The 72,089-nt window shown below is 37.1% G+C and overlaps 1 protein-coding gene and 1 non-coding gene across 5 annotated transcripts; both read right to left on the bottom strand.

The window, feature by feature from the left end:
• Nucleotides 1-15,342: 15,342 nt before the first annotated feature.
• LOC141611561 (benzyl alcohol O-benzoyltransferase-like) lies at nt 15,343-21,844 on the bottom strand. 4 transcript variants are annotated; one of them, XM_074430138.1, is made up of 6 exons: nt 21,602-21,698; nt 19,950-20,166; nt 19,239-19,833; nt 18,053-18,519; nt 16,912-17,185; nt 15,343-16,250 (listed from the first exon to the last, which is right to left on the bottom strand). In XM_074430138.1, exons 4-6 carry the CDS (start codon nt 18,320-18,322, stop codon nt 15,580-15,582), a joined length of 1,215 nt encoding a protein of 404 aa, XP_074286239.1. In that variant the 5' UTR covers nt 18,323-18,519; nt 19,239-19,833; nt 19,950-20,166; nt 21,602-21,698; the 3' UTR covers nt 15,343-15,579. The 4 variants fall into 4 exon arrangements, with proteins under 4 accessions (XP_074286239.1, XP_074286238.1, XP_074286240.1 ...); XM_074430137.1 differs by having other exon boundaries at nt 19,239-20,166; nt 21,602-21,844; XM_074430139.1 differs by lacking the exon at nt 19,950-20,166 and having other exon boundaries at nt 21,602-21,691.
• A 44,287-nt stretch (nt 21,845-66,131) lies between these two features.
• Nucleotides 66,132-66,238, bottom strand: LOC141616094 (small nucleolar RNA R71). Its single transcript, XR_012530467.1, has one exon. It is a non-coding gene; the product is annotated as a small nucleolar RNA R71 (small nucleolar RNA).
• Nucleotides 66,239-72,089: the final 5,851 nt, after the last annotated feature.

Genomic DNA, 72,089 nt, shown 5'->3' with positions numbered 1-72,089 from the left:
AAAGTAAAAGCAAATGAACAAACAAACGACATTTTAAAAATTGGTTCAGCCTCTACTCCGAGGCCTACGTCCAACCGTTATTTTATTACTTGTTTAGAAATTTACTCAAACTTACTAAACCCCTTACAATGAAAATAACTCGCCAACCTACTCCGGTTGCACTCAAACTTAAAGCTACTCTGCTTCAAGAGTTTATGGGTTTTATCACAAGGTGTTACAGAATCTTGAATCTCAAGAGTTCACTAAATGAACATGGAGATCACAATTAAGATCTAACACGAGAATCATGGAACAAACTCATTATGTCACAGTACAGCGAACTGATACTTAGAGGTTTTACAGATTTTTCGAAAACAAATGAAGAATTTAAAATCTGAAAAACGTTTTGCACACTTGAAGAACAAAGCTTTAAATGCACAAATGATTTTCAATGTTTTACAATAAATGCTTTGGAAAGTCTTGGGAAATAAATGAGACTAAGACACTCTATTTATAGTGGATTTAATCTCAAGTAAGTACAACTTAGGGAAATTAAATCCAATATAAAAATAGTAGCTTTGAGTGATGGTAAGTGTTAGACTATAGGCTTCGGGCTTAAGAAATCAGAAAACTTAAGCTACTACACTCAACATGTGACCTTTTACCAAAATGGCAAAAAACTTTTCTCACTTTAGAAGTTGGACAAGTCTAAATTACCATTATGTAAAAGGTGTTTGCACAAATCTAAAGGTTTATTCAAGTGGATTTGTGACTCAAAAATTTCAGATTGTTTTCAAGCTGTTGAAAATTCAAATGTTTAAGGTTTGAAATTTGCAAAGTTTTAACACTTAAAACATTTTGTCGAAAGACATCCTCCATACGGTAGTACCAGAAACCACAGTACAACGTACTGTTGCATGGTTTTGCCATAACTTGACTTAAATGAGAATGTTACACTTACTCTTACATTTTTCGACTAAGGCTTAGAAAATAGCATTGTCTTGACTTTCTTGATTATCTTGATCATCTTGAATCATTGTTGAAAGTCCATTTGATTGTTTCAATCACTAATCATTCAACTAAAAGCAAACAATCAAATAACAAGTGGACTTGGCATCATCAACACAATGTGTTCTAACAACTTTCCTAATCTACCCCTCACTCTAAACCTTCCATATTTTAACATCCTTTTTTCAAATACGACATTTCCGTTACCACCGCTTCAATTCCACCACCAAATTCAAGGAATCGACGATAAGTAATCTAAACTAGTTTAATTTTTTAAAAATTTGTAATTAGTTAGTAATTTTACTTGGTTTAGAATAGAATCGTTATTGTTAGAACGGATTAGTGATTATCGATTACCGCGGCAAAAATTAATCAAAGTCAGAAAATGAATTTTTTTTCAAAAAAAAAAAAAGAAAATTTTTATTCCGGACGAAAACATTTTCGTCCGGAGATTTTTTTTTTGAAAAAAAAATATGGACGAAAAATATTTTCGTCCGGAATTTTTTTTTTTTAAAAAAAAATGGACGAAAAACATTTTCGTCCGGAAAAAAAAAATTTAGACGAAAAAATTTTTAAAATCGTTACTAACTTGATCGTTGTTACCGTATGTTTAAAACCGTTTTAATCAAAAAGTTCGTAAATTAAATTACGATTTTTTTTCCGAAAAACCGTCTTTTTTTTTCAGAAAATTGGAATGACCCAAATGTTTGGTGTAAGACAGATGGGCCACATCTCCATTTGGCTTATTTTCTTTTTGTCGATCCCTCTCAACCCGCTTCTCTTACTCGAACTAGGTACCTACAACATAAAAAGACAAAAGCAGTACCAAAATTTCCGATAAATAATATAAAATAGCACTTAATTATGTAAACTAATTAATATCCTACTAATTCCTAAAATAAGTGAATAATGCTAAATCGCGATATTAATTTGAATAAATACGAGATAAAATGTGGGTAAAAAAACGTAAAATATTGAGTTATCAAGAAGGTCAATGGTTAATTTCTCGGTATTCTCCCTTGGGCTGGAGGGGGAGATTTGTTGGGTCGTAACCCAATAATAATATGTCCAGCCCAAGTAATAAAAGTTAATTTTTGAACTTTGTCTTATAGAAATGAAGGCTACTTGTTTTTTGTTTAGTGGGCTTGGTCCCACGTGTGTCTTAAAAGCCAAATATTTTGGCTGGTGATTTGATACAAAAGGTGAGTCCTTTTTTGCACAAAGAAAACAAGCATACATTGCACACAACACAGAAACAGAAAAATACACATACTTGCAGGAGATTTTGATGTACGCTCAGTTGAAGCCGCCTCGTACATACGGATGAACAAAGGGCTTTTATTAGCGGGTGTTCAAGACGTTTATTGTCTTGGGTTTGTGTGTAGTTGGGTGGCAAGAGCAAAGTGTTTTCTGTGGTCAAGATTCTTATTTAGGTCCAGTTAATCGAGGTTAGTATAGTTCTTTGTATACGGTGTATACGGGTTTACACATTATTTAGGTGGTTTAATCTAAACCGTCTTATTAGTCAGTTGGTGGTATTTTCAATTGTTCTAGGGTTTAGATTGGTTTTTCCTAAATTACTGTGGGTTCCAAATTGTTGTATTATTCGGAACGGCGTACTGTAGCGAACTATTATTATAGTGGATTGCTCGATTGGCTGTGGGTTTTACCTCCGGATGAAGGGTTTTGCCCTGGGTATTTACCCTATATTTATGTCTCGTCTTATTGTTGTTTACTGTTATCTACTTTTGGTTTTTCATATTGTCGATTGTGCTTCCGTTGCGTGTGGGTAATTGGTGTTAACTTTCCAACATACAATACTAAGTGGCTTTTATCTCTTGTTAGTTTGTACCTTTATTGTCCATGCTCGTTACTTAGGGAATACACGAGCTAGCATCTTCTAGCAATCATTGTTGCAGGCGAGTAGCCAAGAGATCCCATTGAAAATTCCAATTTTGGCAAGCACTTACCAAGACATGCATGATCAATACTAATTCCGCCTTGACATCTCCTGACGAGGATCAAGGGTATTTTGTTGCACATTATGTCTATGTGTGGATTGGAAATGTTAATATTTTTCAATCTAAGCATAAACATAATATATAGATCCTTCTCAGGTAATGTTGAGGTGAAAATAGTATTTAAGACTCAGTAAATGCTTCCCAAAACTGGAATCGCTAATTAGAACTTTTGGCTACTCACCAGCAATGAGAAGACTTGAACACGCAAGATTTTATATTCCGAGTAACGGACAGGGAGAATGAACGCACAAAGCCATAAAGAGATAGATGCCATAAGGTATATTTGTCATCTTTAAGTATCAGGAACCTCTAAGGCGTCAAAGATATGTAACAGACTCGCTTGTCTGTTAGGGCCTGACCAGCAGTCAAATAAGAAGTTGTTAGTGTTGGTTGTTACTTTAGCCAGCTGTCAGTTAGTTGAGCATGAGTTGTCAAGTTTGTATAAATAGTTAACAGCTCATCACAACTTAGTTAGCTTACTTTTTTTACACAAATATCTCTCACAAATTCTCTGTAATATTTTAGCTAGAACATTGATCATTTACACTTATAATCTTGTTCTTAAACTAATACAATTCAATCTTTTAATCAAATTCCTTTCTTCAATTTAGGGTTCCTTTGATCGATTTTGCCTGTGTAATTCATATTTTTGAATTAATTCCCTGAAGTGTATTACATTTGGTATCAGAGACTTCGGTCCTGAATATCACGCATCAAATTCCGCCATTAAAATTAGGGTTTCAAGCTCAAAATTTTGGGTTCATCATTTTCTGGGTTGAAATAGGGCATCAAGATTCTGGGTAAAACAAATTGAAAGCTGGCTTGTCTTACAATTTCTCAACTATCTGCAACAATGGAGGAACGAATGAAGTCAATTGAAGATGAAATGGCGACAATCTTGCAATTGCTTCAAGAAAAATCGGCAGAAAATCCCCAAATTAATGAGACTGTAGTACCCAATACAAGTATAAAGCCTAATCGTAATCTGGGTTTTAATCCTAAAGTTTAATTTCCTATGTTTAATGACATGAAACCTAGGATGTGGTTAAAGAAATGTTCTAGCTATTTTGAGCCGTGTAAAATTCCCGAACATCATAAAATTGATTTATCATCACTCTATATGACTAGAAAAGCAGAATTGTGGGTGCATAGTTACCTTTTTGTAAGAAGGTATGTGGATTGAGAAGATTTTAAAACTAATTTGTGTGCTAGAATTAGGGAAGAATTTGATAGCAATGTTGTAGTGGAGTTCAATAAACTTCACCAAACTGGTTCAATTGATGAATACATTGATAATTTTGAGCATGTGATCAAGAGGATTAATGCTTCAAAGAAACCCTTTGTTTTTTTTTTGGTGGAAATGTAAGTAATATTAATCATTTCCCAAAGGGAAAAAACACCAAATACAACACACCATTTTGAAGTTACATAGGCAGGAAAGACAAGCAAAACTAAGATATTACATTAAGCCTTTCACTCGACACCATTCTCTATCACTCAACGACATCTGACAGTAATTATATTTAATTATAGCCATTCTCCCGTCCTCCCTAACTGCTTGTATGATAGCTTTGGGATGTAAAACTTTCTGCTCCACACGACATAAATTCCGAGCATGCCAAACATGGTAGTGTAAAGCAACCACCAGGGAGCATAACAATTTCCTCATAAAACCAGAACAGCTCCTAATCTTCAACATCCTCTCGCCCAAGACAACTCCAAAGACTAGGTAAGCCAAGCCGTTTTGGAATCTTGCATAACAAAGGATGGTGAAATTGCAGTCTTTGAATAAGTGATCATGAGTCTCATCCTGATATCCACATAAAAAACAAGTTCTTTGAGAAGTGATCCCCATCTTATATAGCCTATCCAAGGTAAGTAATCTCCCATGTCTAATGAGCCAAGCATTAAACATATGCTTTGGAGTATTGAGCCTACTCCAAACAATATTATACCAGGCCACATTGGGAGTATGATCTGCTCGAGCCAATTGTAACCATCCGCAATATTGTAATGACCATCATTAACCTGCCATTTGCCATTACTATAACCAGCTGCCATTTTCTCCTTTACCATACAAACTTGCCTCCAGGCCCAGGAACTATTAGGATTAGGTTGATATTCAAACCAGTCCCGGCCTTTCAAATAGACTTTGTCAATCCACTTAATCCAAAGGAGGTCCTTCTTAGAAGCTATCCACCACACTAGCTTACCCACAAACTGCCACGTTCAGATTCTACTATCAATGATGCCCACCCACCAAAGAAGAGTGGAAGAACAGACAATCTTCCAAGAGACTAGAGGAGCCTTAGAATAAGCGTCGAGCCTTCCCACAAGAAGTTCCTACACAAGGCTTGAATCCTATCCATCACTCCTGCAGGAAGCACAAAGATTTGTGCCCAATAGTTATGTAAGGTAGCTAAAACAGATTTGACCAAGATCAATCTGCCAGTGTAAGAGATTTTCCTCTTATTCCACCCCTTAATCCTCTTAACCATCTTATCCACCAGCAAAGAGCAATCCAATTTTGACAGTTTCTTATGAGATATGTTAACTCCCAAATACTTAAAGGGCAACTTACCTTTACTGAAACCAGTCCTACTCAAGATAGCCTGCTCCACATCAGACTGAACCCCATTGAGAACTATGTCAGTCTTGTCAATATTAATATGCAACCCACTAGCCCTAGTGAACCAATCAAAGGTCTCAGCCAAAGTACATACTGAAGCCAAATTCCCTTTGCAAAATAAAAGTAGGTCATCAGCAAACATCAAATGGGAGAGCTTGAGCTTATGGCATAAAGGGTGATAATTGAAACTTGGACCATTACACACTACCTCTAACAATCTGCTCAAATATTCCATGCATAAGGTGAAAAGTAAAGGAGACAAGGGGTCACCTTGCCTTAACCCACGAGCCCCTTTGAAAAAACCATGAGTGTTCCCATTAAGAGCTATAGTGTAAGTAGGAGTGGTCACACATTGCATCACAAGCTGAATAAAGTGAGGAGGAAAATTAAGAGCCCTTAGCATTTGAAGGACAAAACTCCACTCAATAGAGTCATAAGCCTTCCTCAAGTCAACCTTAAGCATACATCGAGGAGATACACTAGCCCTTTTGTATAATCTGATAAGATCCTGACTGATGAGAATGTTTCCCATAATACTCCTCCCTTTTACAAACGCAGCCTGAGTTGGATTGATAATCATAGGAAGGACACACCCAAGCCTATCACAAAGAATCTTAGAGATAACCTTATACAAGGTGTTGCAACAGGCGATAGGTCTAAATTCCTTGACAGAAGAAGGGTTCTGTACCTTAGGAATAAGCACCAGAGTAGTACTATTCAGCTGTTTCAGCATCCGCCCTTCATGGAAAAAATTAATGATGGCCTCACTAATCTCATTTCCCATAATATCCCAGCCTGCTTTAAAAAAACAACTCGAATATCCATCAGGGCCTGGACTCTTTTCATCTGGAATACCAAAAATGATACTCTTTATCTCCTCCTTAGTTGGTATTCTGTTAATAGCCTGCCAATCTGCATCAGAGACACACTCCCCCCTACTAACAATATTTTGGAAAAAGTCAGTAGTAGGTCCCTGAGTCCCTAAAAGATCCTTATAATAGTTTTCAAATGCCTGCATAATATCCTCAGGAGACTGACAGTTCTGACCATAGACATCATGTATCTGTACCACCTTATTTTGAATATGTCTCTGCCTGATTGCTTTGTGAAAAATAGCAGTATTGTCATCACCATGCTGAGCCCAAGTGCACTTAGCTTTCTGTCTCAGAAACCCAATTTTGGCTTGATTCAACATCTGGTAGCTAGCTCGAAGATTATATTCATTATCCATCAGCACCATATTAGTAGGGTCTGCCTGAAGTTCCTTTTGAGAAGCCAGGAGTAATTCATAAGCAATGTCAGCATTCTTTTCAATATCAGAGAAAAGATCCTTATTCAACTCCTTCAAAGAAACTTTCAGAAGCTTCAGCTTCCTGACAACCCTGTACATCAGAGATCCATAAATGTATTGATTCCAACCCTCCTTAACTATCACCTTAAAATCAGGAACACCAGTCCACATATTGAATAGCTTTGTTGTGGGATTAAATCCTTTGTTGCCTGACCAGTACTTTCTTAATAGCTTTGTTGTGGGATTAAATCCTGTTACTAAGCCATTTGTGAAGGCTTTTAGTCCAGCAACCATAGCACAAGCGGTAGAATATGCTAGATTGCAGGAGGAGATTATAAATGCTACAAAAAAACCTGCTTAACCCATTTTAGAAAAGCCAAATCATAAGCTATTTTCTTCTTCATCTCAATCTTACACTAGAAACCCATAAAATACCACCTACAATAACTACTATACAAGAAATTCCTAGCCCTTTTACAAACCCAATACACAAAATTTTCCTCCAAAAACAAATTTTAACCAAAGAAATAGACCACCCTTAGCTTTTGATGTGGAGGAAAGAAGAAGGAAAAATCTATGTTTCATTGTGATGAACAATATACACCTGGGCATTAGTACAAGGGAAAGTTGTACAAGATTCAGGTGGTTCCTTTTGAGGACAGTGATAAGTCTTTTGAGGAAAATGAAGTAGAGGAAGGACATGATTTACATGACATTGTAGATGAATTAAGAGGAAGTATGATGGAGGATCAACCCTTAATCTCCCATGAATGCTATATCAGGAAGTAATGCTTTTCAAACCATGAGAGTTACTGGTAGAGTGAGGGGAAATTCTGAGCATATTTTTATTGATTCGGGAAGCACGCACAATTTTTTGGATGAGTTTACTGCAAGGAAGTTAGGGTGCAAGGTCACTGAAACTTACCCTGTAGAGGTATCAGTAGCAAATGGAGATTCAATTGTTACCACAAAGACTTGTAAGAAATTCACTTGGCAATTTTTGGGTGTACAAATTTGTACAGAAGTCATGATTGTGCCTTTGGGGGGGGGTGTGAAATGGTCCTGGAAATAAAATGGTTGGCATCACTAGGTCCTGCCCAATGGGACTCTGATCAATTAAGGATGAAATTTAGTTATAAAGGAAAGAAGGTGGTGCTAAGGGGCATCACAAAAGGAAACCTATAATGGATGAAAGGGATCAACTTGGAAATGCAATGTGCAAATGGGGTAACACTAGAAAGGGAAACAACAGTGGGCATTTTTTTTTTTTTTGCTATACAGGTGCAACAAAAATTGCTTAATAATGATATTGGGCATGTACATAGCATACTTGCTCCTATTCAGTCTGTTTTGCATGAATTCATGATCTATTTGAAGAATCAAAGTCTTTACACCCCCCCCCCCCTATCTCTCTCTCTCATAGTGATCATGATCACAAAATCCACACTTGGAAGCTGGTACCAAACCAATAAATGTGAGACCTTATAGATACCCTTATAATACATAAAAATGCCATTGAAATGATTACCAAAGAAATGTTGGAGAGTGGAGTTGTGATCAGACATAGCCAAAGCCCTTACTCACCTCTTATTGTTTTGGTGAAAAAGAAGGAAAACACTTGCAAACTATATGTGGATTATAGAGAACTCAATAAGAGTACAATTAAGAATAAATTCCCTATTCCAGTCATTGGTGACCTTCTTGATGAGTTGCATGGCTCAAGTTTTTTTTTTTTTCTAAAATTGATCTTAGAGCTGGCTATTGGCAAATTAGGATGTGTGATGAAGATGTTCAAAAGACTGCTTTTACAACCCATGAAGGACATTATGAGTTCATAGTAATCCCCTTTGGCTTAACCAATGCACCCTCAACATTTCAGAGTCTAATGAATCTATTTTCAAGCCATTTTGAGAAATTCATTCTGGTATTCTTTGACGACATACTCATCTACAGTCCTACTGTTGAGACACATGTCATTCATCTCACAACTTTACAAATACTAAGAAGACACCAGCTATATGCCAAGATGAGTAAATGCTTTTTTGGAGTTACTGGGGTGGATTATTTAGGGCATATAATCTCTAAGGAAGGAGTTACAATACCTCAAATATTTGAGCTGTTTGGTACTCCATCGAGTAGGTCTTAGTCTATCGAGTAAGTCGTTTACAGATTCTAGAGTACATTCTGCTTTGAATGTACTCGATCGAGTGGAGGCAACTCGATCGAGTACGTTAGTTACTCGATCGAGTAGCTCGGGTTTTACGGATTTTTCGGCCGGATTTGATAGTAGAACGTGGAGAGGTATTTAAAGTTTTGATCGATAGTCTTTGTCACTTTTACCTTTATTTTCTAAACTTGTCACAAGAAAACTCTACGACGTTCAATTCTCACCTCTTTTTGCTATCAAATTAAGACTAGGGTTGTCAGAGTTCTGAGATCGTTATACCCTTGTAATCATCATCGTTTGGATAAGATTTCTATGTTGTTTTTATGTCAGTTCGTTAATTTTGGTTAAACCCTAATTGGGTGATTTCGGGGTTTTGGGGAGTAATTGTTGTAGTTGATTAGAATTGTATGATTATTGTTATAGGAGATGATTTCGTAGAAAAGGCTTTTTGATCTGCTGCTATTGTTGGTGGTGATTCCATTTCAGGTAGGGTTTCTCTACTCGGTCACTGTATCATTGAATTAAGTTAATGTGATGGATGAATTGCATGGTTATCATTGTGGTCATAATTATATGTCTTGGTAATAAGCATGATTGTTAGTATTGTGGTTTTGGCTGCTAGTTATATGTGGTTCGCGATCTGCGCCCTCGACTGAGTGGAGTTATTGGCGGGAATGGCTTCACACCCTTGATTCACCCCTTGTGGTTCCCGTCACAAAGGGGATATGCACATTAATGGTCATAGGGTTATTCGCTCTACAGTTTTGAGCAGGGCTTAGGTGGCAAGACCGCGAACCCCACTGGCGGTGTGGAATATCTGTTGTAATGGGTATTCTGGCAGGGCTACACACTTTAGTGTGTAGTCAGGTGATTGGTAATGAACTGGAGTTGGAGGAATGTGCTTAAGTATTTGGATGTTGCTGTTTAAATGTTTTGAAAACTGTGGTGATCCATTCGGGGATGGTGAGCAGGTGATAAGCAGATGATTCTACGAAGTATGCGCGGGATCTAGCTGGGGATAGAGTCATCACTAGTTCGAGTCTTTTAGTCTTCCGCTAATAGTTTATAACAGTTTTATTTCAGTTTTGGATTTCAGTTTGAGATAGTTGTATTTTTATACTCGGTTTGGTTTATAAGTTGTACGCACTTTAAATATTTAAACTTAAAGTATGTTTCTTTATGGTCTCCTTTGATTACTATACCTTGGGTAACTGAGATGGTAGCATCTCCATGTGCTAGGGTGGTCTTGGTAAGACACCTGGTATATGGAGGTGTTATAGGAGTTGTCACTGATCCCAAAAAAGTGAAGGCAATGTTGGATTTGCCAGTTTCTAAAAATGTCAAAGAATTGAGGGGATTCCTGAGGTTGACAGACTACTACAGGAAATTTGCACAAGGGTATGGTCTTATTAGCATGCCTCTGACCAATCTACTCAAGAAGAATGGGTTTAGTGGAGTGAACAGGCCACAGACAATCTTGTCACAAAAGGACAACCCAATTGCTTTTATAAGCAAAGCGTTGGCTGATAAGCACAAGGCACTCTTTACTTATGAAAAGGAGCTATTAGTTGTGATTCTAGCAATTGAAAAATGGAGGCCTTACCTAATTGGGCAACATTTCATCATTAAGACTGGTCATTTCAGTGTAAAATACATGTTGGAACAAAAGATTACAACACCTTTCCAAAGCAAATGTCTCCCTAAGCTTTTGGGATTGGAATATGAGGTGGTATATAGGAAGGAATAAGAGAATATTGTTGCAGATGCTCTTTTAAGAATTTATGGTGCAGAATTAAGGGCAATGGTGGTCACCCAAGTAAGGTCAGATCTGCTCCAAAGGATAATAGATAGCTGGCAAACACCTGAGTGTGCGGGGCTCATAGAACAACTGCAAAACGGTACACTTCACGGCAACAAGTTTCAATGGTGCAATGACAAGTTACTCAGAAAAGGAAGGTTAGTGGTTGGTCCAGACTCTGAAGTAAGAAGAGATATTCTTAAAGCAATGCACAACTCTGCTATGGGAGGTCATTCTGGTGTGCAAGCCACTATGAAAAGAGTTTCAAGTTTATTCCCAAATCCATTGTATGTGACATGGACAAGATTTTTGTGAGCAAATTCTTGCATGAATTATTCAAAGTCCATAAGGTGGAGCTGCTAATGTCAATTGCATACCACCCTCAGACTGATGGCCAAACAGAAGTTGTCAATAAATGCTTTGAGGCATACTTGAGGTGTATGACTGGTGAAAAACCAAAGGATTGGGCCAATTGGATTCCGTCGGATGAATGATGGTACAATAGCAATTACCATAGTTCTATTGTAACAACTCCTTATGAGGTAGTATATGGACAAACACCACAAGTGCATTTCCCTTATATGATAGGAGACAGTCCTATTACAACAATGGACAGAAGTTTAACTGTAAGAGAGGAGTGCATTACCATGCTCAAGTTCCATTTGAAAAGAGCTCGGGACACAATGAAGAATCAATCGATAAGCACATATCTGATGTGGAGTTTGAGGTGGGAGATCTGGTTTATGTCAAGCTACGGCCCTATAGACACCATTCAATGGTTTATACAAGTTGCTAAAAATTAGGTCCTAGATTCTTTGGGCCTTTTGAGGTCTTGGGAAGAATAGGGAAGGTGGCTTACAAACTTAACCTTACTTCCTGACCAAGCCAAAGTGCATCAAGTTTTTCATCTCTCATAGCTAAGAAATCATCATGGGTCTGCGTCTGTTACAACTGTAATACCAATCATGTATGACATGCTGCAGCTTAGGGCGGAACTAGTGGCTGTTTTAGAAAGAAAAATGGTAAAGAAGGGCATTCATGTTGTTGCCTACTTGTTGATGCATTGGTCAAATGGTATTGTTGATGATGCAACCTGGGATGTATCATGACTTTGTGAGACGATTTCGTGCTTTCAAGTTAGATTAAACTTGAGGCCAAGGTTCATTTAAGGGGAATGGATTGTAACATACTCGCTTGTCTACTAGGGTCAGGTCATCAATTAAATAAGAAGTTGTTAGTGTTGGTTGTAAGCAGGACCGTCTCGGCTATTTAGGTGGCCCCGTGCGAAATTTAAAAATGGGGCCCTTTTAATGTTAAAAAAAGTTACTATTACAAAATGCATCATATATTTTTAGATATTCAATGCAAAAAAAATAAACAAAGCAGAAGTACAACCATTAATTGATGTTACACAATCATACGGCATTACGGCATAAGGGCGATAAAGCCACAAGCAGAAGTATCACACTATCACAGCAATTGAATGTGTAAACAACCTAACTACCCTCATGTTTTTTCAATTGATTAAACTTGTTTAACACATTACCAAATTGGGTTTGTAAAAACGAGCAAAATTAAAGCATAATAAAAATATCAAGAGTAAACTGAAAATCGGGATTAGTCGATTAGATCAAGTATAAACTAAACAAGAAAAATAATTAAAAAATGTCAACCATATGAACACTAAACAGAAAAAGAAGCAGTAGAAGGGGGAAATACAAAATTATACAAATAATTAAAAAAAGAGTAAATTATCAATTACACCCACGTCAAATGCACATTTTTACATTTACTCCCACGTCAAATTTTTTTATTAAATTACACCCAAGTTAATAGCTCAGTTTACAAATTGCACCCCAAGCCATTTTCAGGTGAAAAACTAAATGAAATGACTAAATTGCCCCCGCGTGTCTCTAACTGTGAATCAACCTCTAACTCTTCATTTTACATCCCCTATTTCAGTTTTGCCCTAATTTCATCCCAATTTTCCCCCAAAATCTCCCCCTTTCAAATTCCCCCAAATTTTCGCATAAATTTCTGGGTTTGTATTTCTTAGTTTATAATTCTGGGTTTGGGTTTGTATTTCTGGGTTTATAGGGTTTAGGGATTTTGCAATTCTGTGCTCTAGTATGTGATGTTTACGTTTTATTATCAACAGTGAAGGAACTCAGATAAGGAGCTTGATACTCAACGATCTGTATTATCATTTGCAAGGAGAGCTAGAGGGTCGTCGCATTGAGCATAGACCATTAAGAGTCGAACCTTCTGCAAGCTTATGAGAAGAGAGTGGATCAAGCCTTGAAGGGAGTCACCAAGATTTCCAGCCTGTTTGATATTTTGCGTCTTCAACATGACACCAGCCTTGATGTTTGGGACTACTCAGAATGGAAAGCTTCAAAAAGGGATAGCAAAAAATACATTGTTTTGATTCAATTTGGGTTTGGGTTTGGGTTTGTATTCCTGGGTTTGTATTTCTTAGTTTTAGGGTTTGTATTGATTTAATTGAACACAATTAATCAAAACAAAACAATGTGGAATGACTTACCTTGAGATGATGAACACAATGAAGGGAAATAAAATTAGGGAAGAGAGACAAGAAGGATGAAGAGGCAATGAAGAAGGAGGAAACAAGAATCAGCTTAATAAAAGAATGAAGGAGGGCAAAATCGTCCAAAAATTTATATTTTACCCAGAAAATTTGAAAATTGACGGAAATTTGGCCGGATTCCGATATTGGGTGCAATTTGTAAACTGAACTATTAACTTGGGTGTAATTTAATAAAAAAATTTGACGTGGGAGTAAATGTAAAAATGTGCATTTGACGTGGGTGTAATTGATAATTTACTCTTAAAAAAACTATAACAATTTACTAAAGATTGAAAATCGGCCGAATTCCTCCACAAAAATCAAACTATAACAAGAATTAAAAAAAATTGAATCTTTCAGAAGGTTGAAAAGGAAAAAAAATTACCTTAAATTCAAACAGTAGATGAGTGTAGTTGAGTTTGAAATTAAAATCATTGAGATTATATGTACAAGAATTGAACCGTTATAATGAAGATTGAAATATTTGGAATGAGATATTTTAGGAAAACTGTTTGTCATGACTGATTCTAGGGAAAGAGGAAAAAATTAAAAGAGGAAGTCGGAAGGGATTTGGGAATTCTTCCCTAAATCGTGTATACCGATTGATTTAGTCAAATTTTTTTTTTTTTATTAATGACTTACCCAACTTTTAGACATTCTAGGCTTAAAATTTTGGGGCCCTATGCAGTGGCACGGGCTGCACAGGCCCAAAGACGGCCCTGGTTGTAAGCCAGCTGTCAGTTAGTTGAGCATGAGTTGTCAAGTTTGTATAAATAGTTAACAGCTCGTCACAAGTTAGTTAGCATACATTTTTTGCACAAATATCTCTCACAGATTCTTTGTAATCTTTTAGCTAGAACATTGATCAGTTACACTTGTAATCTTGTTCTTAAGCTAATACAATTCAATCTTTCAATCGAATTCCTTTCTTCAATTTAGGGTTCCTTTGATCGATTTTGCCTGTGTAATTCATATTTTCGGATTAATTCCCTGGAATGTATTACAATATACCGCAAATGCTGTCGTCCCACTAGCGCAGCTATGTGTTTAGAGAAAAATACTTTTTGCATAGTAGGGAATTAGGCCTTCTTTTCCTGGCGTTAGATAATCGGGAAATACTTGAATGATCCTCTAAACAAGAGGAACACCATTGATACTTTGCCTTTTATTAATTAGTCAAAGAAGAGAAATGCGCCAAACAAATGCATGCAACTCAGAGGGTTGGTATGGCTTGTCGTTCTTCTCATTGTGTAGGTTCATTAGAACAATGCACTACTTCATCGTAAAAGAGACCATTTATGGTAATCCGGCGATATGGTGAATGTCTCAGAGTACCAAAATCGCAAAAGGATTAAGTTAGATGGTTGTTAGCTTGTACATGAAAAGTGAAAAGTGTGGTATGGACTACTTTAAAAACGTGGACGGTTTCGAGGGGTACTGCGACACTTGCATATAATGTCTTTTAACCGTTTCCAGACATGCAAAATGTAATCCAAATAGGAAGACAAAGTTGCGTTGCACCTCTACTTTGAAAAGGCGAGAGTGCAACAGTTAAAAATGATGGCATGGTATCGTTATTTTCCTGATTAAGAAAAGAGCACTAATTTGGTCGTTTTTGCATCCAAGAGTCATTCATCTTCTTTCAATGAACAATCCAAGATTTGTTTTTTTTTTTTTTTCATGTAGAGGGAGCCACGAGGAGATGTTTAATGTTGACTGGATTTGAACCAGATCATGAATACCATCGAAAACTTACCTTAAATACTTATAATTTTCCCGAATTCTGCAATAAAACGGGCAGTCAGGCATGGTTGATCCTTGATCTTGCCAATTTGGGTTGGTTATTGAGGATAATTAAACAATTTGAGAACTGAATTCTATCAGCTTAACATTATCAATCAATATTACTTCTAGAACTCTCTTGTTTTTTAATTATACGTGCTTCGTTATATTATCACTAACTCATAATAATATCACTAACTCATAATAATATCAAATGTTCAACTATTTGACATTTGCACGAGAATAAATTTAACCTGTGGAGAAGTACATAGATATCGAGCGGTTTTACTTAATGTGGTCTTGTCACTAACTTTGGCTTACAAAGAAGAAGAAATCAAAACAGATGATCCAGATTCAGCAATCGGATGTTCCGGAATTTCGGCCAACAACCCGTTCAACTCCTTAACAAACCTCTCCACAGCATAACTGGGCAAACAAACAGGCACCACAATGCCATTCTCCCCCTTGCTGTTCCTAAATGGGATGTAAAAGCTTGCAACTCCAGGTATCGCCCCGACCCCGCCTTTCGCTGGACCTCCATAAACAGGTAGCCCCCACCCGAAATCAATGTCGGCAAACCCGGCCCGAGTGACATCTGAGATTAGGAAGGACCTGACCACAGTGAAGTGGGGCCTTCCTTTAAGGACCATGAGATCAGCAAGGGAATGCATGTACTCTTTGGTGACGTCAGCCTTGGCCTTCTTCACAAGTTCCAAGGCATACCCCACTGGATTACCAGATATTTGGCCAGCGGTGGATACAGCCACTGGAAAAGCAAAAGCATTTCCGTAGAACCCGGTTGGCAGGGGCGGGTTCTTGAATATGGATCGGGAATTAACTATGCAGATTATCCGAACCATCTCTGCCGGGTCCGGCTGGAGGGCAATTGTGCGGCAGCGCCAAAGGCAGGCGGTGAGGACTTCAAATGTTGAGGAGCGTTTTAAATGTGGTGGGACAAAACGTCTTAGAGCCGCAATTTCACTTTCCCCTGTTATAGTATAGGATGCAAGTTATTTTTTTTTTTCAAGGAAGCCACAAGGACGGTATACGTTTTTACACCGACTAATTTTAAACGCAGATCATGACTCATGAGTATTACCGTACCACTCACAACAAATAAATAAATTTCATGATGCTCACCCAATCCTTCCACCTGTCTTATTAATTGGATCTCATGTCCACACCGTTTTACTTCTTAAAATCACCATGAATTTTATGCCAATAAAAACTACTTTTTGGGAAAAATAAAAATTGAAAATCCTACCATAGGTTGGAAAAGGCTGTCTATTTTTTCCTTACGGCAATAGCAATGGCAACAAATAAGAAGTTTCATATCATATAAGGAGCTCCTTAACCATTGAGGTACAAACTAAAGAGTTCCTCAATTATATGAAACCGGTTTCATGTTGAGAAAAGAAGAGGAGAAGGGGTACCACATAGAAAGTATGGAACTTTTACCATTAAGGAGAAATAAGAAGTTTCAAAATTAGTGATTTGTGGTTAATGTGTCAATGATAAAGTTTAGCATGAAACTCTAACCATTGCTATTGCCCTTATACTTTAGTACACAGTAGATAATTACTTCGATTCTAAGCCTTTTAATGTCATTTGCTAACAACTACACATCCAATTCCTATGAGGGAACGTACCAAAGAAAAAGGACATGTGAACCATGTCATCAAGAGGGATAATGGTCTTATTGGTGTCTTCAATCTCATCATACTCACGGTGCACACATGTAATATGCGGTGGATCTCGAGCTGTAAAAAGGTGGCGTTCCCACACTGGTGGGACCGACGGGAAGTCAGCACCCCGGGCAAGCTCAGCCACGGCATTCATGAATTGAACTAATCCTGGTGCATCAGCCATGGTGTGATTTAGGCGGGTTGCTAATATAAATCCACCACATTTTAGGCGGGTCACCTGTTAGAATAGATTGAAATACATTCCATGTGTTAATGACAGAAACTAGAGCAAAACATAATCAAAGGATTGAGTAAATTTTCCTGAAATTGTTGAGGCGAAGAACAGAATCCATGTGATGACTTTTCTTATTTCGTCAAGCAAGTAAATTTTTAGGTGCTCCGTATGAAGTAATAAAATTACAAGCGATTGGGTGTAGCATGTCTAGGTGTATTATGCTGTTGTTATGAACGAGAATACTTCTAACTACTCATATTCTATTGTCGCTCTAAGACACTTCAACGAATTCAAGTTCATTAACTTGCAACGCTATCTGTTTCATATTCTTATTTCACAAGTAGGGGTTGACGGTTGTAGTCTTTGTTCTATTATCAAATCACAAGGGGTCAATTTTTCAGAGGCCTATAATAGAAGTTAGCTACCTTAGCTGGGAAAATCATTGAGTAAATCATATTCATGACCTTGGTTCGAAACTCGTATCTGAACTGCCTTTGTGATTTCGTTTACACAAGAATGGCAACATGTACAGCACTACATCAGTAACAGACTAACAGATAACTTCAGAGAGTAATATATAAGAAGCATCAACATTTCATGTAATGAACAAAACTACTAATGCTTTCACAAAATAAACCATCTCAAATTACAACAACAACAACATCAGAGCCTTAATCCCAAAATGATTTGGGGTCGGCTGACATGAATCATCCTTTAGAACCGTCAATTGGTGAACGCACACCTCAAAAATGCGAAAAAATAGAAAAGAAAGGGTGAAAAAAAAAGGGAGTGAAACATAATACAAAAACTAGGTAAACTTATAAGCTTTAAAATAAACCATCTCAAATTAAACACACAAAATTGACTGACCTGAATGAGCAGCAGAGGGGTATCCAAGACAGCAGCGGAACCTGGGACGTCAAAGAGAATCTCTTCTAACAGAGGAAAAGGAGGTTGAAGAACCGTCCCAAACTGGTCAAGAGTGACATCAGCATCCGCCTCAATGAACATAATTCCTTTTCCGTTACACTCCACAACCAACTTCCTCCCTTCCTTCTCCCTCAGTCGCCCGGCAAACGGGTAATACCACACTAATGCTTTCCCTAGAGCTTCCTTTATCACCCTGACTGGGTCTCGCATCCTTGTTGAGGCACCGCCAGGACTATCATTGTTCTTGAAGAAGTGGATCACCGGTATTTGGAACCGTAGACCATCTTGGTCGTCAATGTCAGATAGTTCCTTGAACTCATGTGGGGTGGGCCCTGCCGGAGGAACCAACTCTGGGGCCTTTCTCCGCACCACGAAGGTTAGGGATGGTTTTGTGATAATGTTGGTTGCTGCCATTGTTCGTGTGAGGAAATATATGAACGGAGATTAAAGGATTAAAAGTACTTGGTTAGATAATTGTTTGATTATTAGGTTTGTGAGATGGGATATGACATACCAAACATACATATGGTAAAGAAAAAACAAAAACAAGATGGAATCAAATTTTAGTGGGAAAAGAGTCAGAAAATTGCGAGTGAGAGAGAAATTTAAATTGCCATGCTCATGCAACTTCTTAGAAAGGAAATATTTATACAAGAATTCCATGTTGATAAGGAAGTATAATACTCCGTACTTCTCTACTAAATTAAATGCTTAGAATTAAAGATGATGACCTACTATTTTTAGCAACCAACTAACCAACCATACAATAGACTGCAGCCATAAATAGACTCAAATAATTTCTTCTATGAGTATGTCTTAGCCAGAAGCACAATTTCACATGATTTGTAATAATTATTTGAAAAAATGGGTAGTATTTCAAATTTCGAAGTACGCGATAATATGTATCGACCTACTGCATACAACACTAAATACAATAAAATTAATGTATAAAAATTAATGTAAACCTGCATCAACAGTTAAACCAAACCTAAAATGAGAATGATTTTAGTTTTAAACCCCATACTCCTAAATCGATCACAATCATTACTTGATGACAAACAAACATCCCTTGAAATTCAATAGACACAAAAAGCAGCACATTGGGGTGATAGGATGAAAAACATACCAGTTGAATCATAGTTGCCGCGAATGTGAGTGGTGCACTACTTCATTTTTAAACAACGAACTAGCAATTTGTAGCATGTTTATAGCAATGTTCCTTCACATCCACAGAAAGAGAAAGCTATAAGCCCTTTTTGTGTCCGTCTACTAAGCGACTTTGAGGAGGCGCTTCTAGTCATTATCCGGCGACCATATGATACGACCATACAGTTAATTTGGAAGGGGTAGAATGTGAAAACAATGGTGTTTGAGTGAAAACAAGAGGACTTCCAGCCCTCTATCTGCCACTTGGGACACAGCCTGGATACACCGGTACACGAGGAATCAAGAACAAACTGGGTCCCATGATCCCACTTGGACCTGGTTATTACTCTGTATATGTTTAGAGGAGACAAAGGAATGAGTTGTATATGGCCATATGGGGTCATGAATTCTGACCGGAGTAAGAGTCGTCTCTTGAATGTTACTAAATTTATGTCTACCACCTACTTGCTGCCCCCCCAAAATGCATAACATTTCAGATACTGTTAAAGGTTATCCAGAAGCAAACTATATTATTTCTTCTTATGTCGAGCAAGCTCAAAGGCCTTTCGGTTTACCTAAGACAAACAAGAAAATAAAGTTAGTTCTAATCTAAAGCGCCTGTTGCCTTATGGCTAAACCGTTTTTAGACATTAAACATGTTTCAATATTCTCTAAAATCCATATGCTAAACCTCTCGCATGAGAGACTGAAAATTAACGTTACGAAGGAGATTAGAGAATCCCCCATCAAGCATTTTGCATTCTTCCTCAAGTCTACAGGAAACTCATCTAGCTTCTGTCGTAGGCCTTGTTATGCAAGAAATAAAGACATGCTTCATCAACTCAGTATGTCCACTGTAAACATAACACAGCCTTTCCGGAAGAAATCTCAAATCTCCGACACAATACCTGAAACTTGTACTAGCAACGCATTAATTATCTGTAATTAAACCTATCTCAAGTCGCCGAAGTAGGCAGAAAACAAGCTCATGCATTTGTCGACTCATAATACCCCAAACATGTAGTGGCGGAGCCACGGGTCCTTTTCCGGGGTCCCGGGACACAGGAAACGAAAATCTTTTTAGTGTATTTTGGTCTAATTCTTCAGTAAAAATAGAGCAAATTAATATTTTCTTGTAGAAATAGGTATTATATTTTCCTTGGGACCCCGGAAGAAAATTTGGTGGATCCGCTACTGAATTGTAGCCACTGCCACTAGCCACAATCCCAAACTAATTTAACCAGCAGCCATTGGAATATGTATCTTTTAGGCTACAGGGTCCGATGACACCGGGAAAGTAGGACTTGTTTGCGTAGGCTTTGGCAAAGTTATGAAGTACAGAGTAATACCGAGTATGTTTTAAATTTAAAAAAAGCATGAAATGCACCTCCCATCAAAGACGAAGCTGTTTTAACTTTTAAGTCAATGTTTTAACAAATAAAACAATGTCAAAAGGGGATTGGTAACAGCAGAAACTAGAATTTAGTTAGATTTATGGTGTTTCTCAGCAGTGCTACAGACAATCGTCATTACTTACTCCGTATTAACTATCAACAGAACAACATAAGGGCACATAGTATAGATGCAAAACCAGCTGTGAATTCCTAAATGTAAAACATAAGGGCACACAGTTTTTTTTTTGGTACAGAAATAAGGGCACATAGTAGGATTGTACTGAGTATCCAACCTCACAATCTACTGTTCAATAAATAAAAGCAAAGTCAGCTCCTTTCAGCAGAAACCAATGTAGAAAGTAGAAACCCAGTGACATTTTTTTTTTTTTGGTACAAAAAGCTCCTTCACAATCTATTGTTCAATCAACAACATTACCCGAGTGCCTCAATGGCTCCCGCAAATTGCGGGATAAGGGGGTCGGATGTACGCAGTCTTACCCTTGTGTTAGCAACACAAAGAGACTGTTTCCGAATGACCCAGGATGAAAAGTGCGTGGAAACTACAGTTGAATGACTGTTATAGAGTATTTTAATCAAAGGTAAACAAATTCAATAGGCATACCCACTTCGCATTTATGCTCTTACTTCACTAATTAGCCTAACAAGAACAACAATCAATCCCAAAATTTCAGTTTAAAGATACTGAATTCATAAGCAAAGCACATTAGGGTTTTAAAGGGATTGAAATTTTCATAGAATTAGAGCACCATGCAAAATATGAAACTAGGAAAACGAAAAATTAACATTAACATTATCATTCTCATTCTCATTCGATAAGATAGAAGTGATACAGATTACAGAGCATGTGCAGATGTGCTTCGCATGTTATCAGAGTGAAATTGTTAAAAATAAGGAGGAAATTGTAAAAGTGTAAAATGAAGAAACTCACCAGAGAATTGATTTTAGGATGATGGACCATTGGGCTAACTTATGAACCACAACAGTTTCCGCTCTTTTAAGCCACTAAGGCAAGTGCAATGGAAGCTCCTGCGCTATAGTGTTGCTCCGTATTATAGAGCTAAGGGTAGTTTAGTCAATTTTTCCCTAATTTTTGTTTCCCTATTTTTTTTCCCCTAATTTCAATACTTAGTGACTGAATACTCAACGCAATTAAGAAAACACGCCCCCGCCCCCGCCCCCGCCTCCCTCCCCATCCCCCACCCTTTCTCCTAATTTATCTGACTGACTAGTTTAAAATCCGTGTAAAGTTGCACTATAAAAACATATTTTTAGAATCAAATAAGTTCATAATGTGAAGGTTTATGCATATGTCGTGTTTAGCCATTTACATTATCAATACAAATATACAATTTCATTTGCTATTTTCATAACATATACTCCCTCCGTCCCAATCATTTATTTACTTTTAATTAAAATAGCTCTTACCAAATTTAAAAATTAAACAAATGAATGAAACACGCGGAATAGTAGTTCCTCTTTAAAAAAAACAAAACAAAAGAACAACTAAAATGAAATAAATTACTCTCTCCGTCACGATCAATAGTTATTTATTCATTTTGTCATAAAGATTAAGGAAAGAAAGGATAGTGATTTTGGACTGTACAAAACCATAATATTCTACTTACCTGGAGATGAACCACAATAATTTACCCTAAATAAAAATAGATAACTATTGATTAACACGCTAAAAAGGAAATAGATAACTATTGACCGAGGCAGATGGAATAAATATACACGAATACTTGTGAAGACAGGTAGCTTAACATGAAATAAGGAAATTGACTATTCAAAGTCATTAATACTCCTTCATCCCTATCAATTGTTGTCCTTTGGCTGCTACAAAGACCAAAGAAAGTGGAGGGGACCAACTATAAGATGATAAGTGGATCAAATTGAGTGTGAAAGATTAAATTGCTCATCAAATGCAATCCTAATAAAAAGACAATAATTAACTAAAACAGTCCAAAATGAAATATGACAACGAATGACCGAGACACAGGGAGTATCTCCGCACATGTTTCAAACATGATATACATTTTCAGGATGGCGAGACCTGCTTAAAGCATTTTGTTGCTTATAAGTTATATCTTTACTCAGCTTGCCAATATAAATTACAGTATATGACAACTTCAGCATTGCTTTAAAATCAATTCCTCGTCGTTTCACTTACTGCTTGAGTAGCCAGGAATAATTGATATAAAAAAGTACCAAAAAATTACAATAAAAGATTAATGTTTTTTTTTTATATAAAACAATACACTATAGCAGAATGTGATTTCATAAATTATCAAATTCTAGAAAAATAGAATTAATTCTACGGGTATATAAATAAAGGAATTTTCAAAAGTAAACGTAATTGGAGGGTTTGTATATACTATATAGTATCATATTTTAGCCATTTACATTATAAATAAAATATATTATGCTATCGGATGCAATTAACCTTCAAGGAATGGGTATAGGGATTAAAAATCATAGAGTTGACATCTTCCCCTTAACCTTATGTGTGGATATAGTCATTTATCTCTCTCTCTCTCTCTCTAATAATTATAGAGAGAGGAAGTTTCTCTAAAAGTAAGAAAAACTCAAAAAATGAAATATGGGGGTTGAATCCCTTTATTGGCTTTCTTCTCCATTAGCTCTCCATCTTTTTCTTAAGAAATTTCTTTACTTCATTTTCTTGATTTCTATCTCTTGTAAGATTTGACTCTATTAGCTCTCCATTTTAGCCTAGGAGAACTTTTTGAGTCATATATCTTAAGCATGATGGTCTAAATCAAGAATTTTAATAGAAATTTTTTTAGATCTAGTATCTCGAGTTGATATTATATGAAGTCGAGATTTTTAGAGTTACAAGTATCTGTTTGTAGTCACCGTAATGTTTCACCTTTTTATGAGGTTGAACAAGCATATTGTGCCTCGGATGTAGGTTTTCAAGTACATCAAGGTAGTTATATTCCCTGTTTTATCAAAAAGAAGAAGGAAAAATTGATGGATGTTTCATTTTATCTCTATTTTTCTCAAAGCCTTCTTATATTACTTTGTATTATTCTTGCCTTTTTGTAAGTCATGAAAATTTGGATCTTTACTTGTCTTCCGTCTTCTTGAATTTGGTTTTTTTTCCTTCTTTTTGGCTTTAGAAGATTTATTTTTTCTTTTGTGAGAGTGTTCTCCTTGCCCTTCTCTTTCTTGGTTTTTTTTGTTTTTCTTGGTATAATGAAAGTCTTTCACTTTCGTCTATCGCTCACATCCGCGAGGATGGTATAGGTTGATTTCGATTAACCTAATTTCTTTACCTTATCAAAAAAAATAGAGTTGGCATCTTGCGTAAAAACGTGTACAAAAACCATATATTGTTATGTTATTAGTAGTTAACTCAACGACTTACTCCAATTATACAAAAATCTTCCAGAAATTTATTATATAAATTGTTTAACTTTTTGAAAGTCGAGAATATAAACTACCGGAAATATAACAAAATAGTATTGTGAGAGAATAGTCTTTTTTTTTTTACATTACTAACTCGGTATACAGAAGAGTTATTTTTGTATCTTCCGGGAGTACCGTATAGTCGTACTTCTTACACTAATATTATAAAGATTTAGGTAATATTATAAAGACTTAGATGTAAGGAGTACAGTTTTCCCGTGGATACAAGAATTTTTCCAAACCACTATACAGTACTTCATCCTCGTCTACATGGATTATTTTTTAATTCATTAGTCACAACTTTATTTCAGGGTGTATAAACCACCAAATTCCATATTGCATTTATCGTCTCCCATTTAAAAATTTACTCCTTCGGTTCCAAATTATCACAAGATGAATTTTAATTTCATGGTCAATTATATCCTACCGTGTCTGCACAATGGTCGCAATGACACAAACCAATACTACTGAATAAGAAGGCAAAGAGAGAATAAACAAAAATAAAATTAGGATTTATACAATTTGATTATTATAGAAGCATTTTCAAGCTCTACACTGAGTAATAGGCACAACACAAATGATCTCCATATTAAACAATGAACACTACTCTAGTTTCCAGTACTCTATCATAAGAGTATATTGTCCAAAAAAAAAATTAATATCAGGGCCGTCCAAGAGAGGACTATCTTCTTGCAACATGTTCTGGTTACTGGTTACAAACCTTCTTATTAAGAACTCTAAATCATTGTAAGCCACCAAAAATGAGTAACCAATCAGCATTAGTAGTTGTGTTGCTCAGATGTGAACTCATGTCCGCCATAGTCGTTTCTGCCTTCACATGATGATCAAACCTGATAAAAAAGAACCACACATTAGTTAGTAGACAAAGGCTTTAACCAACTGGAATAACATACGATCCGAGATCTTCAATTTGGTTTCGTATTGAAGTTTAGTCATACAAAACTCTTATATGTTTGTAAGTTCACTTTTATTATGACACACTTATCATTTTGAGTAAAGGCTGGCTGAGAACATTTGTCCTTTCATTACCAAGTAATTTGTGGGAGCTCTTGAGGCACAAGAATACTTTAGCTACTTTATAACCCAAGAGATTACAATGCTCCCGTTTGACCAACTAAGCAAATAATTGTTTTCCCTAGATCTAAAAAAACTCAATAAAGAATTATTGCTACACGGCTACAGCAATGATAAAACATCAATATGCCTGTCTTAGGTACACAAAATATATTATACAAAGTCTAATATAAGGATTTATATTATTGTGTTCATATGTAATCTACCCATTTTCTAATATAAATAGATGATCTTTTAACATTATTTTCACCATTTATAGACGAAAGTAACCAATAATTGTCCACGACTTAAAAATGATATATATTTCGACAAAAATAATCATGGTAATCCCTACAATTTCACTCAAAAATAAAGCATGTTCAATATTCATGCAAATATATCTTCGAATATACATGGTTGTCACTTGTCATGATGGTAATTTGATTCGTTATCAAATGAATGTGAATGAATTGGCGATCTCCCAGGAGGAGTACTAAGATCTACAAAGTATTGCTAAAATAGCCAAAGATCCTAAATGATAACCAAATTTGGTAATGAACAATTCTAGGGTTCTAAAACATGGACAATATATATGAGAGTGCACTTATGAAATAGGTTTCCTCACAATATGAAATAGGTTGCTTCATTTGCAGATAGTAGTGAGGCTCAGAGTTCCCGATCATATAGCAGGTGTAGTATTAAATTAACTATGTATTCCCAACTTGGAGAAAAATATCATGAAGTAGAGCTTTCTATTATAATGTCCAATACGATAGTTAGCGTATTAATCATGAATTGTAGAAGAAAAGGTAAGGGATTTCTAAGTACCATGATCACATCCTTATGCCCACCGAACATATTTTTAAGCAACCACTAATCGACAAACTCCTACTCCATATGAAATGCACCCAATACGAAAGACATATTTGTTCTCTTGTGTAGGTCAAATTCACAATCGAAGTGAATGTAGGTTATTAGTAGGGGATACGATACATTAGAAAAATATATGCATTTCAAAGTGAGAAAAAAAAAACTCAGTTATCAAAATTGAAATCTTAAAATTCTCCAATCTTTCCTCTTGCAAAAGTGGTGTTCAAACAATGATCAGTAAAATTGCATCAACACCAGTATTGTGAATTTATATCAAATATTATCCCCAAATTTCTTGACACATAGAAACTATGTAGACCTGTTTTGTGATGGGTTTATTTAAATAAGCATAAATCACAACTCCCTCAAAACACAAATTCATGTCGCGGAAAACTCGGATTAATCAAAAAGGCGAAATAGGATAGCTACGGAAAATAGAAAATAACCTACAAATCAATCAAAGTACAATGTGAAAAAAAAAATCAAAACTAAGCAAGTAAATTACCCAAATTAATAATGTTCATTCCGAGACTCTTAAGACCAAAGATTAGGCGGAATCTAAGAGCATCAAATTAAAGCTTTGTGTACAATTGAACGTTACATCATTGAATTAATCTTGAACCTGCAAAAAAAATGTGTGGGATGAATAAGTAAATGACAAAAAGTGGTATACAATGGTAAAATACGATTGATTTTGAACAATAAGCCATCAATTGAAAGCGGAGAAGTCGGTAAAACACACTACTATAAAATGAAATAAAATAAAAAAAGTAGAAAAAGAAGAATAAAGATGATGAAAAAAATGAGTTTATTAAGGGAACTATTCATGATAAGTGAAAAGCTTGATATTGTCGGGGTAGGAAATTATATCAGAGAGGTAAGAGGGAGAAGATCAGAAGAGTTTAGAACGACGGCAAAAGAAAGATAAGGGAGGAAATTGTGTTAGGGTTTATTGCATAGGTGTTTCTTAGGCGGCCGCGGGAAAAGAGTGAAGGAGAGGGCGACACGTGGATAGGTAAGTGTATAGTGGTTCTTGTTTTATAGTTTTATATAGATAGATATATAGATATATATAGATAGAGATATAGATAGATAGATTAACAATTATGCAGTTACTCAATTTTCTATTCCTTCAATATTATTTTTTCATCTTTATTAAGTCACAATCTTTTCGTTGATTTTGATTGAAACTCTAATTGGGTAATTTGGATTTTTGGGGGATTTGTCACTTTTATCTTTTTCTAAACTTCACAAAAACCTAAAAAAAGTTACGTTGCTTTCTTCTTCGCATTGCTATCAAATCCCAAAGGCTAGAGTCGTTGGATCGTTGTGTTCTTTACGCCGTTGAGTTCGTCGTATTGTGGGTAAGATCCTTATACAATTTTTATGTCTTTTCGTTGATTTTGATTGAAACTCTAATTGGGTATTTTGGGTAGGGCTGAGCATCGGTCCAAGACCGGACCGGGCCGGACCAAACCGGACCGGACCGAAGACCGAAAATAAAATTTTTGTGGACCGAAGACCGGACCTAAAACTTTCGGTCTTGGACCGGACCAAACCCGAAATGTCCGGTCCGGTCTTAGACCGAAATGGACCTAGAACTAATTCTTTCACTATTTCGTGTATGATAATTACATTTAAGTTTCACTAAATTAAATGTCGATGAATAATTAGACGATTGTTTTTGAGAAAAAAATACTCAATATTAATTTATAATGTCTTGTGAAGATAAAAATGGTAATTTATAATGTCCCCACGGCGATACACTAGGTCTAATGTATCCCTTCTCTATCAGATCATCTAACTGCTTCCTGAGCTCCTCCATCTCTTTAGGACCCATCCGGTACTGTGCCTTAGAGATTGGCCCCGTCTCCGGTTTCAACTCAACGGTGAAATCTATCTCCCTCTTCGGTGGCAACCCCGGAATCTCGTCAGGAAAAACATCGGCAAACTCTCCCACCACTGGTATCTCGTCAACTGTCGGACTCTCTACCCGGTCGTCTCTCACATGGCACAAGATCAAAGGACATCCCTTCCTCAGATAAGACTTCAACGCGATAGCTGCAATCAACTTAACTTTGGGTTTGACTAAAAACCCACGATAAGACACACTAACACCCTTAGGCCCTCTCAAAGACACTTTCTTTTGATGACAGTCTATCTTAGCTTTATACTTTCCCAGCCAATCCATCCCGACTATCATCTCAAAACCGTTAAAAGGAAACTCTAGCAAGTCTACAGGTAGATCAACTTGCCCAACTATCATAGACACATCTCTAAACAACCTCCCACAAGATACAGACTCTCCCGAAGGTATGAAAACTTTCTCACTCACAGACTCATATACTCTCAAACCCAACCTTTTAACATGACTCGATGATACAAACGATCGGGAAGCCCCGAATCAAACAAAACAAAGGTATGAATACCGTTAACAAGAAAGGTACCGGTGATAACATGTGCATCATCCTCACCGCTTTCTTGTCCATCATGAACACTTTCCATCGGTCTTCGTCCACCTCCCTGGACAAGATCTTGGCCGATGTGGACGCTTAGCACCGGACCCCTGATTGTTGTTGTTGTTGTTGTTCGTAGCTGGTTTCTGATAAGAATTACCGCCGTTGCGGTTACCTCCACCCTGATAGCTCTGGCTCCCCCGGTTAGACCATGACTCACTTGGTCTGTTGCTCGCATAACTATGTGCCGGTCCCTGAGAATAACTTCCCCGACCCGTCCCCTGAAAAGCTCCAGGCACACTCGTGCACTCATGTCTCTTGTGGCCGACACCGCCACAGCCAAAGCAAGTCATACCCCAACTGTTACTGCTACCCACACGGCCACGCCCGAAGGAAGCCCCAGCACTAAACCCTGACCCAGCAGAAAACCCCTTAGCTTAATTGTGGTTGCCTTTCTTATGACTAGATTGGCTACCACTCTCACTCTCAGCCTTTCTTTTCTCAACACCAGACCTCTCCTGAGCCATCTCCACTAACCTCTCAGCCCTCCCAGCTCTCTTATAAGCGTCCTTAACATCAGTAAGGACTCCTACAGGGAGCTTATCCATGATCCTAGTGGTCAACCCCCTCTCAAACCTCAGCGCCAGATTCTCATCACTCAATCCCATGTCCTAAGCATACCTAGACTTCTCATTAAATCGCTTATAGTACTCAGCCACGTACATGTCGATGTCATCTTGAACCCATCGAACTCCTCCCTCGCCTTGCTTCTCACATGCTCGGCACAAACTCTTTTCTCATGGCCCTACGGAACTCATCCCAAGGTATAGCAGGTAAGCCTTGGTTAGCATACATCTCTCTCGCACTCACTTTCACCTTATCCCACCACTCACCACTGCCTCTCTCGGGTAGAACGCAGCTTGCTCTACTCTCATCTCATCGGACAATGAACCAGGTCCGAATATTCTCCATCTCACGATGCCGTTGTCAAGAAGGTTTGGTTCCCGGTCCCTTTGTACTCCTTTGGGTTGAACCTAGCTATGTAAAGGCTGATCATAGAGTGATCAACCTCCTTATCCTTATCCACTTTCTTTAAGGCCTCAGTAAGAGCATCCTGGTGCTCCAACATCTTAACAATATCATCCGTATTCATGGCCTCGGCTCTCGCATAATAAGCGTTTCTCTTAGGCGGCATCTTGAAGCTATATATAAGAAAGGGTAGACATAAACACATGTACTAAACCTCAAAACACGAAAAAACAGCTACCCAGGTGCTACTCGATCGAGTGTCCCAACCTACTCGATCGAGTAAGAGGCTACTCGATCGAGTGCCTCCCATACTCGATCGAGTACCTCGACTCTAGAACACAAACAGACCTTCTGACCTCTAACATACTCGACCGAGTAGCCGGGCTACTCGATCGAGTGACCCCCTACTCGATCGAGTACCCCTAGTTACTCGATCGAGTACCCTAAAACTCGATTCGGTCGTAAACGCGTCAAAAACCCACCCGATCAAGTCGGTCCCACTCGATCGAGTCATGCTAACTCGAATATGATACCCGCATGCTATGACATATTCTAACATGTAAAACAGCTTATAAACACGATATCATGTCCTAATTATGCATACCAAGCTACTGTTGCTCATGCGATTAACAAACAATTATATCATGTTATTAATGCCACATAGTAATCACTCAACATGCTTCTCATTCCAACACAGTTCTATATATATATATCTTTTCAATTTCATTCATATTCTCAACTTCTACTTCAAACATCCAACATTTACAACACACCTCATCACATCCACACACAAGCGAACAAACAACACATACGACTTAACATATATTCCCCCCATGTGACCGGTTCAAAATTGTAGGGCGAGTTCGCGACTTTAGGACGTCTCCCAAGCCTTTGCATTAGCTCCTACAACCTTTACCCCGGGTTCATTTTAATTGACTCCCTATATTCATTGGGTTCATTGGTTACGGAGTTTCAGACCGTCGCTCGATACCATTTTGTAACACCCCATACTCCAAGTGCCTTACCAGGACCACTCAGGTATAAGGACGTTACCATCTCGGTTACCCGAGGCAATGATAATCAAATAAACAATAATGAAACGATATTTAAATAGTAATACTTTAGCGAAAGGTTACAATCCAAAAACCAAACCAAATACTAATACATGTTCTCAAAACTACTGCATCTCATCGAACTAATCGAAATATATATGAAAACTACTAAGCTACATCGGAAGACTTCTATCATCTGATCGTGGCAATCCCAGCCGATCCCAAAGACTCATGTCATACCCGCTCAATATCCGCTCACCATCCCGAATGGATCACCGCAGGTTTTAAAACATTAACCGGGGTCAGTACTATTTACACAAGAGGTATAATCAACAATACAGTAACCAACACAACTCAAACAATCATACACGATCAAGCACTCCACTCCATCTCCGTCTCCGACTGTCCACTGGACCAGCCCTGCCAGTGGGGGACCGCAGCCGTTCCCACCTAAGCCCCGCTCATCATACCGAGCGATAACCCTGTCCCATTAATGTGCACATCCCCTTCCGTGGCGGGTTCCACGAAGGGCGAAACTAGGGCGTGAAGCCACTCCCGCAAGTGACTCCACTCAGCCGAGAACGCATCTCGAGAACCACAGACAAACAATCACAATCACAATCACAACATCGTCTGAATCAACCAATTATACTAATTACAGCACAACACCACACCACATGTAAGTAATACTGAGTAGGGAAACCATACCTGGAAAGCACAATAGTCAGAATATCTCACAGCTGAAGTAAAAAAGCTTCCTCTACGAATCCTCCTCCTAATTATACAAGCACATAATTACTACTATGCACATAACACAACAAAATCCCCAATTCCCAATATTAGGGTTTAACTAACTTTGACGAAATATAATAAAAACGGTATAAAGGTCTTACCCTCGACGCAAGGATTACAACGATGTAAAGACAAGTGAAATCCGACCTTTCAAGCTCCGGGATTTGTTAACAATGCGATTAAGGTGATGAACGTAGTTTGCTTTCTCTTCTCACAGTGATTTAGGTTTTAGAAAAGTGATTAGAATGAATGACGAAAAGATTATATACCTTAATCGCATAATTAACAAAACCCGAGAAAACAACCCCCGTAAACCGGCTACTCGATCGAGTAGCCATGGTACTCGATCGAGTACCCCCCTACTCGATCGAGTATTGTAGTTACTCGATCGAGTACCCAACAGGTCAGAAACTATTTTATTTCGCAAAATTCCCTTACTCGACAGAGTAAGGCCTACTCGATAGAGTATCCCAAGACTCATAAATACGGAGTATTACAGTAAGATCCTTGTACAATTTTTATGTCTTTTCGTTGATTTTGATTGAAACTCTAATTGGGTATTTTGGGTAGGGCTGAGCATCGGTCCAAGACCGGACCGGGCCGGACCAAACCGGACCGGACCGAAGACCGAAAATAAAATTTTTGTGGACCGAAGACCGGACCTAAAACTTTCGGTCTTGGACCAGACCAAACCCGAAATGTCCGGATCGGTCTTAGACCGAAATGGACCTAGAACTAATTCTTTCACTATTTCGTGTATGATAATTACATTTAAGTTTCACTAAATTAAATGTCGATGAATAATTAGACGATTGTTTTTGAGAAAAAAATACTCAATATTAATTTATAATGTCTTGTGAAGATAAAAATGGTAATTTAGTTTATAATATTCTAATGCTAGTCTTTAGAAACATAAAATTCGGTCCGTTTGGTCCGGACCTAAAATATCCGGGTTTGGTGCGGACCGGACCGAAGACCGAAAACTCAAAAAATGAGGACTGAGGACCGGACCTAAAAAATTCGGTCTGGGTTTGGTCCAGACCGAATGGTCCGGTCCGGTCCGAACCTAAACTTGCTCACTCCTAATTTTGGGGGATTTTGGGAGTATAATGTTTATTAGATAGTAATTAAATGATTGTGTTTAATTTTGTTAATATTAATATACTTACACTTTCCCAAAAAAAAAAAAAATTAAATGATTGTGTGGTTATAGGAGGTGATTTCGTAGAGGAGCGGTTTGAATAGCTATTTGTGACGGTCTTGGTGATTTGCTTATTCCAGGTAGGGTTTCTCTACTCAGTTATTGATTACATGGTTTAGATGGTGGATTGTTGTGGTTGTTTACTGTTGTTGATCTTTATCATATTGGTATTGTAATTGGTAATTGTTGTTGTATACTTGGTTGAATGTGTTTATCTGTGGTTCGCGAGGCGCATCCTCAGCTGAGTGGAGTCACTTGCGAGAGTGGCTTCAGGCCCTTGATTTGCCCTATGTGGAACCCGCCACAGGAAGGGATGTGCACATTAAGGAACTTGAGTTTTCGCTCGGAATAGATGAGCGGGGATTTGGTGGGTATGGCTGCGGTCCCCCATTGGCAGTATGGAATATCTGTTGCGATGGCTATTCTGGCAGGACTGTACACTTTAGTGTGTAGTCAGGTGTGTGGAGATATGACTGAGTTGGTTGATCTGTGTATTGTTATCTTGTGTATCTTATTTGTGTAATCAGTAACTGATCCCGTTTAAATGTTATGAAAACTGTGGTAATCCATTCGGGGATGGTGAGCAGTTATTGAGCAGGTATGAGATGGATTGCGCGAGGGATAGCTAGGATAGAGTCATCACATGTCACTAGAGTCTTCCGCTGTGTCTTGAACTTAGTTTCTTTTTAGTTGGTTTGATATTTTGGAATAGTTGTATTTCACTTTACAGTTTTGGGTTTTGAACATGTAATCAGCTAAACTTATTTAATTAAGTATGTTTCTTTATGGTCAATTTGATATACATTGCCTCGGGTAACCGAAATGGTAGCATTTCTATGCCTAAAGTAGTCTTGGTAAGGCACCTTGGAGTGGATGTACACTACTTTCTTGAGGTCAATAGGTGGTATTCAACCAAAAACTATTATGACGGATCAATCTTATCAATCTTATGCAATGAAACTTGCTATTGCGAAGTTTTTTCCACAATCAAAGCATAGGTTATGTGTGTGGCATTTATTCAAGAATTCAGCGGCTCATCTTGGAAAATTGAAAGAGATGGCGGGTTTTAACAAGTTGTTCAGTCGTATCTTGAAAAGATGTCATACTGAAGAGAATTAAATTATTGTTGGAATAGGTATATACTGCACATGTTTAAAAATAATTAAATTTGTTTCATTAATAACATGTTTTTTTTGTTTTAAAAATAACTTCAGCTACGATATGTGTCTGCTCAATTTCTTTATACACTAAGTCAAATATTTTGTGTGGGAGCTCGACTTGTTTATGTATTTGCTCGATTTTTTTTTACAAAGAATGTCAGCTTCTTCAGCTATTGCTCGATTTTTATGTACAATAATTGTAAATTCTTTGTTTGCTAAACTTATTAAATTACTTGCTTAATATATTGTTTGTATCTAATACTAACTTGTTTTTAACTTTTTTTAGGATGGTTACGGAATACAAATGTGGTGATCATCATTGGCTGAGTAATCTTTATGGTTTGAGGGAAAAGTAGTGTTGTGCATATGGGAAAGATTATTTTTCAGCAGGTGTGATCTCGTCTCAAAGGGTTGAGTCAACAAATAATTCAATTTCTAAGCGTCTTTGTAAGACAACTACCCTTTGTGATTTTTATGAGATATTTCGTAGTGTTGTGAGTGATTGGTGGAGTCATGAATGCAAGGACAATAGTCTTTGTTGGCAAATGGCGCCTGAGCTTGTTATTCCATGTTCTTTACTTGATTTTGCAGCTAAGCATTATACCATAGGATCTTTTAAACACTTTCAGAAAGAGTTTACTAAAGGCATGTCCTATAAACATAAATTACAAACTAGCTTTGAGACCACATTTTCGTATTACGTCTACACTGAACGTAGTGACGAGTTTGACCATGTGGTAACATTTGAATCATCATCAAACTACGCATGTTGTACTTGTAAAAGGTTTGAAGAGGGTGGGTTTTTATGTCGTCACATACTAAGAATCTATCATTGTAATTGTGTTGATGAGATACCTAATGTTTATGTTCTTAAGCGTTGGACGAAGGATGCAAAGCCAAAAGATGATGTCATTGAAGGGTCTAAAGGAAAGGTTGCAGGCCCTGTGTGGAGATTGGATATGCAGTGCCATTTTCATAAGCTCATTATTGCTAGCCCTGAAAATGAGATCACAAGGGGCATTGTTAATGATTACTTTGAGAAGGCAAAGAAAGAGTTTGAGGCTGTACTAGGTGGCATCCAATTCTCGGACGTTGAAGTTGACAATGTTGATATAATACAAAATCTAAAGGGGGAGGCAAAGAAGGGGGAAAGGTTTACTAGGAAGAGGAGTTTTATAGATATTCAAACTAGTCGAGCTCGTGGGAAATTCAAAGCCGCTAAGACTCGTGCACGTAAAAAGGCAGCGAATTATGTAGAGAAAGAGGGAGATAGAGTTGGAGTTGTGCCTCCTACTAGTAATCTTGGTACTAGCTACATAGGTCTTCGGGATATTTTGATGACTCTGGAGTATTATAATGTGTAGTTTTTTAAACTTGTAAATTAGCACTCTACTAGCTTATGTAGTAGTTATGATTTAATTTCAAATTTTTTACATATAGGTTGTGGATGCTTATTGCAATTTTATCGTAATTTTTTACATGCAGCTGGAAATTTCCTAGCTCGGAAAATATCATAAGAAGCTCGGAAATTTTACTTCGTAGCTCAGAATATAGCATAAGAAACTCGGCATTTGTACCTTTTACGAAACTCAAAAACTGAAAGTTACGGCTTTTTATGAATCGAATCCAAAAATCATAACTCACAACATATATAGGTAGTCAAGGTTGTATGAACGTAGATTTATTAATAACTCACGACCTTTAAACTTGCATACGAATCTTGAAAACCTCTTGGAAGCTCATAAAATTTATTACCTCGCTCGTAAAGTTTCTTATGGCGCTCTGAAAACTTACTGAGAGCTCCGAATATATCTGTAAAGGCTCAGAACCTTTACTTACGAAAGGAAAAAAAGAAATACAAGGCTAAGAAAATTATGGAACTCGGGAAGTTTACTCGTGGTCGGTACCTCTTTTGAGGGTTTAGTTTTCGGTACTTGTCGTTAGGAGCACCTAGACCAAAACACAATTTATAACTCCACAAACAACTCTACAATTAGTAAAGAGGCAAGTAAAGGTCGGATCCCAAGGGACGAGAATTGAGATGAGATTTTCAATTGCTACTAGTGGTGTCTAGGGGTGTCACAATTTGAGGTTTGAAGTAGAAGATCACTAAACTAAATAGCAATAAAAGTAAACAAGCAAGATGATTAAAAAGGGATGTAAACAATTGATAAAAGGCACTAGGGTGTCATGGGGTCATAGGGGATTCATGGGAATTGATCATACAAACATATTCTGAAATTATAAGCAAGCAATTATTGTTGTGATGGATCGAGTTTGTTTGTGTCTTACAATCGTAAGAAAGTTTGGGTCCCGGAGCCGAATCGATTAGATTGTACAACACCTACAAGTCGACTTAATCTTACCTACTCAACTATATGCATGGTCTAATGAGACTCGAGTTGGTTTATGTCTTACAAGTCTCATTGAAAAGATAGGTGATGGGTAAAAAATGCAAGGATTCACAGGCTCGCATTTCATCAAACATAACATGTGCATAAGTTGAGATCACAACAAGCAAGCAAATAAACTATGAAAACATATTAAGGTAAGCATGCATCATTCCCCATGTTGGTTTCCCCTAATTACCCATTAACCCTAGTTAAGGAAACTACTCACTCATTATCATGTTGAACATGCTAGCAAGGTTGTCAATCATACCAACAAAGTAAAACATGATGAATAAATGAAGATAATTAACAATAATTAAAAAGGGATTAAGAGAATTATACCTACTAATGATTCCAATAATAAAGCTAAGAATAATAGAAGTACTTGATGATTGATTGGAAGGTTGTCAATCTCCCAATAATAACCCAAATAATCTTCAATTACCCAAAATGAAAGATGAACAAAAGAGAGATTAAGGAAATGAGATTTGTATTAAGACTTGATTAAAAGTTTATTACAAGATTAAAGAGAGATTTGATTGATATAAACTACACTAGAGATTGCTAAGAAGAACATGATAATCTAATTAGACTAATGGGGTATTTATAGGGGGGATTAGGTACATAAATTAGGGTTTACTAAGGGCTTAAATGACGATTAAGTCCTTGAGGAATCGCCGGTCTCAAGAGAGACTCCGGTCTCCTTTTCGCCGGTCTTTGAAAAATATGCGCATCCTTCATTGAACAAGTAGAAGACGGATTTAGCTGTCACACAATCTGAGCGTCCAGAGCACGGGACAGACGGATTGTCTTCTTGTTAGACGAGCGGATTCGTGGGGTGGACGGGCGGATTGTGGTGGTTCTGGACGGGCGTCCAGCTGAGGAAGACGCTCGGATTGCTCCTCTTGGACGGGCGGATTGTGGGCAATCCGCTCGGATTCTCTTACAGCTTCTTCCTTTCTCTTCATAAAATCCTTGAGGATTTCCTCGGGGATGCAAAGATCTTTTCTCATCATTGCCCATCTACTATAGTATGTACAAAGGCCTTCTAATCTTGTCTTCTCTTTGATGCTTGGTCATTGAATTCAATCAATTTAGCTCCATTTTGCCATGAAAATGCAAGGTTTGCACTCCTTTCCTACCAAGGGATCAAAACCTCAAAGAATATGCAAAACAAAGGACTAAAGACAATAAATGACCCAAATATGCACTAAAAATCATGGGAACAAGGCTAATTCGGAGGCTAAATATGCTCAAATTATGGTCACATCAACTCGATATCTCAAACTGTATCATAAAATAACTCGAAAGCTATAAAGTGCCCAAAAAATATATCAACAACATATTACATTTTGATAAAATTACCATTCATGATCTATTTACGACACTAACAAATTATAATTTAATGAGCTATCATAAAAATTTTCCAAGCTAAGTTAAAAATGTCTTGTACGCAAAACAATTCGAGCAATACAAATAACTTACTGAGCTGTTCAATGAGTGTATTGAGCAAACAAACATTTATTGATAAGAAGCTAAGAAAGTTTACTTCATAGCTCGAAATATATCAATAAGAAACTCGGCGTTTGTTTCTTTTCCGAGACTAAAAAACTATTATGAAAGTTACGGCTTTTTATGGATGAAATCCAAAAATCATAACTCATAACATATATAGGTAGTCAAGGTTGTATGAACATAGATTTATTAATAACTCACGACCTTTCACTTGCATACGAATCTTGAAAACCTCTTGTAAGCTCATAAAATTTATTACCTCGCTCGTAAAGTTTCTTATAGCACTCTGAAAACTTACTGAGACCTCCGAATATATCTGTAAAAGCTCGGAACCTTTACTTACGGAAGCAAAAAAAGAAATACAAGGCTAAGAAAATTATGGAACTCGGGAAGTTTACTCGATAGCTCAAACTGTATCATAAAAACTTGAAAGCTAAAAAGTGTCCAAAAAATGTTGTCAAGTTATTCCAAAATTGTCTCTCCAACATCAGAAAGAGTTATTCTCTTTAAAAGACCATTATTAACATAGAAATAATCTGTAAAATTGTTACATATAATAAATCACTTTACGCCTTTTTTAACTAGTTGCTCGACCAAAGAAAAGACTTTTGACTTTACTTCATTACCCTCAAAGTTGACAATCTCGTAGGCGTATTTGAATCTCAAATTTTGTAGAGGCTTGAACTGTTACAACAACAAAGAAAAGATTATTAAATAACTAGTGAATTAACATTAAAAATAAAGACAACAAAAATAAGTTTGCATTGTATTGTATACGACGATGTTACCTTTGCTTTCTGAAGTCCTACGTTCCAGCCCTCCTAGCCATTTCCTTTGTATGTCTCCATATGACGCATCGCATATATAGTACAATCACTATGATTTGACTCATCCCGCCACTTCTTTTGAAGTCTTCTAGCTTTAAGGTAGTAGATTTGAGATTCTTTTATGGGCAATTGTTTACTAGTTAGCCATTGAGCAAGGAATTCTTGCTAAATGTAGATACAAACAAGCAAAACATATACATATCAGTGTAATATTAGAACATCAAATTTTTCTATAAAGCATGGAAAGTAATTAATATAGTAGTATATGTTCCATACCAATTTTGATGGAATATTTCCATATTTTTCCAATGATATTCGTCCCTCGGTCTTATTATCTAATAAGTCATATCTTGTCGTCTTTGTTGAAAGATTGAATCATGTCACGATAAAGTGCTTATCCAAAAAGATGGGAAAGAAAAAGAGACCAACATGGTCAGCTTTCTTGAAGGTGCTCCAGTTTTCAAGGTACATGTCCATATCATTTTTGAAAGCCGAGTACGATTTTGCTTTGTCATCGATATTCACCAATTTGGACTGTTTTAGCAGAAATTGAGATAGTATTAATAAACTGAAGTATGTAAATAAAGTGTAGTATTGAAGGTGTTCGTACAAGTTTTCTAAAAACTAAACTATATGTCGTGTTGAAAAGTTTGACTTACCAGCACCTGTATAGGAAAGAAAACTCGCGATGGAGATGTAGGAGCTTTATATTTCTCACGGAAATTCAGGATTAAAGAGAATGTACTTATCACTTAGGATTCTACAAAACAGCCTTTTGTAACGAGAGAGCATAAATCTTCTTTTGTTGTCGCTACATCACCATAATGGAACAACTTTAACCTATGAAAAAGGATAATAAGTAAGTGTCGTAGTATATAATTTATAAAACGAACCTCATTTCCTTTATTACGAAGATCAATTAGTTAATTGTGAATGTAAACCATGACAGGAATTATAATAGAAGGGTAAAGTGAGGGAGATAAAGTAACATTACAATGTCTGATTGTCCTTTAAAATTAGATTAGCAACCAAATCCATATGCTTCTTCGCTAGTAAGGTATTCGGATCCAAGATCCTCACAATGTAAGAAGATTTGACATATCTTGCTGGTTGTCGGTTATGTTTTCATTTTGGTGTTTTCTCCTTTTTTTCCTTCTTCCTCTATTATCTCTCCATCCTCATTCGCATCTTTCGGTGCATTTTCACCTCCTTCGTCATCTTCATCCTTGTCTCCATTTTCATCATCACTTTCTTCCTCATCGTTATTTTTTTCTTCTTCTCCATTGTCTTTCACATCCCCACTTTCTGCCTCCTCCACTGTCGACATGTATTTTTCACTTTCTTCTCCGAGCTTTTCCGCATCATTATAAGGTGTACTACGAGCAGTAAACTCTTATGTCAAGCCAAGTGAAAAGGTTGATGGTTCAACCTCATTTAGTTTCTTGAACAAGAGTTTGACGCTTGTCTGTGCATCATGTTCCCTGATTATCGACGGACTTTTAGAGAACAAGTCTTGACTCAAACGAGGGGTTATTTCATTAGAAGTAATGGGTTCATTTTCAGATTCAATGAAGTCTTTATCACCATCTAGACGGGATAAATTAAAGGTCACACGAGAATCCATGATTAACTTTTTCACTTCTTCATGATTAGGCATCATTGCTAACAAGTTTCGGCCTTTTTCATCAACCTCGGCATACGCAACACCAAGCTTTTCTACTGCGCACGTAAAATCATGGAACAAAATCTGCATATTTCAAGGTTTAAGTTATGAGTGACTGAATCCATTCGGTTACTCATTACTGTATTTCGACAACAAATTATTAACATTAATATTGAAGAAGCATACAAATAAAGATTAATAGTATTACCGACGACAGATTTTCATGTTGCTCATGAGTATCTTCTTCTTGTTTCTTGATGGTTGGAAGTGAGTTCTGTATGTGCATTTAAATGACATTAATTGAACAGGTTAGTATTTAAGTAAACAAGCCATCAAAGAAATCGAGCAAATGAATAAAATAGTCGAGCTACTGTATAGAGATGATGAGCTCAGAAGTTTGTGCATAGTAACTCGTAAAGTATACAGTTTTCTTACCTTTGATATGATTAATCTTATCTACAATAATATTTCTTGGACTATTGGATCTTCTTCTCGTCTTAATGCTTGGAAGAGCAAATGGATAGAGGGTTATAGTCTTCTTGACCTTTGTGGGGATTTTATTGATGCTCCTATTGATTCCGCGTTACTGGTTGGTGACCTTCATGATAGTCATAGGAGATGGGACCTCTCTTCTCTTGGTTTCAATCCGGGTGAGGACGTTACAAAGAAAATCCTCGCAACTTATATCCCGTGTCAACCCCCGAATGACTCCTTCTATTGGAAATTCTCTAAACATGGTGCATTCACTGTCAAGTCGGGATACTATGTTGCTGCTATGGCCTTAACTAATGTCTGCAACTATTGTGGCCTTTTGCAGATCAAAGCTCTGGAAGTTACCTATCTCTAACAAACTTAAGGTGTTTTTATGGAAATTTATGGCTAATGCCCTACCAGTGGGTTCTGAATTCCTCAAACGAAAAATGAATTGGCGTTCTGATACGTGCATTTTGTATAGTCTTTTTAGCCTATTTTATGCACGTATTTCCATGCTAATATCATAGTTTATTGCTACGAAATGCCCCGAATATGCTACTTTGGTTTATTTTGTCTTATTTGCAGGAATGGATCAAAAAGTAGTGAAATCAAGCCATTTACCGTCCGTTTTGCATGCATTTGGAAAAAGAGTGAATTTGGAGCGGAAATATAGCTGTCTTGGGATGCGTGAAGCTGTTTCGGGAGCCAAAAGGACAAGTCAAAGCTGGAAACTAACGAACAAGTAGCTGCTGGAGTCGTATTTCACTCGATCGAGTACTTTACTAGTCGATCGAGTGGTTTTAGATCAAATAATAAGTCGATCGAGTACTTTCCTTGGTCGATCGAACAGTTGCTATTTAGTGTTTACTCGATCGAGTGGTTATTTCACTCGATCGAACGGTTTGAGCTCTGATTTGCTCGATCGAGTGGTTTTAAATCACTCGATCGAGTGGATTCTCTTATGGGCTCGGACGTTTTGTTTTATTTCGTCATTAGGTTTAATAAACTCGTCTCCTCTATAAATAGGACGACGATACAACATGTTTAGGGGGTTCGGACGCTGCTTTTCTTCTGCTACTTACCTCTCTTTATTTCCGGATCATTATTTCTGTAATTTATTCTTCCCCTTTACTCTTATTTAATGCTTATTTCTTCTCCACTTCTTCCCTCTATTCTTATGTCTAGCTAATTCCTCTGCTAGGATTAGGGGAGTCGATGGACTATGTTAATTGCTAATTAGGTTTTTAGATCTGTTGATGTAGTTATGTCTTTGTTGTTAATCGCTGCTATAATTGTATCTTGCTAGTTGATTCGAAGCAATTAGCCTTTTAATTTTGGTAAGCCTTGACCTAGACCGAAAGGTTGGAAGGGGTGAGACCCGCAGTGACCAATAAGATGCCTTAGTGAGGGCGAAAGTTAAGCTAATACTCCCTCCTATTCCCGATAATCTTCCCTATTCATGGGTGGCACGAAAATTAAGGGTGTTTGAATTAAATAAGTTAAAGTATTGTGGTGGGGGTGAGATAATTGGAAAGAGGGAAGGTATTGTGGGGATGAGGTGATTAAAATAAGTATTGTTGTGGGGTAAGGTGATTAAAATAAGATAAAGTATGTGTATTGTGGGGTATTGTTGTGGGGTGAGTTGATTAAAATAAGTATAAAACTTTACTAAATAAGGAAAGAGGGAAGATATTGTGAATAGATGAAAAAGGAAATAAGGAAGGTTATGTAGAATAGGAGGGAGTAGCATTTTAGGGCGAATTGAGACCAAAAGGAGATATTCGTTGCCCCTTAGACGGACACAACGACTGATCTGTGACCTTAACTGCGATTGACTGACGTTTGTTGATGACCCGAAATCCTAGTTCCCTCTTTCTTATGTTAATTTCTCTTATTCAATTCTCTCTTGCCTTAATCTCTTTAGTTTAGTCAAAACAACCAAAACCCTCAGATCGTGACATTAGACAGATAGAATAGACAAGTAGATAGTAAACCGCCTCTCTGTGGAGATCGACCCTACTTACCGCTGACTTCTGTTAGTAGTATCTAGGTATTTTATTTTTGGTACATAACGACCGTATCAAATTTTGGCGCCATTGCCGGGAGGCAACTATTTATTTACTTGTTTTCTTCTGTCTGTTTTTAGCCTCAGGGGATTTTCCCTTGAGGCCGTTCTAATCTTTTTCATTAGTGCTGTTTTGATAGGCCTGACAGGTTCTACCTAGACAGTTCTAGGTAAAAGATCGTCAAAGGGAAGGCTTGAGTACCTTTGACCCATCACCTATGTCTCATTATATGGCGCAACAGGTGATTTACTGCGGGAGATGTGGTGCTGCTGAGCACAATGCAGCCTTTTGCATGGCAGAAAATGACGAGGTCCTCGAGTTCAGGCTTTGGGGACGAGCTAGCCATTCCTCTGTAGTTGTGCCGCCGCATCTACCCTATCAACGAGGCTACCAAGAGCCTCCGTTTGTCTGGCCACCGCAACAACAAATTCCTCCTGATATACGGAAAGAAGAGATTGCGGAGCTGAAATATTTGTTGGAGACACTTGCATCAAAAAGGCAAGAGTGTGATAGACGTATGGAAGCTCAACTCATTGAGCTGGAGTCTGAAATTGCTCAGCTAGCAGCTAAGTCGGATAGTAGGCAACCAGAAGAGGTTAACTTGGCCGAGAGCGGTTTTTCCTATGAATAAACCGTGTTGCCCAATGCTGAGGATGATTTTTATGACTCGGATGATGAAGTTCTATCATATTTCAATACTTTACACGAGGATTTCAGCATTGTACAAGAAGAATCACTCGATCGAGTGACTTATATTAGTCGATCGAGCGAATTTCCAGAAAAACCGTTCGATCGAGTAGTTCAAAGCACTCGATCGAGTGAAAATCAGGAAGAAAGTTCTCGATCGAATGACAATTCTACTCGATCGAGTAGTCTGGCCAGCGAGAGCATTGATTCGTCATGTGGGTTTGTTCTAGACGACGATTTGATGATGATAATGGATACGGTGAATCTCCCCTATTCAAAGCCGAGTTGGATGCACTTGAGGCTGCGATTTACGGGGTGAAATCCACTGAGGAGGATGACAAGGAAGCAGCTGAGTCGGTAATTGCTCCTAGCACGGAAGAGGTAATAAATTTCTTTATCTATGATTCCATCATTGAGAGCAACCAACCCGAGGTAGTAAACGATAATTCTATTATTGTTTGTTTGAACAGTACAATGCCTCATTTTACTCATGCTTCGTATTTCAATAATATGCCCCCTCCCAGTTGGTAAAATAATTTAGCTGTTTTTCACCGTACTTGTCATCTTGAAGTTGTTAATCTGAAACGGGGCCCCAATTTATTGTCAATCGCTCCGGCGCTCCTTTATTTTGTGGACAAATTTAGGAGCTCTCATAGGAAATTTGTTAGACTTAAACAGTTATACATTTTATTTTCCTATTTTGCTATTCCACTGTGGTGCTACTTACATTTCTGTGTAGCACATGCGCAGCTGTTTGATCGGTTGCTGCGCGCTTTGAGCTGTTTTGATTATAACTGATTAGAGAGGCTCGAAGAAAAAGAAGGTTGAACTGGGACCTGACTGAAGCTAGCGCTGTCCGGGAGGCAACCCGGAGATTTTGTTTTTCATTTTCTATTTCCTTTCAGTTGTAATAAATGGTTTTCATGCCATAGACTATCTCAGCTACGCGTGTTTTGTTGATTTGCGGGCTATTTTTATTGCGTTTTGCAGGAACACACTAAGGATCACTCGATCGAGTACTTTTTGTACTCGATCGAGAGCTTTTTCTGCTGAAATTACTCGATCGAGTATTTATTTCACTCGATCGAGCACCTGCAAAGAGAGAACAACTCGATCGACCACTATTCCTCTCGATAGAGCTGTTTTGGATGCCCTTTGACTTGGATTCGCTTCCTGTGACGATATTTGGGCTCTTTAGCAACTTCCCATGTTCGTGGTCGGTTTGGGGAGGTCCCTTATTCACGTAATCTTGTAAGCTTTCCGTATTTACTCCCTTTCTCTTTCAGTTTGCGTTTCCTTTCCATGTTTTGGTACAAAGAGGGCATTGTACGGTTTGGTTTGGGGAGGTTATGCATCCATATCTGTGTCTGCATATTGTTTTTATTGTATTTCTGTTATCACGTTTATTGCATTCCCGTTTGCATTGTCTTTTATTTCTAAAATTCAAAACTCCATAAAAATTTGAAAAATTGTTAAAAATTCAAAAAATTTCACGTTTATTTTTGCATATAGGTTGAGTCGGAACGGTAGATTTCGATGATGATATTGCACTGTAAATTGTATTTTTGCTTAAGCCTTGCATTAAACTGTTATCTTTTACTATGTCTTATTGCATATCTACGAGTTAATGTTAAAATTTAGCTGAACGAATAGACTTGACCTGAAATTTTGGCGAGTTACTTATAATTTCTGAGATTTAGAGCCTAAACTGGTGTCATTTGTGACCAGTTTCATGTAGGATTGTGAGTCGTTACTCCTTGCATATCATGTATCATTAATTTGCACGTATATGATATTCAATTGCTTTTTACCTGCATATATTCGGGTTAGTGGTTGGTGTCACATGTAGGGAGGTGCTTACGATTTCCCTTTTCTTTCATTTTTACCCATAAACTCCACATTAGCAAAATTTGCCTTTTGACCCTTAGCTACATCCCAAATTTATCCTGCCTTGTCAAGCTAGTATAATGTATGCTTTTGCGGTATATGTTTCATTGTGCCAAGTTTGGCCTGTCTTATATTAATTCGGAGTTGGTAATTTATGAAGAAAAGGAGGATGATGAAAAAAGAATTGAAAAAAAAAGACGTGAAAAAGAAAGAAATGAAAAAAAGAAGTTGAAAAAATTCGAAGGAAACCGGAAAAAGAAAAGAAGGAATTCGAAAAAAAAATGAAAAAAAAAGATGTTGATAGTTAACGGTTTCGCTCCTATGTTTTATCTATATCATTTGAGGAGTATTTTCAGTTCGGTTTGGTGAGTTTAGTGCCAAATGAAGAGCACTTGTGCTTAATCCTATAATTGAGTTGGAAATGGATGTTGTCATATGGTATTGTTTAGGTACTAGCTTGATCACCTATACCTCCACACTCCCATAAATGTTTTGCCTTTTCTTACCCATTGCCTCACTTTACCATATTTTTGTAAGCCCTCGGCTGTGACAGGACCTTGTTTGGTTGGAATGTGTGTACGGTAGCTAGAATTGTCTATCATATTAGTTGCATGCATGTTTATGTGGGTCGTAGTTTAGGTGAGCGACTATTTTTCTTTCTCTCTTACATATATATGCTTACCCTTTGATTCATGAGAGAAGAGTGACCCGTGAGAGTCCATTATTAAAGGTCTTGCAAGGTCGACAGTTCAGCTTTATTATAAACATCCTACAACTCGTTTGCATTCGACTGTTTGCTATAAGTGTTAGTTTGCTTGCATTAAATTGGTTTAAGTGGGCATTTGTAACTAGCTCTGAGTTATCTTTTCCGTTCCATTAGTTTGCATTTAGTTTACCCGAGGACGAGTAAAGGTTTGGTTTGGGGAGATTTGATACGTGCATTTTGTATAGTCTTTTTAGCCTATTTTATGCACGTATTTCCATGCTAATATCATAGTTTATTGCTACGAAATGCCCCGAATATGCTACTTTGGTTTATTTTGTCTTATTTGCAGGAATGGATCAAAAAGTAGTGAAATCAAGCCATTTACCGCCCGTTTTGCATGCATTTGGAGAAAGAGTGAATTTGGAGCGGAAATATAGCTGTCTTGGGATGCGTGAAGCTGTTTCGGGAGCCAAAAGGACAAGTCAAAGCTGGAAACTAACGAACAAGTAGCTGCTGGAGTCGTATTTCACTCGATCGAGTACTTTACTAGTCGATCGAGTGGTTTTAGATCAAATAATAAGTCGATCGTGTACTTTCCTTGGTCGATCGAACAATTGCTATTTAGTGTTTACTCGATCGAGTGGTTATTTCACTCGATCGAACGGTTTGAGCTCTGATTTACTCGATCGAGTGGTTTTAAATCACTCGATCGAGTGGATTCTCTTATGGGCTCGGGCTTTTTGTTTTATTTCGTCATTAGGTTTAATAAACTCGTCTCCTCTATAAATAGGACGACGATAGAACATGTTTAGGGGGTTCGGACGCTGCTTTTCTTCTGCTACTTACCTCTCTTTATTTCCGGATCATTATTTCTGTAATTTATTCTTCCCCTTTACTCTTATTTAATGCTTATTTCTTCTCTATTTCTTCCCTCTATTCTTATGTCTAGCTAATTCCTCTGCTAGGATTAGGGGAGTCGATGGACTATGTTAATTGCTAATTAGGTTTTTAGATCTGTTGATGTAGTTATGTCTTTGTTGTTAATCGCTGCTATAATTGTATCTTGCTAGTTGATTCGAAGCAATTAGCCTTTTAATTTTGGTAAGCCTTGACCTAGACCGAAAGGTTGGAAGAGGTGAGACCTGCAGTGACCAATAGAATGCTTTAGTGAGGGCGAAAGTTAAGCTAATAGCATTTTAGGGCGAATTGAGACCGATAAGAGATATTCGTTGCCCCTTAAACCGACACAACGACTGATCTGTGACCTTAACTGCGATTGACTGACGTTCGTTGATGACCCGAAATCTTAGTTCCCTCTTTCTTCTGCTAATTTCTCTTATTCATTTCTCTCTTGCCTTAATCTCTTTAGTTTAGTCAAAACAACCAAAACCCTCAGATCGTGACATTAGACAGATAGAATAGACAAGTAGATAGTAAACCGCCTCCCTGTGGAGATCGACCCTACGTACCGCTGACTTCTGTTAGTAGTATCTAGGTATTTTATTTTTGGTACATAACGACCGTATCACGTTCCTTCTGTACTCTTTGTGATGGCTTATCTCCTTGTGTGGAATCTCTTTCTCATCTTTTCAGAGATTGTAGCTTTGCAAAGGCTCTATGGTTTGGCTGTCCATTAGGACTTAGAATCACGGGAGGGGTGAACATTGATGTTAGGGTTTGGGTCATTAACTGGGTTAATTATTTCCTTATTGTTCCAGATCCTAACTCCCTTCTTTTCCCCCTAATCGCTACCCTCTGGCGAATTTGGTGTTGCAGGAACGAGATGGTCTTCAAAAATCGTCGCCCTTGGCCTATGAATGCTTTATATTCTATTCTTGGTGACATTCAGTGTATGAAGGAGGTTGTGTGCAATAAGGATGATAGCCTTCTTCGAGCGCCTTTGCTGGACTCTTCCCCAGGTTTTGGTTTAGCTAAGAGGATTAGAAAATCCTTCCCCTATTGGATCGTTGGTGGACCTGGATGCGGAAATGTTTGTAATGTCAAGTGTGATGCTGCTTGAAGGGCTGATAGAAGCGCTGGAATCGGGTGGTGCTTATTGGATGATAATGGGACCCTAAGAAATTTTGCTCACGCTCGCTCGTTTGCCTCTTCTGCCCTGCATGCCGAAGGTCTTGCAGTTTTCATGGCGCTAAAATGGGCCTCGGACGAAAGGTTCGTTCATGTTAGACTTGTTACAGATTGTCTTAACTTGGTTTTGCAGGCTGCGGGAGCGGAGAAGCCGATTGCATCTATCAACTGCATTATCCAAGATATTAAGTCTAATGCGTCAAATTTTCATTGTTGCTCTCTTAATTTCTGTCCTAGGGGAGTGAATAGGATAGCCCATAATCTTGCTCAGAGAGCTCTTGTGTAAGCTATGCTATTTGTTGCTGTAAAAAAAAAAGGGTTCTTTTTGAACGAATCCGCCACCAAATCCACCTCTACTTTCGCCTACCTTTTGTCTATTGTTCATATCTTTTGTTGTCCAATCGATAAGTGTAGGGATAATTCTAGGTACAATTGTTTTCGCATCAACGACCTTGTCAACAAAGTGCAGTTGCATAGATCATTTAATTAAAAAGCATAATAAATATATCAGGGAAATGAGGAAATTAGTTTATACTTTATTACAAGAAGTATTTGAAACAAAAACTCATAAAAGTAAACATATTAGCCGAGTTTGAACAAAATGAAACCATTCAGCTAAACAAGCTAGTATATGAAAAAGCAACAATAACTCTAAAGTATTCCCTACTCATTCCGGGAAACAAAAAAAAGGAAAATTAAACAAGGTGAACACAATTAAAATAATACGTTTATTACGATGAAACACAAGATGAAATGGAGTTATACAAATATCACTCACCACAAGAAATAGTACCGGACCAAAGAATTGTTTTTCCGATGACCAGAATTCTCGAGTTTGCAACAACTTATCATGTACAAACTCACACCAATCTAACTCATCCGACTTTTCAATGTCAACTACCCAAGGAAATGCATCTATGAATACGTGTTCATTCCCGTGAGAGCATATCAAATAAGAAATGATATATAACAACATGTTCCTCTTGAACATCAAGCCCACGTCTTCATTGTGGCTGGTTATGTAGTTTTTTAGCAATTTCATGTTTACCATTCTCCCGGTGGCATCATCACCGAATTGATTGATCCACTCAGTAAAAACTGGTTGCATCTCTTCAAATGAGTATTTTGTTAAAGCACCTCCTAGTGGAAGTCCCAAGGCCGTGTGAACGTCTTCTTTTGAGATATCAAATGTCTCTCTAATATCCAGCGTTAATTTCCCGTCTCTGAAGTTGTAATTAGCCACTATATAGTGAGCTAATTTGGTGGGTATCTTGGTCAGCTTTAAATTTAGGAAATGTCTAAAAGGTGTGGCCGACAAACTTTCTTTTTGAGTGGAGGATAAATTGTTGATGAGTTTCAATACTTTTGCCGGAGACATCCTTGTCTCTAAGCGAGGAAACATTTCCATATCATTGTCGTCGTCAGTGTCTTCTTCTTTATCATTTTTTGACCTTTTCAAAGGTCTAATAAAAAGAATAGACAAAACCAATTAGGATATAAAACTAACACAAAACTAGTTTTTAATATTAAATTGTAAACTCAAAATCTTTTTATGAAAACTCGTAATCTTTATACAACAGCTCTACATCTTTTATGTACTTTCAACATTTTTACATACTAACTAAAAGATACTATACATTAAAACTAATAGCTCAATAAACTGCGCAGAAGAATACATGTCAGTAGATGAGGAGCAAAAGGTCATAAGAAACTCGAAGACAGAAACTCAGATTAATATACGAAAAATTCCATCTGTTTAACATACGAAAAATTCCGTCTGCATAATAAACGAAATATTCCATCGTGCCCTGCAAACTCTAATTAACATGGTGATAGAGTCATAGATTCATAGGTTTCAATTTCAATGTAGTCGCTTCATTTTTCATTATTACTTTCCTAAGTAAATAACCCTAATCAGACTACAGCCGTAATCTTCAAAACTAACATATAGTATTGTGCAGCTAATATTCCACCTATTCTATTTTAGTATTTCATTAAAGCCCTACCAAATTCTCTGCTCGTAAAAATGATTATATGCAACATACTATTTGTACCATTACCGACAACAACCATTCATTGTTTATGATTCATAATACAGCCTTCAATCATTATCACAAAACTAAAACGGACCAGATTCGAACAAGATGTATTACTTGTACAATTTGAATTCGTTACTGACCATAAACATGAACACAATCATGAAACATCAAACAATTATAATAATTGGAGAAAATGTTATCGCACAAAAAAATTAGGGTTATGATAATTTGGGTATAAATGATAAAATACATATCAATAGTACAAATTGATGTAGAATTTAGCTTTGAATATTGTTACATGCATTCTTCCTTCTTGATGACATTGTCAATTGGTTTTCTTTCTCCATTTTTAGGTTGAAGTTGAGAGTTTTAGAGTTTGATTTTGGGAGAAGTGTATGTGTATCGTCTGATTAGTTTGAGATTTAGTTTTTTTTTTCAAAGTATTAAATTGGGTTGTGACTTGTGAAGTAGACATGTTGTATAGTATTATCATACAACAGGTTGTAGGATGTAATTTGCGTGTCAAATTTTGACAAACTCAAAAATTAAGAACATTTTGTCACAATGGAAGAACTTTAAATAAAGTTCTTCAATGGACCCACACTATATTATTTAATTCTTTTCATTTAGTTATCAATTTTAGTTTATTGTTTTATAGTTTATGTTACAATCTATATATTATTTGACTGTTGTTTTATAGTTTATTGTTTTATAGTTTATACTTTAAATAACTCACTTTTTTCAAATCTTATACTAAGATAATTTTCTTTAAAATCTTACATCTAAAATAATACTTTCGTCCAAACTTGATACCAAATCTTTAAAAAAATTCCTAAATTAACAATTTTGCCCTTACTAATTTGATGGTTTTTAGTGGTGGTAATCGTGGATGTGTGTGCTAATAGGTGAGGGAAAGGATGATCATGTTTAATTAGTACTAGTATAGAGCCCTTGCGAATGCACGGTATTTTAGAATGTCATGTGTAGATAACTTAACAATTAGAGCTAATAATAATAATATATAAATGAACTTTGAATTTTATTTGTAATTATCTACAATTGTTAATGTGTAAAAATACTAAGAATTAAAATAGAACGAATTTTACATTTTTACTCGGAATAAGTTTATGATTAAAAAAAAGAAGATTTAGTTTAATTACAAAAACTTATGCTTATTTTTACGCATTTGAAGCATATAACTTTTTTGTAATTTTTCTTACAATATACGGAGTAACAATTTAAACGGAGTTAAAAAATTAAAGAATAAAAAAGTGAAAAGCACACACTGATTTTAATAATATGAGTAAAATCTGCACATGTTTTAAATAGAAAATTTACGACATTTAAAATACATATATTTGACTAATGAGATAATAATGAATAAAATAAATTTGGCCCAACTATAAAAACTGCGGTGTTTGATAAGATACTTTGACACATAAAGACCATATATTAGGTCCAATACATATCTAGATAAAGTTAAGTCCAATTTCTAGCTAAAAGCATTTAGGCGGGAAAATTTTCAGTTTTCTTATTCTTTTAGTTTAAGGGGGATGAGTAAGATTGTTAATTTAGGGCTTTTTTTGAGATTTGGTATCAAGTTTGCAAGAAAATGTTATTTTAGGTATAAGATTTTAAAGAAAGTTATCTTAGGTATAAGATTTGAAAAAGCGAGTTATTCAAGGTATAAGTTATCAAATTTAAATTTGCACCAAATTTTTATTTTTATTTTTAAGTTTTATCATATTTTAATAGCGAAATATATTTTAATACGGTTATATCATTAAAAAAGGAAAGTTAGATTTTTATATTTTTAAAATGGGTTTTGATATATACAACCCAATGGGTTGTATTTAAGGAACTAAATATATAAAGAAGTTCTTAAAATATGCATTAATTGCATTGAGTTGTGTATAATTTAGTCTTGAATTCCTAACTTAATACCAAATATGTAATATATTAAATGCTTAAATACAACTCAATGGGTTGTATATATCAAAACCCTTTAAAACTAACAAATATTTGAATTCTAATTAATTTATCTCAACTATCCCTCCAAACCGTTGCCAAATATACTCAACCAAATCCGTTCTAAGTTGATGATGAGTCTCACGATCACGAACCTCCGCACGTCTTTGAAGCGTAGTCCAAAATTCTTCAATAGAACCTTGATTATAAGTAATAGAAGGACTCTCATCAATATCAGGATTAAAGTTTATAACTTGATCCCCTTCATCTTCGACAGTCATGTTATGCATAATTATGCAAGCATACATGATATTCCTCAAACTTCCTCTATCCCAAAATCTTGCTGCATTGCGCACTATTGCCCAGCAAGCTTGCAAAATTCCAAATGCTCGTTCCACATCTTTTCTTGCCGCCTCCTGCATTTTCTTAAATAGTTTTTGTTTTGGATCTAAAGGGGTTGGAAAACTCTTCACAAAGGTAGCCCACTCAGGGTATATACCATCAATGAGATAGTATCCTTTCGTATATTCAATTTCATTAACAGTAAAACGTACCTCTGGAGCATAACTCGTACGACATCATTAAACAATTGCGACTGTCACAAAACATACCCGAAAACCCATGGCGCTGATTATGCATTTCAATTAGACGTTCAACGTCTGCAGATGTTGGTCTCCTAAGATAATGAGGACCAAAAATCTCTACAATCCCATGACAAAGATAAACTAGGCACTCCCTTGCAGTTGTCTCACCGATTTTTATATAGTCGTCACAAGTATCTGGTGAACATCCATAAGCAAGTTGGCGAATAGCAGCAGTAAATTTTTGAATTGGACTATATCCAGTTTTGCACCATGCATCATACCTTAGCTGGAAATACTCAGAGTGATTTGACAAAGCTTGAACATACGAAGGAATAAATCTTTTTGCATGCGGAATCTTCTACGAAACATTTGTGAGGGATAAAGAGGGTTGTTGGCAAAATAATCATTGAAGAGGCGATTGTGAGCATCTACCCCGATCACGAAAAATATGTTGTCTCGTGAGGCTTAATGCTTGCCTTTGTTGTTTCATTAGCATTTTATATATTTGATCGTCCATGTCATCGTTTAGCTCATCAATTAGAAATAAGATGACAATTGCTTCTAAATCATCATCATTATTGTTATAAAGTAGAGACATTTTGTAGTATTAGAGAGAATAATGTTATGTAGTAAGAGAAGGGAAAAAATGAATGAGAGTTGTGAGCAAAATTCATACTTTACTATTCCCTATAAATAAACATGTTTTATTACGGCTAGTTTTACAACGGCTAATTTTTTTTATAACGGTTATTTTTTTTGTAACGGCTACTTTTTATAATGGTTTAAAAACTACAACTTAATTTAAATAATTCATGCAAGAATACATCTAAAAAGAAAAAATAAACATTAGAAGTACAAGAATAAACATACGAAACAAAAAAAAGAACATTAAAAAAAACATTAAAAGTACCTCAAAACAATTATTTTAAATTAACTACTACAACAAAAAAATAATACTTTGTAGTGCATAAAGACACTACACATTCCATTTAGCTTTGATTTCGGCACACATTTTGCGATGAACCGCTTTAGCTTCATCTGTATAGTTGGTAATATCAGTATTTAGCATCGCTAGATCTTGCGCCATTGAACGGTTTTCTAGGTTCTAATTAACTCTTTTATGGCTTTGATTCTCTCTTGTTGAAGTTCCTTGTATAGGAGAAAATCTCAATAAGTTGGTCAAGTTCCACCTTTTCCTTATCTTTTTTTTCTTGCCTTCGCCGCTTTTGTACCCATAGGGTGAGTAGCAGAAGATTGCCCCTCCATGCTAGATGATAATCTTTTAGAACCCGAATATGCCTCTTCTTCTTTTGCCGCATTTCACTTGGCATTCTCATTACTTATATTCCAAATATGTATGTATTGAAACTTACGCTTCTTAACCTTACTCCATTCTTCAAATGTTGCTTCTTTGAGTTGATCATCCGACCATCCACTTTGGTACTCATTATGAATCCGATTATATATCTCAATAAACTCATTAACATCATCGATACACCTATGCCAACGATCTTTAACATGCCCAACCAATCTCAAACTCCTGATTTCATTATTTTCATTGTAATATTCAATGATTCTTTTCCAAAATTGTTCATCTTTTTGATTTTTTCCGATTTTAGGATCGTCGGAGATCGTCAACCAAGGCTTTATTAAAACTTTATCCTCTTCCATAGATCATGTAACTCTTTCCCTTTTATTACCTTCATCATTTTTTGTTTATCGATGACAATGTTATCTAAACTGTTTTGAGATAAGTCTATGGAATTAAGTGGTGATGAATCGGAGATTGGAATCGATGTATTTGAGATAGATGGAGGTGTTACTCTTGGACTAACAATAGCCGGATTAACAAACTCTATTATACAGTCCCGCCGCATTGAGCATTCTCATTTGTGAATTGAGTGTATTTTGAACATTAGGATGTATATTTCGAATTTGCATATTTGGTAAACCAACGTATGGTAAATTATGAAAAATTGGGGTATTTTGAGGATTTTGAAATTGATAATATGAGGTATTTTGTGAGTTTTGGGTATTTTGTGAATTTAGGGAGTTTTGAGATGATGGGATATTTAAATTTATAGTATTATTTCTTAGATTTTCTCCCATAATATTTTAGATGGTATAAAAAAGAAGTAGATATTGAATACATACATAAAATCTGTTGTCTATTTATATTAAACACATGATAAATTTGAAAAAAAATTAACAACTTGGATTTTAAAAATTTGACGTTATAAAAACTACAAAAGTCTGGAAACATTAATAATAAAATGAGTAAAATTAGATTTTACTCCCTTTTGAAATCAACGTTTTTAAAATTACTCCCTTTTAAATTTTTTTTGCTAAAATTACTTCCTTAAGTTATTTTGAAAGATATAACTATGGAGACAAATTTAGGGAGGGGGGGGGGGGGTTTCAAAAATAGAGTAAATAAGTAACTTAAATTGTGAGTTTTGAAACAATTTAAGGAAAAAAATGCGACTTAAGAGAGTAATTTTAGCAAAAATGCAACTTGAGGGAGTAATTTTAGCAAAAAATGCAACTTAAGGGAGTAATTTTAAAAAAAAAAATCAAAATAGAGTAATTTAAAAAAAAAGGTGATTTCAAATTGGAGTAAAATCTAATTACTCTAATAAAAATAGACGTTAAAGAGTACTGGAAACTCTGGAAAATTGAAATATCTTCCATGCAATCTTAATGGACGTGAGACTCACTCTTAATTTGTTTGTTTGTGGAATCCAACATGTTTATTTCACACGCAGTATAGTCCTTGCTACGTACCATTCACGCGTCAACTTCCGTCTGTTTGTCAACTTTTCTTATTTTTTGAAGAACCTAGTTTGTTAGTTTAAGGACAAACTTTATCTTGTAATGGACAAATTTTTTTTAAAGTCCTTATTTACAAACCCAATGCAAAAAAATCTCCATTGCAATTGCTCTTAAGGGATCGCTTTGATTGATGCGGGAATTATAAGATTTTTAGCATATTCAAGTGTTTTATTTCAACCAACTCCCAAATAGGTAAAAAAAGTAGAGAGTCTTGGACAAATTGGTAAAAAAAAGTAGCATGTTGGACAAATTGGTAAAAAAAAAATAGCATATTGGACAAATTGGTAAAAAAATGTTGATTAAGTGATAAATTGGTAAAAATTGTTTCATTAAGTGATATTTAGGCCAAAATCTATAAATAATATTATAAAAAGAACTTTTATTAATGAACATATAGTAAGTAATATATGCGGAAAATATTTTGACCCTTAATATATTCTCGACTTAAATTTATTTTGACTTGAAATTACATTTACGATTCATTTGGTTTAATTAGGTTGAGTTTGGGTCGGATCATTTTCGGGTTTACTAGAACTCGGATAAGTTCCAGTCGTGTCGGACCATTTCTAACTTTGGTCATTTTCGGGACTATTATTATAAAGTTTATTAGGGGCAATGCTGGTTAATTTACAACGATAAACATTCGTGTCGGGTCATATTGGTTAATATCAATTGGAGTTACGGGTTATTCTTGGCTCCTCAGTTCGGATGTCATGTCAACTCGGATATTGTCTTTCAAGTCGGGCCAATTATTTTGATATTAACCAAAGACTATAAAAATAGTATAAAAAATCATTAGTTATTTTCTCTACCCAAAATTTATATTAACCACTAACCAGAGACTATATTAAAAAAACTTAGCCGAACTAACTTGACCGAAGGATTTAATCAAATTGACATGACACCAAGACCTGAACTGAGGATCCCATCATGACCCGTTATCCGAATGGATGTGAATCAATATGACCCTACGCGAATGTCTATGATTGTAAATTAACCATTGTCCCATTATACTTGATAATAATAGACCAAAAAATGACCCAAATCCGAAATGGTTCGACCGACCCGACTCGATATATATTATTTACGATTAAAACATAAAGAAAAGATATTTAATATTATTTATTTATTTTGACCTAAATCACTTAATCAACTTTTTTTTTCACCAACTTGTCCAATATGCTATTTTTCTTACCAATTTGTCTAACATGCTACTCTTTTTATTTTTTACCAATTTGTCCAACACTTTCAACTTTTTTTACCAATTTGGGAGTTTGGCCGTTTTACTTTTTTCTATTCTCTATCTTCTTCCACATTAATTTTCGACAAATATTTAATGGAATGGTAACATGTGGAGGAAAATGAAAGTAGGAGAGAGTATGTGGGGGTTACATGTGATATTAACCACAAATGATAGACAAATAAGGAAAGTAAAAGATTATTGTGACTTACCAGTTTAGGAAATGTGAAAGATGTTAGTGAATAAGAGGTCACCGATTTTTATCATATAAGACTGTATTAGTATATTTGACCAATCAATATCTGTTTGGTAAACAACATATTTGGGTCAATATCCTATTTTACAATATGCTGCTTACCCCAGCATATTCTAAAATAGGAAATTTTAATCCATCTTACAAAGAAAACTAATAACCTACTAATCGTAATCTATCAATTACCAAACACTCAAACTAATTCAGCTAATTATAATATGCTAGTCAAATCTTCTGAGAAAAATCTGTTATTTATATTTTATTTTTGCAATCTGCTTATGCTGAAATTAATCCGCTAATTACCAAACATGGCCAACAGGAAATATTAATAGAATTTTTTTACCTGTGCGGTTGTATCCCTCAACATTTTCTCTATTCTATGATATACCCCTCCTTTTTTGCAAAAAAATAAATAAATTAAAAACCCGACTATTCATAACTGTTGGCTATGAGTTATGGAAAATGCTAATTTTTTTTTCCGAATAAAATATAAGTGAATGCGTATTGTGCATTCGAAAACAAAAATCACTACTTTTTGAAATCATAGACGGGAGTTACGGTGAGTCAAAGTTTATTTGGTCAAAACACTTTAACCAACCATAAATATCGGTTAAGATTTTAGAAAGCATTTTTTTAAACAACATATCTCGTAGAGAAGATCAACTTGAAAAAAAATATTAAAATTACCGTAATTTAAAATCGTAATCAAGAGGAGGGGTGTTCAAAAAATGGTTCAGTCCAAATCGGATATATACCTGTCCGGTTTCCGTATCCAACAAAATATGGTGACCGGTCTCCAGTCCGGTCCACATTTAAAAAAAAAAACTCAATTTAACCTTAAAGTCGAATCAGTCCGGTTCAAACCCGGAGAAAACCGGACATCAAGGGTTCTGGTCTGGTCCGATCTCCAGTCTTGAGATTAGTGGTTATCCGATCCGTGGGTTTATCCGGTTCAATCACGTTTTAGACCGGTAAACCCCCCTAATCAAGAGTTATGAACAACCAAGAGTTATTTTTTGAAAAAAAGGGAGGGTACATACGCTACGTCTTAAAAAGACAAAGTTTGACAATCACATATTAGAAAACCCAAATATTAATTAATGGAAATAAATATCCCTATATATTTTTGTATGAACTACATTTCGTGAAATTATCATTTCTCTTGATTTTTATAAAAATATGGTAACCAAACAACTCCATAATTTATAACTTATGGAAAATTTTCAATTCTTTATTATAATCTTTAACATCCCTTTACCATAAAAGTCAAAATATTTTAAGGCTTCCGATTGGTGTCTGAAAACTACGGAGAGAAAAGGAATTAATTTCTCAAGCATCCCACATTCTCCTCAGAAGATTTAGTTTCCCTCTCTCTTTATTTGAGTAGTATTAATTCTCCCACCACTCACTCCTAATATTTATTAATGAGTTTTTGTCAAACACAACCTTTAATTTTTTTTTTCCAAGCATCACCTTTAATAATTTTTTTTGTCAAACACGACATTTTGGCCAAAGGACTCGGCATTTTGCAATGAGGTACCTTTCGGTCGATATTTGAGATAGAAAACGAGGTCGCTTTGATGTGTTCTTAGACTCGTTGGAAAGGTGGAAATACAGGCTTTCCAGGGGTTATCAACACGATGTTCAAAGATGGTCTTATGTGGGGTCTATTACTGTGTAAAGTGAGGCTGGTCAGAGAGGGTAGCTATAAGTCTTGGTTTACAACGAGTAGTCGGTGGAGGGGGGGGGGGGGGAGGGGGAGGGTTAGTGGGTCTTCTAATGGGGTTATGATGCTTTGTGTAGTCTAAAATTGGTATGTAGGAAGAGGGGAGTGCAAGGTAGGTCTTAGTTGTGTTGTTTGTGGTGGTTGTTGGTTGCAAGTGGTGGTTCGAGGTGAGTGAATTGGAGGTAAAAAAAACAATCAGAAGAAAGTCAAAGTAGGATTTCTTTTGTGGGTCAATTCGCTCACCTCAGACCACCACTTGCAACCAACAACCATCACAAATAACATAACTACGACCTACCTTACACTCCGCTCTACCTACATACCAAATTTCAGACCATACAAAACATCCTAACCCCATTTAAAGACCCACGGAAAACCCCATGACCACTCATTTTACAATTACACTCTCCGGCCAGCCTTACTTTACACAGCAATAGACCCCTGAAATGCTTATATTTCCACCTTTCCAACGAGTCCAAGAACACCTCAAACCGACCTCGTTTACTATCTCAAACATCTACTGAAACTTACCCCATTGCAAAATGTTGAGTACTCCAACCACAATGTCGTGTTTGACAAAAAAAAATTATTAAAGGTTGTGTTTTACAAACTTTTTTTTAAAGGTAGTGTTTTGAAATTTTTTTTTTAAAGGTTGTGTTTGACAAAGAAACTCTTTATTAATTATTATATTAACATTGGTGATATTATATGATAATTAATAAGTATAATCTACCCAATAAATATAATATTTCTCTTACTCTTTTTATTAATTTAACTATAATATTAAATAATGTTATGTTCATTAAATATATACACCTTTAAATGATGTTAATTTATTTATCAAATTAATTCAATTCTTTTTATAAAAATGTCCTTATATAACATACTCATATTTTGCGGCACTAAATTAAATTCGTTAATATATTAAAACTTATTTTGTATATCAGAACATTAAAGGCAAATCCATGCATTTTTTTGCACGGACCAAAACTTGTTATTATTTTTTTTTAAACCTCCCACATTTCTTTTTCTCATTTTTTTATATTTTTTTTAACAATTTGATCATTTGTCCATGAGATGAGTTACACTAATGCATTAATGAACAATGTAGATACCTGTATCTGTCGAAATTGGCATTTATAGAAAACCCGTCAAACACCCGATGATGATAGGACGACATGTATTCATCAGTTGGCATTTTCATTATTTGTAGCTCATTTTACGACGTCGAATGGGCGTCGTCGATGGATATTTTAATTTAAATGTGTAGACACCTCGTTTCTGCATCTCCTGCGAACCACCCGGTGATGATTGAGCCGCATGTTTGATCACGCGGAGCGATTTATGAAATTTCATAATTTCGTCGACACGTGATAGCTCAAAACGCCGAGTCAACTTCATGGTCATAATCTACGCGCCGATACGGTCGTTTTGACACTAATTAGAGTTCATTTGGAGTTCGGGGCAAAAACCGCTTCCATTTTCTAAACCGTCTTAAAACCGAGTCAGAAATGCTGGAATTTTCCGGAGTATTATTCCCAAATTTTATCTTTTATCACGAATATATCTACCTTGCGGAATAAGGAAGCATACATCTTCCTTAATTCCTAATTAAAACTAGACCTGGCAAAAGCAACCCGACCCGATTGACCCGACCCGAAAAGAATGACCCGAGACCCTACGTGACCCGAACTACATCACGCTAATATGATCCGAAAACCCGAATGGACCCGAGCTTTTTTGACTCGTAACTGACCCGACCCGAAAATGACACGATCTGAAACCACCAAACCCGAAAATGACCCGACAAAATATAACTCTAATTGAACCGAAAAGACTTGAAATGGCTATTTCTCTATAATTCATTGACCCGAAAATGACCCGACCTGAAACAACCCGACCCGCTTGACCCGAAACAGACCCGACCAACAAACCCGAAACCCGAAATGACCCGTCCCGATCCGAATTAACCCGAAAACAATGAGAGACCCGAACTGGCTCGACCCGATTTGGCCCGACCCGATCCCGACCCGTTGACTCATTTTTCCAGGTCTTATTAAACCACGGGAATCTTCCTTGCTGAGGAGGAAACTGCCCAAGAGAGAACGCAGCAGATGTTGCGCCTCTTGGAAGGGTCGCAGTTCCTGCTGCGCCTCTTCCTGGGCTGCCTTTTCTCCAGTTTTCAGATTTCTTCCGGACTTATTTCCTAATTCTACTTTAACCATAATAACTTCACGTGATTAGTATAAATATAGGCATCCGCCTCACATATTTCTCACGCGAGTGACCACTGTTCTCTTCTCCCTTTGCATTCTAAGACCGCGCTCTTACTTTTGGACGCCTATGTGCTTGCTTTACGCGACCATGCACGTAAGCTCAGATCATTCTGAGTACCAGTCATGTTGCATGACTGAGTCATTTGACCACTACACTTTAATCAACTCAATCAATTTGTTCTAAATCCTCTTAAGAGGGCACTTTCATATTACATCGAGTCGAGCAATCACTAAAATGACAACTTAGTTAATCTCGCTTCGTCAAACACGTAAGTATGAGGGTGTAAATCCCAATTTTTTATTGTATTTTATTTTGTATTAATTAATGTACGAATTTATATCACAAGTATGCTCAAAATCGTTTTCAAAATCATCCTTTCAAACCTATTTTTCAAAACAGCAGTGAAAGACGACCTAGAAGAAACACATCAACAGACGCGCCTACTGGAATAGTCGCAACATTTGCTGCGCCTCTGCGAGAGGTTGCTTCTCTGTTGCTCCTCTTCTTGTTCTTCCTCGAGTATCCGTCTCCTTGTTTCATTTCATTTCCTTTCTTTATTCTTCCAAATCTCATATTTTCAGTTTATAAAACGTGTGTTTTATCAATCCTTTTCAATTTCCGACTTAATTCCCTTGTAACTAATATTTGCGGGTTTTCGTCACAAATTCAAACCCGGATTTTAGAGACTCGATTCATCCATGTCAAGTCCCTGGAATTTGTCCTTTGTACATATTTCTCTTTATTTTTCAGATTTTGTTTTCTTTTGCTTTCAACCGTCTCTAATTCGAATTTTGTATATCAATCGATTCCGACATCGTAAATAACCATAACTTCTAATGCTTTATTTATTCGCCCATTTATCGCTTTATGACGGTTCAATATGCATGTAATACGATTAAATCGCTTCTACTCGAGTTATATAACAATAATCAACATTAATTAACCAACGAACAATAACGATTTGGTGCACGTCTTCTAAGGGACGCAGCAGATGCTGCGCCTGTTCTGAGATGGTTTCTGCCTCTGAACTCATCTCGTTCAGACGTAGCTTTGGTATTAGTTTTTAATCGACTATTATTTTGTATTATCACTTATAATCCGACATATTTTCGTATTTTAGTTTAGTTTCTTTTCCTTTTTTTATTTTATTTTCAATTCTTCCTTCTGAGCGTACTTGTGACGTAAATTCAAATTATCAATTGTAATTTATTTATTGTAATTAATTCCTTTATTTCATATTTCCCTTATATGATTTATTTATCTGGCATTCACATGTAAATGAATGTAATTCTTCACTTCGACCCAATTGGATGCTAAATTGTATGTAAAACCGACTTAGTCTAAATTCACATGCTAGGATTAATCCGTGTTTGTTGCATAGCATGCATACAACTGACAACACATCGAGTATAAATAACTTCCCTGATCATTAGTAGATGCCGCTATCGAGGCGGGCGGGATTAGGTGTTTAAATAAACGAGCTTCCTAATACGTACCCTCACCCTTACTCAAGATCTCTGTGAACATCCGTGTTCATTGGCATCGCGAGAGTCATTCTAGACATAGAATGCTAAGGGTAACAAAATTTTTTGTGTCCATGTCACTACTTTGTGTCTTGACATGACGCGAAGAATTGAACGGTTCCAATTTTGCATAAAAATTGGTGGCGACTCCACAAATGCAGGCTTGTCAAACCTTTCACCGGTTTCAATACCTTTCAAATCGGTAACGGCCCATGACGTGCTTTGACACTCGCGCCGGAGTTCCATGGGAGAAGTGTCGCCGCCTCGAAACCAACGAGCGGGTGCGCGCGGCGCGTTTGGCTGTGTCCACAGTTTGGCGACTCCGCTCGGAATGATACACTTAGACTAAGTCTAGTGTTACCTAGGGTGAAACTTGAACAAGGTTAGGGAATAGTTTATATGAGACAGTTGTCAATCTTCATTACTCGTCCTTCTTAGGTCGTTTTAGCCAGCCTTCCTAGACTTAACCCAACCCATTCGACCAATCGTTCTGTCTGGACAGTGCAAGTTCCTATTTGCACCCAAAGATGGATAAGGATTGACGTCAACTATACCACAATGCTTACTCATGTTTGTATCAAGAGCTTTCACTACTCGAGCGAACGGACGAGGAACTGACCCGACTCATATTTGGCGCGGACCTCTCCACAGACCAGGGTACTATAGCTTGGTATGGAAACTCACCCTTTAATTGAAAACCCTTCTAAAAGCACTCAGAATACCGTTATAATGCCTATGTTCGTGTTTGTAACTTGTATGATATCACCTTTTGTAATCAAAACTATGATAAAAATTTTAAAACCTTTCTTCAAAATACAAAAATGTAAATCTTTCAAAATGGCCTAAAAAGTTTAAAGTCAACAAAATCAAGTCAAAACTCTGTCAAACTTTCAAAAAATCAACCATTTTCAAAAATCAAACCTCAAAATCAACACTCCTACAATCACACATAATGATTGTTTAGGACAACATTTCAAAAAACAACTTTCTTCAACCCAAACGACACACACGTGTCCTTTTCCCCTTTCGGTCATTCCACGGTCTTTTTTTGTTAGAGTAAGTGTGCAAAGTAGTCGATTGTGTCTTGATTCGTCATCGATTCTTATCTTCAGTCCAAGATGGTCGGAACAAACGAAAGTGCAGTAAGCGTCCAGGGTCAACCCGATGGTAATGGTAATAATCAAGTTTTGGCCGCACTACTTCGTATTCAAGCTAGTCAAGCCGTCGCCTATGCTCGTCTCCAAACAATCGAAGGTCGCATTGTAGCCATGGAGGCTAGACTTCCTCCTGCGGAGGGTCCTATTCCTGACATCCCTTTGCACGACGATCAACCTGAAAAAGATTCTACACCTATCCTCACTGAAGCTGAAAAGCGTCTTCAGTACTTAGAAGAGCAACTAATGTGCCTCAAAGGAGATGACATCTACAAGGACAGCCAAAAGTATGAAACAGTGAATGCCCAATGATGCGTGTCTTTTATATGATGTTTTACATCCTATTTTTCACGCATTTCAGAGCTCATTTGTGTAGTTTAAGCTACCATTTCCCCTATTTCCGTCTACTTTCGTGTTTTTGTACATTATTGCAGAAATGTGAAGAATTCAATGGAAATTGAGCTAAATCCGTCTCCGAGTGTCTTGCATTGCATTTGACGTGAAGCATTCGCTTAAGGAACGAGCTTGGTGCGCATTCCAAGGCCCAAAAGACAAATCCACGAGAATATAGAAGTCAAGTGTCAGCTACCTCGGTCGATCGACCACTGCCTTCAGTCGATCGACCAACTTGCGGGTTCCAGAGGCTACTGTACACTACTACTCAGTCGATCGACCGCCACTCTTAGTCGATCGACCACATCGCTGCTTCAGACGAGAATTAAAAGATCAAGGAACTTGAAGCCCATTGTGTTTAGGTTTTAATAATAAGTGTTACGTATATTTCCTATATAACGTAACCTAGTTTACAGGGATATTCATTCAGAAATTTACCTAGTTTTACATTCAGTTCTTTAGACAATAATTAGGGTTTGGAATATTGGTTGGCATCGGATTTTCATTCGTACTTCTAATCATTCCTCTGTAATTTCGGTATTCCTTCTGTTCTAATTTCAGTCCATCTTTATTGCATTGATAGTATAGAATTGTTAGTTAGTTCCCGAAACCATAATTATCGTTTTATGCTAACCTTTTGTTCCGTTGTTTTAATTATGAATTCTTCTGTTTATTTCATCAATCTTATTATTGTTATCATTCTTAGTACGAGTAGCTAAATTATTCGTGCTAGGATGTAGGGGAATTATAGTGTAGGCGGCGTAGAATGAATACAGCCTGAATCGCGAGTCAGTCGATCGACTGACATACTTGGTCGATCGACTGACCACGTGAGGTTTACCCTCGTTTTAATTGATTTAAATGCTGTGTTTGACGAATCGAATGCATGCGACTAGTTGAGTGCTTAATATTTGACTGACCCATTAGATCGAAAGATAAGGACAGTTGTTAGATCACCAATTAAAACGACTAAAGTTTAGATTATAAATCACTTTTCAGGACGAGAGTCAGTATTAGTGATATTAGGGACTTATAGCGAGATCGAAAGATGCTATCTGTTAAGAGTGGACCGAGAGGACCTCTTGTTTCCCGCCTCATGTGTTTGATTTAGACCTGTTTAATATGCTGCCGCCGAAACTATAGTGAACCGACCATCCTAGTACCCCTTCTTTTATCTGTTTTAACTGTTTATTTAGTTTATTGTCTTTATTTGCTATTAGTATAGACCAAATCAAATCAACCCTCACTTTCGTTACCTTAGACTAAATTAGACAATTAGAAATTACATTCGCCTCCTTGTGGTTCGACCCTGTTACCACTAGCCTAGGTTAGTTTTAATAGGAAATTATAAATCTTATTTCTGGTACCTACAACGACGGGTATCAAATTTTGGCGCCGTTGCCGGGGAGGCAATTGTTCTAATTTTTATTGTTTTTATTTAGTCTTTCTTTAGTTTAAGGGACTTCCGTTCCTTAAACTTTTCTTATATTCTTTTTGTAGTTTCTTCTTATGCGCAGGTCACAGGGTGGTGAACTAGTACCATTCAATCCTGAGATCGAGAAATCCTTGCGCGATTTGAGACGATCACAAAGGGTATTACCGACAGAGGAAGAGCTGAGTACTCTGTCAAGTTACTACGAGAACGCTCTGCGTTCAAGAAGATCCACCTATATCTCCCGCCTCTACTTCTTCAGTGAGACAGTCACTTCTCCGAAATTCCAGTCATGGTGAAGAAGCAACTATTGCTAGTCACTCGAGCCGACAGTGCGAACCTCTACAAAGGATTCGAACTACCTGGGGAGGCGAGAAAATTCGAGCCGAAGCCTTCCTATATTAACCTGGTTGAGAGAAACCAGTTCGGGGGAGCTGCAAATGAAGATGCAGCCAAGCATATAGAGATTTTTATTGATTATTGCTGCTCTATACCCCCGCCGACCGGTGTGACCCAAGACCGGATCAAGGAGACCATGTTCATTTTCTCCCTTCGTGATCTTTGTAAGGGAGTGGTATAGAGATGCGGATCGAGCCGCTCATGGGATCACCGATCGGAATTCATTGGCCTTGGCATTCTACAAGAAATACTTCTCTGCCTCAAAGACAAATGCCATTAGAGCTCAGATCACGAGCTTTAAACGGGGACCTGATGAGAACTTTCATGAAGCATGGGTCCGTTTCAAGAAATTGGTGCGAACCATACCGCACCATGGGTTCGAAAAATGGAGTCTTTGCAATCGTTCTATAATGGGTCGTATGACGATCGAGGGTTATTTTGGATGTCGACCAATGGCCGATTTCTTGAGAATATGGGAGAGACTAAGGGGTGGAAGATCATTGATGACTTAGCCACCCATAAAGTTGAATATGGGAATTCGAAGCAATCAAAGGAGAGTGCTGAATCTTCCTCTGTTCTTTCGCACTAGAGGCTCTCACCGCAAGGTTTGACAAATATGAGTTGGGAGGAGCTTCTAAAGGAGGGATGTACCATGTTAATCTTTGTTTGAGACGGTGCTTTCGTCAGTAGAAGATGTGGAGCCGAGGGGCATGTCTCGGAAAATTGTTCTGTCCCCTTTGAGTCTTGCGCGCCTTTCAACATTATAGGCAGAAAAACACGTACTATGAGCCGAATGTCCACCCCAACTTGAGGTGGAGTAGCCAGAATGTCCCGAATCCGACTCAACCTCCCAACAAGAAGAAGAAGCAAGCCTATGTGCCTCCACATAAGCACCATATCAAAAGCCTCCGTATGTTCCTCAAAGCAACAACAATCCCAAAATTCCGAGTTCACCGAGTTGAAGAACTTATTGCTGAAGGAGTCCCAAGCTAGAGAGGCCGGGATGAAGATGCTAGAGAGCCAAATTGCTCAATTGGCTAGCAAGAATACCACTCGAGCTCCGGGACACTTACCGACTCAAACCGACCAAAAGGAGACCCTTAATGCCATCACGTTGAGGAGTGGGTCCACCCTGGAGGGGCCTGCTATGGTCGAGGATGATGCTGCAAAAGATGAGGCGAAACCGAGTCAAAACAAAGCTGGAACGAGCAAAGGAAAGAAAAAGGCGTCTACCAGGTATATCAGTCGATCGACTGACATACCTGGTCGATCGACTGAAGTGCGAGTTACAGAAGCTTCTGGTCCTGTTCAACTCAGTCGATCGACTGACATCACTGGTCGATCGACTGAGATCGCTGCTGATAGTGAGAAATTTCGTCCTCCAATGCCCAATAATTTGAGAGACCACTTATTTCGGGGTACGACAACTCCGAAAGTATTGGGGCAGGACCCGAGTGCTAATGGGTCCGTCCCGATTCCGAAGTTCGACCCAATGTCGGTCAATGGCTCACATTTGAGACGGTCTGAAGAGGGTTCAAGCTTCAATAAAGAGAAGGTGGTGGACTTCCAGCCTAAGTCCACGGATGCCGGCATGCGTGATTTAGAGGAAAGGGCTAAGCTGCTTCTTACAGCCCCGTATCCAGAGAGACTAGTGCCGACAAAGGAATAGGTATCTTTCAGTAAATTTGAAAATGTTGTTCGTAGTCTTAACGTACAAGTGCCTTTCCTTGAGTTAGTGAATCAAGTGCCCGCTTATATGAAGTTCATGAAACAACTCTTGTCTAAGAAAAAGTCACTTGAAAATGTGCATACTGTCGCATTAACCAAAGAGTCATGCTCTTATTTGTCTCCCACTGCACCTCACAAGCTAGAAGACCCGGGTAGTTTTTCTGTTCCTTGTAATATAGGTACCTTCTCTATTGAGAAGGCATTATGTGACTTAGGAGCTAGTATAAGTGTAATGCCCTTGAGTCTTGCTAGGAAGCTCAAATTGACTAGGTTCGCAGTGACAGACATGACAGTACAGATGGCTGACCGATCTGCGGTCCGTTCAATAGGAGTCTTAGAGGACATCCCCGTGCAAATAGGGAAGTTCTTCTTCCCTGTTGACTTTGTCGTACTTGACATGCCTGAGGATGCCCATATTCCCATTATTTTGGGTAGGCCATTTCTGCACACTGCTGGTGCAGTCATAGATGTTGGTTCAGGTACCTTGACTTTTAAAGTAGGGAAGCATTCTATTGTCTTTGCCCAACCTGCTAAGAAGAAGGACCCCATGTGGCCTATGACTTGCAATACGGTTTCTAAAAAGAAATCTTACTTTCTGCTTCCTGATATGCCTATCTCTAGTCCCATTCCTGTTGTAACCCCTCCGCCCCAGATTGGGAGCAAATTGGAGGAAGATTTGTCTATTTCTGATATTGCAGGAGCTGGTTTGGGGAAGGAAGAGCTGCAAGTTACTCCAGCTGCGAAGAAGCCAATCATTTCACGAGGCGGTCTTGGTTGCCTTAGCTATGGCACTGATGAGGAAGTTGATGACGAGCCGGTCAATGTAAGGGAGTCCGACTTGGACTTTGATGAGCAAGAAGAGGTCATTGACTGGGGAGATGATGAAGCTGTTGATCCGTTGAGCCATACGGACGTGGAAGTTAAGAAGGGTGCAGCTGAGAAGATAAGCACCGTTGAGGCTACCTCTAGTAGCCAGAAGCCGACCAAGTGGGCCATTCTGTGCCGTTCTTGATCAACTACTAGTTGATCACATGTTTTACAAACATTTTATTTGCTTTTGTTAGACACTTTTTATTGCTTTTGTGTGCGAAAGACTTCGCATTTTATTTTGCTTGCTTACGATTTTATACGCTTTCGACTTTACTTTGGGTTTTGCGCAATTTTGGGCGCGTATTATTGTGCATTTACAGGTTTTTAGACCTCATTAGCTCAAGTAATTGAGCAAATACGAAGAAATCTAAAGTACAACCGTATTTTCAGTCGATCGACTGGGCTATATAGTCGATCGACTGGTCTGCAGTTTCCAGGAGCTACTGTTCCTTTCACCTCGGCCGATCGACTGAGTGATGTGGTCGATCGACCGACCGCATCATTGCACACTGTTTACGACCTCTCTCCTGCTATGTTTGGTCGATTTGCGGAATTAAGGGAGTTTTCTACTCCACTTTATCTTCCGTCACTATTTTTTTCTTCCATTTTTCTCAATTTTGCACATAACACCGCTTCATCATTGCTTTCTCGATTTTATGCGTGGTACTTTACTTGTCTTTTCAGGTACTTAATAGTAGCACTGCTGGCTACTGAAACCTCCTAGCTCACGCTGGTTTGGGGAGGTTTCCTTTGCAGCGCTTAAAGTCTTGTGAGTTTCTAAGTCTTTACTTCATGTTTTATTTATTTAATTTTTTTTCGCAAATTCCCGTTTCTCTTTTCTTCATTACATGATTTTGCACAATGGGGACATTGTGCGATTTGGTTTGGGGAAGGGTTTTGCGTCGCATATCATTTGCTTGCATTCACGTTTACATTCTGTTTTGCATTGTTTATTTCATTTTATATATGTATACCAAAAATTCAAAAAAAAAAAAAATTGAAAAATTGAAAAATTTCAAAAAATTGAATGTTTATTTTAGCATATAGGTCGAGTCGGAACGGTAGTATTTCAATGATGACATTGCATTTGCACCTGTTTTTGCCTAAGCCTTGCTTGATTAACATGTTATTAGTAGAATCGTATAAGTGCATACCTACTAGTTTTCGTTAACTGTTTGCTGGACTTGAGACTTGACTTAGAAAATTGGCAAACTACATCATATTTCTGAGATTTAGAGCCAATAACTGGTGACATCTATGACCGGTTTATTTAGGAATGTGAGTAGTACTCCTTATGAGGCATGTTACGTAAATGTGCATAAATATGAACTTAATCTGCTTAATACCTGTATACATTCGGTTTGTGGTCTGTCGACACATGTGGTAGAGGTTTCCCTTTATTCATTTTACCCATGAACTCCACACTGCCAAAAATATCCTTTTTGTCCTATTTACTACATCCTACATTTAGCCTGTCCATTGTCAAGCTAGTAGTCTATGTTCTTGGGATTGTTACTTAGTTTTTGGTAGCATTTGCTCTTATTTGAGATTTTGTTGGGAAGATGAAATGAAGGAGGAAAAAGGTTGGAAAAAAAAGAAAAGAAAAATGATTCGAGAAAGAGAAAAAGAGGTTTCAGATTGTTCAAAGCGATCGATCGATCGCCAATCACACAGTTGATCGATTTGGAGCTCGAAAGAAAAAGAAAGAATCAATTCGCATAATTCAAACCTTTATCTTATGGCGATTTTTGCTCCCATGTATTATTCATATCTTATGGGGAGTTAGTTGATTACTTTCATACTGGAGACTGTGAGATTTGTGCTTGCTATAGCACCGTTTCATTTGATTTTGAGCAAGAAGTTGGATGTTGCCATATGGTTCCGTTTGGGTACTAGCTTGATCACCTGTACCTCCACTTTTCCATATATGTTTTGCCTCTTCTTACCCATACCTCACATATCCCATATATACCTCGGCATATGTCATGGTCATTTGTTGGTTGGAATGCATATGTACGGTCATAGAGATTACTTTCATATTATACTGCAGGCATGTTCTCATAGGTCGTAGTTAGGTGAGAGTCTCTACAAAAATGAATTCTTTCTATCCTATTATATATTCACCTGTGCTTATGAGTGATTTGAGCGACCCGTGAGAGTCCGATTTGATAAGTCTCTATAGTTGACGGTTCAGCAGTTTTTAACGACCTTATAACTCATTTGCATGATTCGCATTACTAATTGATTGATAGTTATTGCACTAAATTGGTTTAGGCTTTACATATTGTAATTCGCTCTGAGATTGAACTCGTTCCATTAGGTCATTAGATCGAGTCTAGTTCTTGCTTGGGGACTAGCAAGGGTTTGGTTTGGGGAAGTTTGATGCGTGTCTTTTATATGATGTTTTACATCCTATTTTCCACGCATTTCAGAGCTCATCTGTGTAGTTTAAGCTACCATTTCCCCTATTTCCGTCTACTTTCGTGTTTTTGTACATTATTGCAGAAATGTGAAGAATTCAACGGAAATTGAGCTAAATCCGTCCCCGAGTGTCTTGCATTGCATTTGACGTGAAGCATTCGCTTAAGGAACGAGCTTGGTGTGCATTCCAAGGCCCAAAAGACAAATCCACGAGATTATAGAAGTCAAGTGTCAGCTACCTCGGTCGATCGACCACTGCCTTCAGTCGATCGACCAACTTGCGGGTTCCAGAGTCTACTGTACACTGCTACTCAGTCGATCGACCGCCACTCTTAGTCGATCAACCACATCGCTGCTTCAGACGAGAATTAAAAGATCAAGGAACTTGAAGCGCATTGTGTTTAGGTTTTAATAATAAGTGTTACGTATATTTCCTATATAACGTAACCTAGTTTACAGGGATATTCATTCAGAAATTTACCTAGTTTTACATTCAGTTCTTTAGACAATAATTAGGGTTTGGAATATTGGTTGGCATCGGATTTTCATTCGTACTTCTAATCATTCCTCTGTAATTTTGGTATTCCTTCTATTCTAATTTCAGTCCATCTTTATTGCATTGATAGTATAGAATTGTTAGTTAGTTCCCGAAACCATAATTATCGTTTTATGCTAGCCTTTTATTCCGTAGTTTTAATTATGAATTCTTCTGTTTATTTCATCAATCTTATTGTTGTTATCATTCTTAGTATGAGTAGCTAAATTATTCGTGCTAGGATGTAGGGGAATTATAGTGTAGGCGGCGTAGAATGAATACAGCCTGAATCGCGAGTCAGTCGATCGACTGACATACTTGGTCGATCGACTGACCACGTGAGGTTTACCCTCGTTTTAATTGATTTAAATGTTGTGTTTGACGAATCGAATGCATGCGACTAGTTGAGTGCTTAATATTTGACTGACCCATTAGATCGAAAGATAAGGACAGTTGTTAGATCACCAATTAAAATGACTAAACTATGCTGAGATCGAAAGATAGGTAAAGTTTAGATTATAAATCACTTTTCAGGACGAGAGTCAGTATTAGTGATATTAGGGACTTATAGCGAGATCGAAAGATGCTATCTGTTAAGAGTGGACCGAGAGGACCTCTTGTTTCCCGCCTCATGTGTTTGATTTAGACCTGTTTAATATGCTGCTGCCGAAACTAT

Source organism: Silene latifolia, chromosome 11 (genome assembly GCF_048544455.1).
Source record: "Silene latifolia isolate original U9 population chromosome 11, ASM4854445v1, whole genome shotgun sequence".
NCBI lineage: Eukaryota > Viridiplantae > Streptophyta > Magnoliopsida > Caryophyllales > Caryophyllaceae > Silene > Silene latifolia.
The sequence above is the reverse complement of the archived record's forward strand: the minus strand, read 5'-3'. Positions and strand labels throughout refer to the sequence as shown.

Excerpts from the sequence above, each read along its gene's own strand:
- LOC141611561 (XM_074430136.1), bottom strand. The coding sequence starts at position 18,526 with ATGGCAGCAACCAACATTATCACAAAACCATCCCTAACCTTCGTGGTG. Across the intron at positions 17,186-18,052 it reads CCCCTCTGCTGCTCATTCAG|GTGACCCGCCTAAAATGTGG; the intron begins GTCAGTCAATTT and ends CTATTCTAACAG. Across the intron at positions 16,251-16,911 it reads TCACATGTCCTTTTTCTTTG|GGGAAAGTGAAATTGCGGCT; the intron begins GTACGTTCCCTC and ends ATACTATAACAG.